This window comes from Lactuca saligna, chromosome 3, assembly GCF_052625555.1.
Source record: "Lactuca saligna cultivar CGN05327 chromosome 3, ASM5262555v1, whole genome shotgun sequence".
Classification (NCBI taxonomy): domain Eukaryota; kingdom Viridiplantae; phylum Streptophyta; class Magnoliopsida; order Asterales; family Asteraceae; genus Lactuca; species Lactuca saligna.
The window spans coordinates 121,032,875-121,104,963 of NC_136419.1; positions in this window are offsets into that span (position 1 = coordinate 121,032,875).

The window sequence follows — 72,089 nt, forward strand, 5'->3', positions numbered from 1 at the left end:
TGGGGCGTACACAGGTGTATACATAACATACTAGTTAAAAGGACAGTACACAGGGCGTCCCTCGACATACGTTGGGTGTAATGATCAAGATGGTCGTAGGTGCTCTATGTAGTACGTTGGGCATACCATAAGTACGTTGGACGTACACCAGTCAGATTGGAACCCTATTTTAGGGTCTTGAACCCTATTTAAGCTCCTTATCTGATAACCTAACCCTAAAATCTTTAGCCTCCATCCCTCTAAACCCTTGAAACCGACCCTTAGCCCCCATTTGAGTGATTTTTGAGCTTTAAAGTGATTTATGTGTGTTTTTGGTGCTTGAGGAGGAAGAAGGAACTTCTTGAAGAGTCATTGCTTGACTTGGAGCTTTTGGATCCATGATTTTTTCACCTAGATCTAATTTCTGGAGGTATAAAGTCTCAACCTTGACAACTCTTCCTTATATATTTAGCTATGTGGCACTTTGTTATGATTTTGGTCCCTTTGTGGTGGTTCTTGTGAGTAGAAGTTACTCCAGAACCTTTGAGCTTTATATTTTGGCCTTTGTTGTGGTTATAGAGTCATAAAGTTTAGATCTTGATGAGTATAAACCTTCCATGCATGATTTGGTAGTCTTTGGTGAAGCTTGGGACTTAGGGTTTTGATTTGGGTCCCATTAAGTCATGTCGTCATAAAGTCAGGAACTTTATAACTTAAGAAGTCCCTTTGAATCAGATCTGGAAGTTTGGACTAAGGTCTTAAGGTATTAAGAAGTTTTAAGACATTTTGGGGTGATTTTGACCTTTTAAATTCATCTTTGGTGATTGGGCTTCATTAAGCCATGCAAAGGTTTAAAGCCCTCGACTTTATGGATCAAGTCACTAATATTTAGCTATTCTAAGATTTTGGATGTCTTGGCTTAAGGGATTAAGACATTTTCTAGGTTGATTGTGGGCAGGGTCAGTACGCAGGGCGTACTGGGTTTCTTATGTGTACGCTTAGCGTATCCACTAAGTACGCGCGACGTACCCAGTCAGGAAGGATTTTGTATATTGGGCTTCGGTTTTGGCTATCTTTTGGGCTTAGTTGTCTTAGGCACTCATGGGCCCTTAGGTTTTGGGCTGATAATTATTTTAAGAAGGTCTGGAATGGGTTTGGGTCTAATTTGGAAAGTTGGGCCATAGATTGGGCCTTGGGTGGTTTTTGGTATTTGGGCCTTGTGGATTATATGGTTTGGGCCTAAGTCTTGGTCCAAGCTAGGTTAGGGGTGAAATGGTCTTTTTACCCAGAGTATGGATTTATGGATATAGATTGGAATTGAACTGTTTATTGGGTGTTGTTTTGATTTTGATAGTTCAGGGATTTGTCAGCTAGAAGCCAGGGATTTTCTGTATGATTCGACAGTGTGAGGTGAGTTTCCTCACTGGGTTTAGCGGGTGTAAGGCACCAAAGCCCACCCTTGATTGGTTATGTTAATATAATTGTTGTTAATGTGATACTTGTATGTGCTTATATATGTATGCTTATTGGGCGGAGGTCGTTATGCGAGTATGGACAGGACCCATATCTCATTGGGCGGGGCCCATTATGTGAGTGTGGGCAGGGACCGTATCTCATTGGGCAGGGCCTGTATCTCATTGTGCGGGGTCCGTTATGCGAGTGTGTGCAAGGCATGTATCTCATTTGGGTGGGGCCCGTTATATGATATGTATGGTATGTGGTATCTTAGGGAATTCACTAAGTTTCGTGCTTATGGTTTTCAGTTATGGTACATATACTTAAGTTTTCAAATGGAAGAGCTCAAGATGGTTGCTGGGCACACACCAAATTTTTTCCGCATTCTGTGATTTACTCTGATTCGATGATGTTTTGCTAAATTTTGATTACCATGGTTTTATGGAAATGATATGTATTAACGATTTATTTATTTGATAAACGAAAATTTGATGTCATTATTTTTGAGACGTTACAGTGTCATTTTCAAAGAAAATTAGACTACAATACTACCCAAACAAATTGTTGTAAAGATGGCTAAATGGAAGATTGTGCAACTTACTTTTTTTGTTTACATTAGCATGACTATTTAAAATATATTTAAAATCATTTTTTACAAAGTCTTGATGGTTGTAAAATAATACATTTTGTTTGTATTAACATTGATTTGTCACTATAAAAATTTACTGCATATTAGTTTTTATAAAAATTTTATGTGTACGTTTCGTCTATAGTAGAAACGTAAGGGCATAAAATTTTTCTTTTTCCATAGGCATTCAATACCAATGGACTGACTGTCTGTTTTCATGTGTCGATACAATTGGTGAACGTCGCTAATTGTCGACTTGCATAAATACCAGCCACGCTAGAGAATAATCATAGCCTTAGAAAATTGGTATAAACATTCCCATTTCGTTCTCTTTGACATTCTCAAATACTTATCCTATGAGTCCGGTCTCATATCGAATGCTAGTTGGCGAATTGCAACTGTATATTTTTGAATTCTTGAGAAACCTTTCTGGCCTCTTGCGTCAATCTTTTGTTGAAAATATGAAAACGACTTTTCACATTTTCAATAAATGCATAGAAATAAATCTTTCCTCATATGGAACCGGTGCCTGAATTTCATAGCTCACACTACATCAATGTCAAAGTAGTCAATAACACGTTGCTTGTGTTTGACTTCATGATTTCTCCGTAATTAACGATATCTCTTTTTTGGATACGAACTTTCAGCTTCATTTTCTTGTGAATAAGTGTTGTTTGCATAACATTCACAATAAATATCGGTTCCCACAGTACAAACGTGTTTGGCAAAGTGGATACCAATTCACATAAACATCATATGCTCACTTCCTCACCCACATACCATAGGAAATACTCACTACTTAATAACCCTAAAATAAGTTTTACCTTACTATTTATTTATTTAAAAATTTATCTAAACATTTAAATGTTAATTATACTAAACACATTATTCATTTAAAATAACAATAATAACACATCACATAAATAAAAATAAAAACATTACATATATAAAACTCAATGACATAACACAAATAAAAATCTAAGTAGCTAGCTGATGCAAAATTGGTCTTTATAATTTGTACTTTTTCTCGATTTTGGCCCAAACCTTAATTTTTTTTTTGGATAAATGGTAATTTTGAGCATTTTTCGTGTGAATGTCTCTCTGAAAACTTAAATGCCTAAATATGCCTTCTGATACTTTTTTTTTTCTATTTGAATTAAAGTATTATTAAATAGAAAAATATAAATATGAGACCCTACCCAACCTATCTATCTCTCTTTATCTCTTATAACTACAAATACTCTACCACCACCTGACCATCATTCTCATCCCTATAACGGGTTTAGATCGAACATAATTATTTATATTTCTTCTTTGTATTTCATCTTTTTCACCTCTTGTCCATATCAGCTTGTTATTGGCAATGTTGGTGGAAATCAACGGTGAAAGGTGACGCTAGTGGTAGTCGATTGATATGTGCATATTTAATCATATATTTTGTGTATTTTCCTAATATTTTTAGCTACAATTATGCTCGTTATAGATCAAAAGGTACTTAATATGTTTAAATTCTGTTTTGTAGCGGCAAAGACATGCTTGGAACGAAAAGCAAGCAAAATGTGAAGACGGAAAGCGGGAAAAAGTGGACAAGGTCAACCAAAGTCAAAAGACTCAAGAAATCTGAAGCCCACGGTGTGGAGATCCTTGGCTATGACATGGTAAGAGGAATATTCGCAATCATCTGACCGCCTTGAGGAATACGCGTGAAAAGTGACCGCGATATCGTCGACGCTACTGGCCACAATGTGGGAAGCAGATTTTGGAAACTATACATATATTGTTTATTCCTTCAACCTTACTGTGACATCCCTATTTTCACGGCGAGAAAAGACCGATTTGTTTATGCTTTATTTGAAAATCAGAGTATACTTTTAATGAAATATGTTGCAGAATTTGTTCCCAAAAATATGATAAAGAATTTATCAAAGCATTTCTGAAGAAATATGTTTTCATTATATTAAAAACCTCAGGATTTCATTGTCAATGCAGATCAAAATTATAAACAGAAACAACATATGCCTTACAACATATATTTATTCTAGTGGCCTATAATCCATTGACCTCTCATCAGACCATCACTCCTGTGTTATCTTGCTACTACCTGTATACAAGAAACTGAGTGGGTCAGACTTGGGAGCTTGGTGAGCACATAAGGATTTTCAACCCAAAATAATTAATTTTATTAATTAAATCATTCAACCCGATTACCCGTTCATGTTATCCTCACTTTACGTCCCTAAAGCATCTAATTCAAGAGACTTAGCCTAAGGGTTTTCATCGGGTGACAACACTGCTTAGGGGATTCCTCAGCAATACATGCCAAATAAGGAAACCATGAGGGGGGATGAAGTACACTTGGTGAACACGTAGTTCAAATAAACACCTACAAATTATGAGTCTGCTAGTGTTGCACTGGACTGTCTAGAATAGAATATGGTCGTCATCTATACTCCGCTAGATGACTAGATCATCGTAAACTTCGAGGCCTCTCATTATTTTATCACACATCAACTAATTCATCTACCCATGTTTTACCCAACATTTTCGTAGATATAAAATAGATATATAATTTAAATCATTTAAAACATGTATAAAGTGTTCATCCAACATAGATATCAAGAACACAAATAATATGCACACATAGCACACAATTTATATTAAATACTTCATATCTATGTGTAAGATGAAAGTAACTTTCCACTCACTTGTTAAAATGGTGATTCCAACTTGGACAGCGCTTCGCTTCTTAACAATATAATTTTCTTTGACGAAACCTAGTATTGTTACCACTAGATTTTAGCCTAATATTTATCGTGACTATTTATTAGATCTACGAGCTACATTGTTTTAAAAGTGTTAAAAATACTTTTCAACCACTATGTACAGATAGGGGTCAGACATAAAACACCAGAGGGGAGGAACATTTTAGCATTATAGCACTTCTGAAATCCAACAACCCTATGCGATCCTTCAAACAAGATTCCCCGTAATACGAGTAGTTAAAAGATATTATAATAACACTTTATATATATATATATATATATATATATATATATATATATATATATATATATATATATATTATATTTTATAATATATATTTTTTTAAAAGTTCATAATAATGATAATAAATTTAAACCTAAGTTATACTTAAAGTAGGGTAAGCATCACTCACTTACCGGGAGGTTTGGCTAGGAACCGGGCTCTGCAGGGGCAGAACTTCCGAGCCGAAAAGCTGTTTTTCTCGTAGCCTTCTAGCGCTCTGGGGCTTTCCTCTAGCACTTAGAAGGTACTAGGGCTTTGGGAGGGCTTAGAGAGATGTTAGAGAGAGAGAGAGAAAATTGGTTTTTGGTGTGAGAAATATGGCAGCCCTCGCATGGTATTTATAGGGGTTGAACTTCGGTCTACACAACGCGTTCCTCGTAGGGACGATGCGCGTACGAGGGTACGCAGTGCGTATGAGGGGGGCACGTGTACAAAGTCTGTTGGGGTGATGTGTTCATTCCGGAGCCATATATGTGAGAGCACGGGACGTTCACATTACTTGCGTGGGGCGTTCCCTCTACCCTCTCAACAGCCACTTCCGTCTTCTAAAATTTGTAACTTTCTTATACGAGCTTCATTTTGACATTCTTTATATTCATTTGTTTTTGGAGACGTACTCAACAACTTTCATTTAGACTCCGTCGGCAAATTTTGAATTTATTTTTAAAGTTATATTTTAGCAGGCTGGACAAGTAAAGTCCGTTAAAAATTTCATAACTTTGTCATCCGATGTTCGTTTTCATCTGTATTTTTATTGTTGAGCTCCTATTAACTAGATATTTGATTCTTGTATAGGTTTTTTCGGCTAAAAATCCGTCGATCTAATATTCGAACTTCGGGTTGCATACTCCTATGCGAAATCTTAGAAAAATCATAACTTCCTCATACGAAGTCAGATTCAGACGTTCTTTTTATGCACGCTCTTGGTTTAACGTATACTACGACTTTTGTTTAGATTGCTAAGGCTAAAAAGTACTTTTTATCATAAACTCACTTTTTACATCACACAACGTCGTGCCGGTTTTGTTGCGAAACTTCAACAGATCATAACTTATTCGTTATAACTTGGATTTTGACGTTCTTTATATCTCCAGAATCCTTGTCACGACCACTAAAACTTTCTTCATAGATATTGGGTCTATATATTATTTTATTTTTATGCTTATTTTCATTCTTAATTTATTATATCTTATAAATAAATATAATGGACATAAAATCACATAATTCATATAATATTCAAGTAATCCCTCTTTATTACTTCAAAGTTGGTTACAATTGTTGACTCTAACTATTACATCATCACACTAATGCTTAGCCTAGAAACACAGACGTTAAAATTATATTCTCTTTTGGATGATTCTGTCATGGATTCATGCATCAACGAATACATGTGGATAGCGACTCATCATGTCAATCTTTGTTTCTCAGGTGAGGTTCGGCCCATTTGTATGTTTACATCGCATAAGCACTAAGTCGGCCATATTTCTTCACAATTTCTTAGTCTTACGGTCAACAATTTCCTCAAGCTCTTCGATTCGCCTCTTATTTGTATCCATCCTTAACTCCACAAGTGGAATTATATCAGGAACTTCTCCCTTGAACTTCCTCAAATAACACACATGGAAAGTGTTATGAATACCATTTAGTTCTTCTGGTAAGTACAACTTGTAATAATGGTTCCCAATCTTCTGAAGAACTTTGAACGGTCCAACAAACCTTGGACTCACCTTTCCTCTTTTCCCAAATCTTATCAGTCCCTTCCACGGTGAGACTTTGAGCAAAACCGAATCTCCAACCTCGAATGTCACATGTCGTCTCTTCTTGTTAGAATAGCTTTTTTGACGATCTTAAGCTACTAACATCCTTTCTCTAATCACTTTCTACTGGATTAGGTGTCTAAGTTCATAACTATTCCTGGAATATACTTGACCCGGTTAGCATGGTCCATTTGGATTGCATGGCATTGCAACACTTGGATAGACTAAATGAGAGAAATGACACTTAAGGTTTATTAATATATTATAAGTTCTAATATATTAATAATATTATTTAATTAGTATTGATCAAAGAATTAATTTTGAATTAATTAAATATATGGGGTTGATTGTGTAAATCATCTAATCTTGTATAGTGGGCTAATGATCCATGGTTTATATGAATTGGGCTAAAACCTATATGGTGCTCCATGGATAGTCCATGGAGGTTATTAACCCATGGATCATGGGATATGAAAAGCCATGCACATTATGGTTTACATGGAGTAACCCTACATGTGGCACACTATATAAGAAGCTCCATGGCAAGCAAAATCGGCCACTAAGAAAGGAACAAGAGGGCTAGCCGATTTTGAGTGTTAGTGAACTTCTCTCAAGATTATTCCAAGTGTTGTGGTGTTGTGTGAGACATTTGAGGCATCACACTTGAGGTGCTAAGCTCACAAGGTTTTCAAGGAATCCAAGCAACAAAAGGTATGTTCTTCTACTAGCTATTATGTTTCAAAGTTCCCCATGACATGCTAGTTAAGTCAAGAACTTTGGAAAATCAAATTTTCATGTATCTTAGTAAAACATAGATCCAAGGTTTCTAGGGTTGCATGTACACCTTAAGTGTGTTAATATGCTCAAAACCCTTCAGTGGTATCAGAGCCTAGGTTTGTTTTCTTGATACTTGATGCAAAGTTGTTGGAAAAACTCAAAATGTGCAATCTACTGAGTGAACTCGCTAAGTCCATGGGGGGACTCGACGAGTCCATGTGTAAAATCATCCCACTCGTCGAGTAGGAGCCCCTGATTGCAGATTTTCGAGTTTTGCTGCTGGAAATCGACTAGAAACATTACCCTAAACTGCTTTGGTCTTATAAAACTTATTGTAGATGGTCTAATGGTTATGATAATCCAGTTTCGATGGCTATTATCAAAATTTCAAGTTTTGTATGGTTTATTTATGATTCTTGAAATTGTTGATATGAATGTTCATGAACTTATGAGTTTAGAAGATTATAGGAATTATTTGTAACTTGCTTGTTAGTTTCACTCTTGATCTTTATGTGTTTTAATGGAATCCATAATTTGTCCTCAAGTTATGGATTACCAAAAGTCACTCTTTTAATGTCCATTAGGAAACACATATGTTACATAAAATGAAAGGTCTCTCATTTTAATAAACCATTAACTCATAAGTTATGAAAGATGAAAAGTTTTGAAAGTTACAAAACTTACCCTCAGGTTTTGGAACATGTAAAGTCAATTTAAAAAGTTTAATTCTAACCCCTAGAATTTTAAAAGTTAAAATTCAACTATTTTACTTTATAATATTATAAGTTAATTATATATATATATATATATATATATATATATATATATCTATATATATATATATATATCTATATATATATATATATATATATATATATATGTAAGAACAATTCGTCTTACCATTAGTAGGCCTCATTCACGAAGCCGGTGTATAAGGGGGTATAAGGTTGTTGCCTATAAAATGGCAGCTTAGTTGGTGTCCACTCTCACCCACCACTTCCATGACTGGTGGAGGGTCGTTAGCCGCACGGGTAGGACAATGACTTGAATCCTCATTAAAAGTATGATGAATGTAAAGTAACTAAATATTTTTATAAATTCATAATATTAGTTACTTTAGGAAAATGTGAATAAGGTGTTAACCCATGAAATTACACTTTGGACTTTGCTTAAGTCGTTAGTAGAGCGTGTACGGTTAACTGACACATTAACCTGGACTTAACAAGGTAGGAAAAGGGTGGCTTAAGGTTTATCATAGGTTGGTAGAGCGCACGTGGTTAACCGACACATCGATTGAGTGATAAACATTAAGAGTACCATGTAATTTGCATGGTTACTTCACAAATTATTTTGTGATCCTCGGCATCCGAGTCACAAAACTTGAAGGGCACACTCGAGATTGAAACATGCCATTAAAAAGTTCAATGAATCTCAAAGAATATAGGAGTTTCAAAACAAATTTAAAACCTAATAACTTATCTCGTGTTTCATGGTGGAATATGGTGAATCGTCATTCACCTACCTTTAAATATTTTATAGCTTGGATTACGGCATCCCTCTTCTAAGTTATAAAATATTGTGTTGGGTCCTAGCCTTAATATTACATTTGGGTGTCTTATTAAGGACTATCTTTATATCTAATCTAAACTTGTCTTTCTTCTTTTTTAGATGTCTTCTAACAATGTTGCTTCTGGCTCAAACCATACTGGCTCCTTCTCTCTCATGAACCTTTGTGGGAGAGTCATCTTCGACGGTTCCAACTTTATGGATTGGATCCGGAACAACAGGATGGTCACTCATTACGAGGACAAGAAATATGTCCTCGACAAGGAGTTGAAGGAACTTGATGAGTCATTTGCTACTCCTGAGGAGATCACTAAATTCCGGACTCATGAGAGAGATGCCACGAAAGTGACATGTATCATGTTGGGCACAATGACAGTCGAGCTCCAGAGTCCTATGAGGACTATTACCCTTTTGAGATGCACCAGGATTTTATGGACCGCTACCATCAAAGTGCTCATCAAGAGAGGTATGACATCATCTGCTCCATGATAAAAACCTGGATGAAGGATGGTGAACCCATCACCGACCACTTAAAGAAAATGCAAAGGTATGTGGCTCGGTTGCTGAAGCTAAATGTGAACTTCCCCGAGGAGTTGGCAACTGACATCATTTTGCACTCCTTACCTTCTTGTTTTGATCAATTCCGAATGACATACCACATGAACAAGGAGGAAGTTACACTCATCAAACTTCAAGGACTCTTCAAGACCGCCGAAAGTGGTTTCAAGGGTAAATCGGTTGTTACCACTCCTACTCCTACCGCAGACCATGTCTTGGCAATCGGGCAAGGAAAAGGAAAGAAGAGGAAGAGCCCTTAGAAGGGTACCAAGGGAAAGTCCCTTGATGGCTCCTCTTCAAGTGGAACCAAGAAAGGTTCTTTCACTCCTTCTGCCAACCCTAAAGAGGTTGAATGCTTCTATTGCCACAAAAAGTCGCACTGGAAGTGAAACTGCCCAAAGCACCTGCAAAGATGTTAAGAATGGGAAAGTGAAACCCAACCATGCAGGTATTTGCACTATATTGTCTAATAACTCACCCTATTCTAACTCTTGGGTCCTTGATACAGGTTGTGGTATTCACATATGTTCTTATTTGCAGGGACTAAGAAGGAGTGAGAATGTGGAGCATGGGAAGATAAACTTAATCATAGGGAATAGGAAAGCTTCACCTGTAACCAAGATTGGAGTTTATAATTTGTTGCTAAGTAGTGGGTTAACATTAGATTTGAATAAATGTTGTTGCTTGTCTGAAATGGCGAGAAATATTATTTCCTTTCATGCTTTGTACAAACAAGGGTTTACCTTTTCTTTTGATAATGAATGTGGTGGTCTTAATGATTTATTTAATAATGTTCTTTATTTTAAAGCATTATCTTGTGATGGTGTGTATGAAGCTGTGTCGGTTGTAGATTACCTAGGAAATAATGTGTTGTGTATTGATTCTTTTACTAACTTGGACAAAGCATCATTGTGGCATTATCGTCTTGGACATGTAAGCAAGAAATGAATAGGCCAACTCCAAAAGGATGGAGTCTTGTAGTCATTTTACCTAAAGTCGGATGATAGTTGTGAATCTTGTCTACTTGGAAAATTGACAAAATCACCCTTCACTGGTTCTTGTGCTAGGGGTGAAGGTTTGTTGGATCTGGTACACACGGATGTGTGTGGAACTTTAAGAACCGCAACAAGGGATGCTAACCGCTTCTATGTGACTTTTATTGATGATTATAGTAGATATGGATATGTCTACTTAATCAAGCATAAGTCAGAAACCTTTGAAAAGTTCAAAGAGTTTAAGCAGGAAGTAGAGAATCAATTGGGCAGGAGCATTAAGATACTTCAATCCGATCGAGGTGGTGAGTATCTTAGTATAGAATTCCTTGATTATCTTAAGGAATGTGGGATTGTCTCATAATTGACACCTCCCAAGACACCATAGCTTAATGGTGTGGCTGAGAGGCGTAATCGAACCTTGTTGGACATGCTTTGCTCCATGATGAGTCAGGCTTTGCTACCAATCTCATTTTGGGGGTATGCCTTAGAGATTGCCACCCATATCCTTAATCTAGTCCTTAAAAAAAAGGTTGCCAAAACACCTCACGAGATGTGGACTGGAAAATTTCCTAATCTAGACCACATCAAGATTTGGGGTTGTGAGGCTTTAGTGAGGCACGAGACTCACGATAAGCTCAAACCTCGAAATGAGAGGTGTATTTTCATCGGCTACTAACTGAAATCTTTGGTTACCTCTTCTACAGACCTAGCGATAATGTGGTCTTTGTAGTAAGGAGGGAAGTCTTTTGCAAGAGAGAGTTCATAAGCCAAGGAAACAGTGGGAGGCAAATTGACCTTGAAGAAATTCAAGATTCAAGTGGTGAAGGAACCTCAAACCCTAGCAATCAACCTGAGGAGGAAACTCCTGTTGATCCGACTGATGAGTTTGTACCTCTGAGGCGTTCCACGAGAGTTAGGAATGAACCTGAGCCTTACTATGGTTTCCATATTACTGCGGAAGGTGATACACTTATCAGTGATAACACACTAGCAAGCCTGGACGAACGTAACAACTACACGGAAGCCATGGCAGGCTCTGAGGCTGCTAAATGGAAAGAGGCTATGGACAGCGAGATACAATCCATGTATGAAAATCAGGTTTGGAACTTGGTTGAAAATGCACTAGGTCGTAAGACAGTTGGGTGCAAATGGATCTTCAAGAAGAGGACCGACATGGATGGTAATGTATACACTTATAAAGCACGACTGGTTGTAATGGGCTTTTCTCAAACTCTGGGAGTTGATTATGATGAGACCTTTTAACCAGTAGTAAAGATTAAGTCTATTAGGGTTATGTTAGACATTGCTGCATTTCATGATTATGAAATATGGCAAATGGATGTTAAAACCACTTTCCTTATGGAAAGTTGGCTGAGGATTTTTACATGACTCAGTCAGAGGTTTTTATAAGTATAGAGTACCCTAATAGAGTGTGTAAGGTTGAGAAATCCATCTATGGATTGAAACAAGCACCTCGTAGATGGAATCTTTGTTTCGATGAGAAAGTCAAAGAGTTTGGTTTTTCGAGGAGTGAAGATGAATCTTGTGTATATGTCAAGGCTAGTGGGAGTATAGTTAGCTTTTTGGTATTGTATATGGATGACATACTGCTCATAGTAAATGACATTCCAACTCTACTAGAAGTGAAATCCTGGCTTGGGAAGTGTTTTTCTATGAAGGACCTTGGTGAAGTTGCCTATATCCTAGGGATAAGTATTTTGAGAGACAGGAGTAAGACACTAATTGGACTTAGTCATAATACCTACTTAGATAAGGTGCTGAGTAGATTCAACATGCAAAATGCCAAGAAAAGAGAGTTATCAATCTAGATTAACGCTGGACTGAGTAAGACTTAGAGCCCGAGTACAAAGGCTGAGATAGCAGAGATGAGTCAAGTGCCGTGGCTGATTCAACTTCCGAATCAAAGTATATAGCAATTACTTGGAAAAGTTCCAAGCAGGAGACAATGGCCGATTCAACTTCCGAATCAAAGTATATAGTAGCAAGCGAGGTAGAAAAGGATGCTATATGGCTAAAGAACTTCATTGGAGACGTTGGAGTTCTACCAGCAATAAAGGAGCCTATGGAGATTTTCTGCGATAGTGAAAGTGTTGTTGCCTTAGCCAAGGAACCAAGGGATCACGGAAGATCCAGACACATCGACAGAAATACCATTTCACCATACATCGGATAGAAGGACTCCTCGTGGTAAAGAGGGTATCATCGGATGAGAACCCAGACAATCCCCTCACCGAGGGACTGGGTAGGGTTAAGCATTTCCAGCATGCGAGGTGTATAGGGATGAAGGATGATATTAGTTTTAGTAGTTAGATAGGTTTGAAATGTGTAAATTGTAATTGACATTTGATGATAGATAAAAGTTCGAAAATAGCTTCAAAAGCCTAGATCTAACACCTTTATGGAGCCATTTTTAATGAAAGCCCTATATCTACTCTTTTAAGTGTCTTTTGAGCCTTTAAATACATTTTTATGCATATGTACACGTAAAGTTGAAAACTTTACGTGGTAATCGAGCCTTAGGAACCCAGATCTATAAATTTTATGAAGTGATTTTGAGCAGAATCGATTGTGTGGAAGTTGTATGCAACCGTCTCGACGAGTCGTTCTTCAGACTCGGCGAGTTAGGTCGCGAGTCCTCGAGTTTTCCCCCTTCTATGTATTATGCTGAGTGGAACCAGTGAGTTTTAGGGGGACTCAGTGAGTTGGAGATCGGACTCATCCATGGAGGGACTCGGCGAGTCAATGCCCTAACTCGGTGAGTCTAAGGCAATCTTCATATCTCAAGAACAGACTCGAAGAGTTGTTCATACAACTCGGCGAGTCCCAGTTGGAGTGTTCATATGATGAAGGAGAACTGGACGATTTGTTCATACAACTCGGCGAGTCGGATGCAGATTGACTAAGTGTTTGTATCAAGGAGGAACTCGACGAGTCTATGCTAAACTCGAAGAGTAGTAGCGAGCAGAATTGGGAAATGATAGTAGGGACTCGACGAGTTGGTGGCCCAACTCGACGAGTTAGGTCAACTGTATGTTGACTTTGATCAAGAGGTTGACTTTGACCAGGGGTAAAATAGTCATTTTACCCTCAATATAGTTATCAGTATTTGATTAAGTGTACTTATGGAAATTGTACCCAGTGTGAAACCGGAGCAGCAAAATACAAATTCTAGAGAAGTTCATTCAGTAGATAGACTACGAGGTGAGTTTTCCTTCCAGTAGGAATGGGTCTACAGCCACAATGTCGGCCCGTTTAGTTAGCAGTAGTTCCGGAATTCGGTCTGATGCAATAGTTAGATTTCTTGATGTCTTTGTGATTCAAGCATGTTTTGTGTTATGTGTTCCGGTCTTCAGTCTGATGAAGTATGCAGTATATGTGCTTATGCTAGTTGATATGTTTATGTTATGCTATGTTATGCTCAGTTAGTTTCCGGACTTCGGTCCGATGCAGGGGACAAGGTCCCAGTCAGTTTCGGATTTTGGTCTGATACAGTTAGTTCTGGACATTGGTACGATGCAGGAGACAAGGTCCCAATCAGTTTTGGACTTTGGTCCGATGCAGTTTCCGGACTTCGGTCAGAGGGCAAGGCCTTGGTTAGTTTCGGACTTTGGTCCGATGCAGTTTCCGGATTTCGGTCCGATTCAGTGGGCAAGGCCCAGTATGTGCTTTATATGATATTGTATGGTATGTGGTAGTTTGGGGGAGCTCACTAAGCTTCATTATTACAGTTTCAGTTTTGGTTTCAGGTACTTCCGCAAGTAAAGGGAAGAGCTCGGGATGATGGCATCGCATACACCACGACTTCAATTTTTGTCCTGGGAGTTGACTTAGCTTTTCTTTGACATGATTTGATACAGTCTTGATACAGTTTTCTTGTGATACTTTGTTATGGTTTTGATACATTGACGTATGGGTTTTATTCTATGGTATTGATCTAATGATTTTAGTAATGATTAAACAAAAATTTTTAGGTCGTATTTTGGGATCTTACAAGTTGGTATCAGAGCCTTGGTTTGAGGGATTCGGATACACTTTCGGGTGTGTCTGAACTCAAACTAAGGAAACGGTAAAATAATTTCAAAGGAAAAACATTTTCGAGAAAATATTTTTTTGAAAAAGAACTTGAAAAGGAAAAGAGTTTTGATAAAGAGAAAAAGGTGTGGTGCGTGCAATCAGCCGAGCTCAAGTAAGTACTCCCAAATTACCCATACAAGTTTATGATTATCAGTTTCAGTAGAATAGCATGCTAGTATAAGACTAAGGATCTAGGAGGATGCCTTATGTGCCTGCTTTATGTGTTCCAGCTTGATGAGAATTGCATGCTAGTAGTGAGTAGGCAGTAGTAGGATAACTTGTGTAGGTTATGCCTGATAGCATGAGTTAGCATTGTATGCTAGTACAATTTCTTGAGAATAGTTTGCATGTGTATGTTTCCTTTATCCGAATGTTGCTTGCTTTGTCCTTAGTGGGACTCTGAGTGATGGAAGTTAGCCTTTAGGTGATTACATCACGTCACATGTGGTCAGGGTTGGATAATATCAGAGTGCCGAATTTGACCCTATTGCACAGCTCTCGTTTGAGTCTAACTGATGTAGGGATGAGTCTTGTACTCAAAGTATTATCCGGGCCTCGTTGCATGTGATGGTATACAGGTGGTGGCTAATTGGCATTGCAAGGAGGCCTACAACAGCTGAGGACTGGTTTGGGTGGAGTCAAAGGTTTCCCTAGGGCAAGCCTAGGATGTGAGTAGCAGAAGTCAGTAGCAGTAGAGTGACTTGGTGGAGTCGAGGCGGTTCTTGAGGAAAGTACGAATCGATGTGGAAGGTAGTATGGGCCCGTACTACTAAAAGCAGAGGATCCGTACTCGAATCAAGGAAGGCTGAGATGAGATCGGGAAGCTTGTAGTAGCAGCGATCCCTTGAGATATTTCAGTGTACTAACGTTTGCCATGATATGTTTTCAGAATGGTGGTTTTGCAACCAAGGCCAACAGCCGGCAGTTTAGGTGTCGGAGAGGGATCAGGATCAGGCTCGGGAGCTGAGCATCTAGATGAGCAAACCAGAGAGTTCTTCACTTCAGAGGTGACCTGTATTATTCTTGAGTAGACTCTAGTGATATTTGGTTTGATCAAGGAGGGTATACTAGAGTTGATGGAGGAGAGACTAGGCACATTCCGTGATGAGGTGGCGGCCATGATGGGGTCGCGCACACTTACGTTCAGGGAGTTCCAGGCATGTGGAGCTCTAGATTATCACGGGGCACGGGACCACATAACTAGTACTATATGGTTGGCGGATGTGGCCAACGCTTTACGCACAAGCAGATGTCCCGAGGGGGACAAGGTCAGATTGGCGTCCTGTCTTCTGAAGGACAGGGCACGGGATTGGTGGGAGGAGGTCGTACATGTCATTGGAGATGACACAGCTTTGAATGCTATGACCTGGTCTGACTTTACTGCCAGGTTCAAAGCTGAGTTCGTACCGGTTATTGAGGTGCAACAATTAGGCAAGGAGTTTCAGGACCTCACCCAGACTATAGAGACGGTGGCGGAGATTACCGCCAAGTTCAGGGAAAGGGCGCTTCTCATTCCTCAGTACGCAGCTGATGAGGAAATGAAGAAGGCCCATTATCATGAGATACTGTGGAGTGACATCCGCCGGTTTGTGAGCCGGTCCAGCTGTAAAACGCTGGATGACATGATTGCTAGGGCGAGAGAGAGAGAGAGAGAGAGATAGATAGATAGATAGATAGATAGATAGATAGATTGACCTTGAGATGGAGAGAAAAAGGAAGTTGGAGGTAGCTTCGGGTTCAGGGAGTTCGGGCAAAAAGCCCAAGGTTTCAGATCACAGATCTAGGAGTCAGCAGAGCCATGGTCGGTGTGGCAAGTGTGGGAGATTACACCTCGGGGCGTGCAAGTCTGGGAGTTCCGGTTGCTACAAGTACGTTCAGACTGGGCTTAATGTAAGAGATTGTACAGCCACTACTACCACCATTGCGACATCAGATATGATTTGCTTCCAGTGCAATTAGAGGGGACATAAAAATTCCCAATGTCCGAGTTTAGCTGCTGCAGGAAAGGTGTCAGCACCTGCTCCTGCTACTTTGAGGATTACAAATGGCCGTCAGGGCCGAGTTGAGACGCCGGTGGCGAAGAGTAGGGATTTTCAGCTGACAGCATAGGAGGTGCGAGCGAATCCGGACGTGGTGATGGGTATGTATTTTTCCCTCATCTCTGCATTCATTATTGATTGTTTCTTATGGTTATATGTTTTGTATAGGGTCGTTCTCAGTGAACGGAATTTTAGCCACAATATTGTTTGATTCGGGGGCTACCCGATCATTCATCTCTCTTGCGCTTAGCAAGAGGTTTAGCAGAGCTCCAGGGGAGCTAGATTGTCCACTTGAGGTTGAGATAGAAGCTGACAGGACCATTAGGATGGAAAGAGTACACAGAGGATGTTCTCTACAGTTATTCGGTGAGCAGTTTCCGGTGGACTTGGTCCCTATTCCCCTGCGAGGGAATAAGGTCATAGTAGGCATGGATTGACTGAGCCCTAATGGGGCGGTGATAGATTGTGAGCTGCAGTTAGTGAGGGTTTGCACTCCCAGTAGGGGAGAGTTAGTGATTCAGGGTGAGAGGCCACAACACGGACCAATTCTGTGTTCAGCAACGAGAGCGAGGCGGTATTTCCAGTAGGGTTGCGCTGGCTATATTGCCTATGTTTTAGATGCCCGAGAGAAGGGCAAGATGACAATTGATGATGTTTTGGTAGTGCGAGACTACCCGGATATATTTCCAGAGGATTTCCTTGGAATACCTCCCGAGAGAAAGGTCTAGTTCAGGATTGACCTGGTCCTGGTGCGGCTCTGATAGCTAAGGCACCGTATCGGTTGGCTCCCCCAGAGATGCAGGAGTTGTCTACGTAGCTACATGAGCTGCTAGACAAAGGTTTTATCAGGCCAAGCAGTTTGCCCTAGGGAGCACCGATTTTGTTCATTAAGAAAAAGGATGGGTCGCACCATATGTGTATAGATTATTGGGTGCTGAATAAGGTAACGGTGAAGAACTGTTACCCACTCCCGAGGATAGATGATTTGTTTGATGAGCTGCAGGGAGCGTCTTGGTTTTCCAAGATCGATTTACGCTCCGGGTATCATCAGATGTGAGTCAGGGATGAGGATGTGCAAAAGACTGCTCTCAGGACCTGGTATGGTCATTATGAGTTCGTGGTGATGCCGTTTAGGCTCACCAATGCTCCAGCCACATTCATGGATCTCATGAACTACGTTTTTCGGCTGTTGTTGGATCGGTCGGTGATAGTATTCATTGATGACATCTTGGTTTATTCCAAGACTCAGGAACAACATGAGAAGCACGTAAGGGAGGTGCTAGAGATTCTAAGGAGGAAGAGACTTTTCGTAAAGTTCTCCAAGTGCGAGTTCTGGTTATGCGAGGTGCAGTTCCTTGGGCACCTCGTCAATCAGAAGGGTATTCTAGTAGATCCAGCTAAGATAGAGGCTGTGATGAAGTGGGAGGTCCCGAAGTCTCCATCTGAGATTCGGAGCTTTGTAGGTTTGCTAGGGTATTACAGGAGATTCATCTAGGATTTGTCCAAGATAGTTGTACCACTCACTCGACTGACTAAGAAGTCGGTGGTGTTTCGCTGGGGGCTTGAGAAGCAAGCAACATTCGAGATCCTCAGGCAGAGATTGTGCGAGGCACCGATCCTTACCCTTCCAGAGGGAGTAGAGGATTTTGTAGTCTACTATGATGCTTCGATCACAGGTTTAGGAGCAGTGTTGATGCAACGAGGCCGTGTGATAGCTTATGCCTCGAGACAGTTGAAGCCTCACGAGGCTAACTATCCTACGCATGATTTAGAGCTGGGGGCAGTGGTGTTTGCTCTCAAGATTTGGAGGCATTACCTTTATGGGGTCCGTTGTACCATCTACACGGATCATAAGAGTCTGAGGTATCTCATGGATCATCCGAATCTTAACATGAGGCAGCGGCGGTGGTTAGATGTGGTAAAGTATTATGATTGTGAGATTCTTTATCCCCCAGGGAAGGCCAACGTAGTGGCCGACGCCCTAAGCCGCAAGGCGGCAGCGGCCCCGATCAGGGACATATGTTTGAGGATGATAGTAATTACTCCATTGTTAGAGCATATCAGAGAGGCTCAGGTTGAGGGCCTCAAGGAGGAGAGGCAGAAGTGTGAGAGGATTGTGGGTCGAGTAGCTTCCTTCGACTATGAAAATCGAGGATTGTTGACCCTTCATGGGAGAGTTTGGGTACCGTACTGGGGCGGAGTACGGCAAGTGCTGATCGACGAGGCTCATAAGTCTCGATTTTCCATCCATCTAGGGGAAATGAAGATGTATAGGGATCTTCGACCCGATTATTGGTGGCCCTGCATGAAGCATGATGTCCCCTGGTATGTGGAGAGGTGCCTGACCTGCAGGAAGGTTAAGGTAGAGCACTATAGACCTCACGGTAAGATGCAGCCATTAGACATTCCAGTGTGGAAATGGGAAGACATCACCATGGATTTTGTCACTAAGCTCCCCAGGACCGCACGTGGAGTGGATTCGATTTAGGTTATAGTGGATCGGTTGACGAAGAGTGCTCATTTTATACGGATACTGGAGAGCATATTGGCTGAGAAGCTAGCCGATATTTATGTGCAAGAGGTTGTGACACATCATGGGGTGCCTATTGTTGTGGTGTTAGATCGAGATGTCCGTTTTACTTCCAGATTCTGGAAGCGGTTTCATGAAGAGATGGGTACTCGTCTCCTTTTCAGCGCCTCTTTCCACCCTCAGATGGACGGGCAGAGCGAGAGGATGATTCAGACTCATGAGGACATGCTCCGGGCATACGTCCTAGATTTTGGTGGCAGTTGGGATACGTATCTTCCGTTAGCCGAATTTTCGTATAACACTAGTTATTATGCGAGTATTGACCGCCCTCCTTTCGAGATGATCTACGGGAGGAAGTGCAGGACCCCGATTTGTTGGGGCGAGGTCGCTCAGCATGTCATTGGGAGCACCGAAGTGGTGCTCAAGACGACAGAGTTGACCCAGTAGGTTCGTAGTAGACTGCAGACTACGCAGAGTCGGCAGAAGAGTTACGCCGACAGGAGGCGATCAAACTTGGAGTTTCAGGTAGGCGACATGGTCCTCCTGAAGGTACCACCCTGGAAGGGTGTCATCAGGTTTCAGAAGAGGGGCAAGCTGGGCCCCAGGTTCATCGGTCCTTTTTAGGGTTTTGGCCCGGGTGGGTCAGGTGGCGTATCGGTTGGATCTTCCGGAAGAGCTTAGCCAGATCCACAACACTTTCCATGTTTCCCAGTTGAGGAAGTCTTTGGTAGATGAGTCAGCAGTTGTACCCTTGGAGGATATTCAGGTTGATAGCAGCCTGAATTATATTGAGAGACCGATTGTGATTTTGGATCGAAAGATGAAGACCTTGAGGAACAAGGTGGTTCAGAATGTAAAGGTGCAGTGGCAGCATCGAAAGGGGTCCGAGTGGACATGGGAGGCCGAGGAAGAGATGAAGGAGCACTAACCAGAGTTGTTTCCAAATGCTGCAGCGACAGACTTCGAGGACGAAGTCTAAAATAAGTGGGGGAGATTTGTAACCCCTGGTTCCTGGTATGTATTTTAATCTATGTATTTTTGGCATTTTAGCTGGGACTCGGCGAGTTGTAGGCCTGACTCGCCGAGTAGATTCAAGATATTGAGCACGTTTAAGTTGGCAACTCAGCGAGTCCATACACTGGACTCGGCGAGTCCGCCAGTCTGGAAGAAACCCTAGATCCATGGGTTGTGCACCTTATTTAAACCATGTTATGAGCCCCAAACTCCCCTCCTTCACCCTCATAACGTCATTTAGCAAACCCTAGTCATTATTTGAGCATTTTGTGCATATCTTGTGTATTTTTTGAAGTTTGGAGAAAAGAAAGAAGGAAGGACTAAAAGGGAAGGTGAGCAACAAAGATCTAGAGTCCAATCCAGAGTTTGTTGAGGTATAATCCGAATCTCTTCTGTTTCTATGTTGATCTTCCATTAGAAATACAATTTAGGCCATTTTTATCCACTTCCTAGCTTGATGGTAGTGGAGAAATCATATTGAGTTGAATAGCCAGTGGATCTAGTTGGGTTTGAGCTTTAAAAGGCTAGATCTAACACCTTTATGGAGCTATTTTGCATGAAAGCCCTAGAATTACTCTTTTAGGTGTCTTTGAGCCTTTAAATTCCTTTTCATGCATATGTACACGTAAAGTTGAAAACTTTACGTGGTAATCGAGCCTTAGGAACCCAGATCTATAAATTGTAAGCAGTGATTTTGAGCAGAATCGATTGTGTGGAAGTTGCATGCAACCGACTCGGCGAGTCGTTCTTCAGACTCGGCGAGTCAGGTCGCGAGTCCTCGAGTTTTCCCCCTTCTATGTATTATGCCGAGTGGAACCAGTGAGTTTTAGGGGGACTCAGTGAGTTGGAGATCGGACTCATTAATGGAGGGACTCGACGAGTCAATGCCCTGACTTGGAGAGTCTAAGGCAATCTTCATATCTCAAGAATAGACGCGATGAGTTGTTCATACAACTCCGTGAGTCCCAATTGGAGTGTTCATATGATGAAGGAGAACTTGACGATTTGTTCACACAACTCGGCGAGTCGGATGCAGATTGAATAAGTGTTTGTATCAAGGAGGAACTCATCGAGTCTATGCCAAACTCGAAGAGTAGTAGCGAGCAAAATTAAGAAATGAGAGTAGGGACTCGACGAGTTGGTGGCCCAACTCGATGAGTCAGGTCAACTGTATGTTGAATTTGACCAAGAGGTTGACTTTGACCAGGGGTAAAATAGTCATTTTACCCTCAGTATAGTTATCAGTATTTGATTGAGTGTACTTATGGAAATTGTAGTCGGGTTGAAATTGGAGCAGCAATGGACAGATTCCAGAGAAGTTCATTCAGCAGCTAGACTACGAGGTGAGTTTTCCTTCCAGTAGGAATGGGTCTATGGCCACATTGCCGGCCTGTTTACTTAGCAGTAGTTTCGGATTTCGGTCTGATGCAGTAGCTAGATTGCTTGATGTCTTTGTGATTCAAGCATGTTTTGTGTTATGTGCTCTGGTCTTCGATTCGATGTAGTATGCAGTATATGTCCTTATGTTTGTTGATATGTTTATGCTATGCTATGTTATGCTCAGTCAGTTTCCGGACTTTGGTCCGATGCAAGGGATAAGGTCCTAGTCAGTTTCGGATTTCGGTCTGATGCAGTTAGTTTCGGACTTCGGTCTGATGCAGGGGACAAGGTCCCATTCAGTTCTGGACTTTAGTCCGATGCAGTTTCCGAACTTCGGTTCGATGCAGAGGGCAAGGCCTGGTTAGTTCCGGACTTCGGTCTGATGCAGTTTCCGGATTTCGGTCCGATTTAGTGGGCAAGGCCCAGTATGTGCTTTATATGTTATTGTATGGTATGTGGTAGTTTGGGGGAGCTCACTAAGCTTCGTGCTTACAGTTTCAGTTTTGGTTTCAGGTACTTCCGCAAGTAACGGGAAGAGCTCAAGATGATGGCATCGCACACACCACGACTTCAGTTTTTGTCCTGGGAGTTGATTTAGCTTTTTCTTTGACAAGATTTGATACATTCTTGATATAGTTTTCTTGTGATACTTTTTTATGGTTTTGATACATTGACGTATGGGTTTTATTCTATGGTATTGATCTAATGATTTTAGTAATTATTAAACAAAATTTTTTGGGTCGTATTTTGGGATGTTACACCTTTTCCGAAGTTGCACGGACGGAATGATAAGAAGATGTGTATTCGGGAAGGAAAGTGAAGAAATTTTGGCACACTGCCATAGCAGACCCGCCAGAAGACATCATGGATCACATTACACAGCTAAGAAGATTTTTGATATTGGATTTTATTGGCCTACAATTTTTAAGGATGCTGCTTAGTATGTCAAGGAGTGTGACTTATGCCAAAGAGCAGAGAATGAATCATCCCGAAATGAAATGCCCCAACATAGCATCCAAGTGTGTGAAATATTGGATGTGTGGGGGATTGACTTCATGGGACCCTTTCCCATATCTAAAGGGAATAAATATACCTTAGTGGCGGTTGATTACGTTTCTAAGTGGGCGGAGGCACAAGCATTACCCACTAATGATGCTCGGGTGGTGGTACGGTTTTTTGAAGAAACTATTATCAAGATTTGGAGTTCCTAAAGCTCTTATTAGTGACCGGGGCACTCAATTTGCAAATGATCAATTGGCCAAAGTATTAAAAAGATATGGGGTGCAACATAGGTTCTCAACATCATATCATCCACAAACAAGTGGCCAAACCAAATTAACAAATAGGGCGTTAAAAAGAATTTTAGAGAGATCGGTTGGAGGAAATCAGAAGGAATGGTTGGATAAATTAGATGATGCACTTTGGGCCTTCTGAACATCTTTTAAGACACCTATAGGTACTACACCATATAGGATAGTGTATGGGAAAAATTGCCACTTGCCAGTTGAAATAGAGCACAAGGCTTATTGGGCATTAAAGGTGTGCAATTTTGATTTAGCTGAACTTAGAATTAACCGGTTAATGCAAATGAATGCCTTGGAAGAGCTTAGGAATGAAGCCTACACTAGTTCCTTGATTTACAACGAAAAGACCAAGAATTGGCATGATAAAAGATTGACGGGTAATAAAGACTTTAAAGATGGACAAAAGGTGTTACTTTTCAATTCAAGGTTCAAACTTTTTCGGGCAAGTTGAAGACACGATGGGATGTTCCATTCGTAGTAAAGCAAGTTAATCCACATGGGGCGGTTGAGCTTATATCAAGAGACAAAATTCCTTTCAAGGTTAATGGTCATAGAATGAAGAAATATGAAGAAGGAGTTCCAAAAGATGACGAACTTGAAGAAGGGCTACTTCTGGGAGACACTACAGAACCTTAGAGCGGAACGATGTGCAGCTAAAGAATCTTAAAAAAGAAGCTCTTCCGGGAGGCAACCTGATATTAGGGTTTGCTTTTCTTTTTCCTTTATTTCTCATTTTTATTTTCATTTTTCTTAGGATCTGTTTTTATCAATCTTCTTCTTCTATACTCATGATGATTACTTGAGGACAAGCAATGCTCAAGTGTGGGGTGGTGGCAATTTAAACTTTTTTAATTTTTTTTTGAAGCAAAGAAATATACTCGTCGTGTCCATACGCTTACTCGGCGAGCCCGTGTGATAAAACCTGATTACACGCGAAATTGCGTTGCTAATCGACGAGCAGGAATACCTACTCGGCGCGTCCATGTAATTACCAGAAAAAAATAAATTTATTTTTACATTCGGCAAAAGGGGGGGTTTATCCTAATTGTAAAACATTTAAAGCCACCATCCCTACACGACGAGCAAGTTTTTCTCTCAAAGCTTTCATCTTGATCCATCTTCTCTCATGCAATCCAGCTCAAAGGTAGCTACTTTTCATTCTTAATCTGTTTAAAGGTTCGGTCTTTGGTAATTTATGCCATTAATTTCTGCAAAAACCCCATTTTGACTAAACTCGAATTTTAGGGTTTTGATTTCTTGTTAAATTAGGACGTTTTAGACAAAATTTCTTGAATGGTTATGCTCCTAGGACATACCGAACCAAACCCTTGGGGTAATTTACACATTTGGTTGCTTTATTCCACCAAACAGATCTGGAATCGCAAAGTTCGTCCTACTCGCCGAGTCTGTTCGTGGACTTAGCGAGTCCATGCTGCTGATGGCTAGAATCTGAGAACTTTTATTTTCCTATGGGGAGATGCGTGAATTATGTTAACGAGTCATTTGCTTATTTATTTGAGCAAATGAATTTCGCACCAAGGTCGGGACCCGGATTCCCATATATATCAAGTTGGGACGAAAGGATGCAAGCAAGGGGAACCCAAGCTGGAGGGAGTGGGCAGCAAGGAGATGTGGAGGAAGATGAACAATGAAGTTTGATTTTATATTAATTTGGATGTTTTAAAAACAATTTGCTATGTTTGTTTTTGTTTTAGTTGTTTGGAACTCTAAACTTTTAGGACGTTAAGTAGGGATTTACTTTTATCACTTGTGGTTGTTCTTTTCTTCAGATCGAGGCTAGGATGCATGCGAGAGTTTCAAGTGTGAAGTCGAGAGTAAGGGTCAAGTCTAGAAGAATATGAGCTATTTTTGAGTTTAATGTTGAGTCCATTGTCAAGAGAGGGTTAAGAGTGTTGCTTATTAAAGGAAAAAATGAAGGAAAGACACTAAATCATCATACCCAACAACAACAGAAACATACTTGAAAACAGAAGAGACATTTATCACTCAACGATGTACTCGCTGAGTGCATCTTTTGGGCTCGGCGAGTCCGCTTGAAAAATCACGATTTATCTGCTAAAAAGCCTTTTGCTCATCGATCAGCCATATTTACTCGGCGAGTCACTTGATATTTCACTATCAACATTTGGGTTTTGACCATATTTGATATGGGTTTACTCATATTCTTTTAAAGCTATTTCCCGAGGATTTTTCAAGACTATTTTCCTACATATTTGGAGCTGTACCACACAAGATTTGACACCCAAGGCTTGGATGAGCTGTTCCCATGTCTAAAGTCAGCTGAAGATGGAGCTAAATTGAAGAATATCAACCTCGCAACTACTATCCCAGGGGAGTTTGTTCCAATTCCCGCTTTTATTTATTTATTTATTATTTATCATGCATAATATGCAATGGAGACATTACATAAATTAAGTGTGGGGTAGGGGGTTGGTTACACTAGTTAAACTTTTAGTTAAATTTTTGAAATTTTTTCATGAAATTGCTAGGGCTAAATTAGGAAATTTTGGTAAAAGCAATTAGGATCCCATGCTAGTATTATGTTTGATGATTTTATGAAGACCCAAATGTTTAGTTAAGCCTATATACGTTATAATGCATTTGTGGCCTCCCTTATTCTAGTGAAATCATGGGACAAAAACACAACCTCACTTAGTTTGAGGGATGCAACATGTTTAGCATCGTGTACCAGAAATGTATCCAGGAAAGTTATTATCTTTAACCAATAAGGGCTGAAGTTGAGAGCCCCTACTTAAGCATGTAGGAATTGAGTGAAAATAAAGTGAGTTACATGAAAAAAAAGAGAATTACAATAAAAAGTTGTTAGAATTTTTGGAGTTATCAAGATTAAAGTATGAAGATTGAAGATCAAAATCCCAAAAGTTCAAAAGTTGAAGATACCGAAAAATCAAAAGATGGTGAATTCAAGGAAATTAAAGTTAAAATTATCAAGAGTGAAGAATTCCAAAGAGTTGTATGAGGGTATCAAGAATTGTATTTTTTTTTAGTTTATGTATGCTTGGATTTCTCAACCAAAAATACCTTGAGGTTAGGAGGTTTTCTGCGGATGGATTCGGAGGGATGTATAAAATGAGCATTGTTCGGAAAAAGTGGGTGAGTGTTTATGAGGATTGTGAGTATTTGGAATTCAGGGGTCCTTACACAAATGCATGCGTTGCGGTCTTGGCATAATGGCTGGGTTCGATTAGGATTGTATTATGTGATGCTAGTATTTTCAAAATTCAATTTTGCTTGGGGGCAAGCAAAAGTCAAGTGTGGGGTATTTTGATATGTGCATAAGTAGCTATATTTTTAGTATAAATTTATATCATTTATTAGCTAATTATTTACATATTATGGTCAAAAGGTACTTAATAATGTTCAAATTGTATTTTCAGTCTAGAAGGGAAGCTCGAAAGAAAAAGGAAGCAGGAGTTATGATCCGAAGCTCGAGAAGGGAAGACAGAAGAAAGATGCCAAATTCTGAAGCTACTCGGCGAGTAGGGACGACTACTCGATGAGTACATACGAAGGTTCACGAAGATATACGTGAAGTACTTGCCGCATATGGATTCAACGAAGGGACTCGGTGAGTCGGTAGGCTACTTGATGAGTAGCCCATGTTTTGAGATATCTATAAATAGCAGCCACAAATCCGAATGAGCTCTCTTTCTGGATTTTGAAGAACTTACTTGGCGACTAAGGAACTTGTTGGAGATCAGAAGGACGTGTGGAGAACCCTAATCCTTTAATCTCAAAAGGAATAAGGCAATTTAATTAGTTTTTCTACCTTACTTTTGCATAGAATGATGTTAGGGTTACTTAATTTCGTTTTTAAGTTTTTACATACTGAAATCATGAACTAAACTAGTTAGTTTCTGTTTAGGGAAAATGAATTTGCTCCTATGGTTTGATACACTCTTTTTATTAATTGTTAATTGGTGATTTTATTAAATTAAGCTTGTTAAAGACCCTTATGCATTAAGCATAGCTATTTTCTGTTAATTGCTAAGTAATTAAGCTACATGAACATCTCTTGATTTCTTATCTCATATAATTCTGTGTGAACACATTGCTATATGCCTAGGAATAATGAATATTAAACTAGGATTAACTAGAGAATAGGTAAATTAATTTGTGAGCTTGATTGATACACCATCAACAAGAGGTTAATTGAATCACCACTTCAATTAGCTAATTACAAGTCTTATTTAATCCGAATAATTGAACTAGGAGGTTTATTAGTTTAATCACTTGATCACTGCTTAAATTAATCTATTTTCTAAAGATTGGTAATAACGAATGTGAACCTAATCACCATAATTGGTAACCGATAACAATTAATCTATTACATTAACATAAAAATCAACCATAAGAGTAAATGAGTTGAACCTAAACATAAACCCTTTTAATCATTGAATTTAGTTGTTTTTGTACGTGTTTTCAGCTATTAGTTGATTAGTTACGTTTTAGTTAAAGTTTCTAGTCTTGTAAAACTAGAGAAAACCTTATTTTCATTACTTGTCTTTTAGATAATATTAGTTATTAGTTTTAATTTTCCGTTCCCTGAGTTCGATACCCTACTTATTTAGTTATACCACAATTGACAGGTCTACTGCCTTCGTGTGTTAATTTTAAAATTAAAAGTAGGTTTAAAACTAGTTGAGCTTACACACATCAATTTACTCGATTTCGGATACCCATGGGTGAGTCTGGTTCATGTGGTTCCAAAGAATGGAGGGATGACGGTAGCGACAAATGAGAAAAACGAGCTCATTCATACTAGAATGGCAACCATTTGGCGAGTGTGCATTGATTATCAAAAGTTAAACGATGCCACTTGCAAGTTCCATTTCCTTTTTCCTTTTATTGACCAAATGCTCGAGTGTTTATATAGTCACTTTTTCTATTGCTCTTCAGATGGTTTTTCAGGTTACTTTCAAATTCTAATCGATCCAAGAGAACAAGAGAAGACCACATTCACATGTCCAAGCAGAACCTTTTCACATCGATGAATGCCCTTTGTTTTATGCAATGCGTCCACCACCTTTCAAAGATGCATGACTATAATCTTTAATGACATGGTGGAGAATTTAATGGAAGTCTTCATGGATGATTTTTTTGGTCATTCATTCGATAATTGTCTATCTAACCTTGATTTGATGCTTGCTAGGTGTGAAGAAACCAATTTGGTATTAATTTGGGAAAAATGTCATTTCATGGTTAGAGAAGGAGTTGTGCTAGGACAAAAGTTTTCAAAAGTAGGAATTGAGGTGGATCGAGAAAAGGTTGACATAATTTCAACCTTGCCACCTCCAATAAAAGTCAAAGGGGTATGGAGTTTTTTGGGTTATGTTGGATTTTAATGCCGATATATAAAAGACATTTCAAAAATAACAAGACCATTAACTTAATTACTCTTGAAAGATGCTAATTTGGATTTTTCTAACGATTGTTTGAAATTTTTTGAACTTACTAAGGAAAAATTCACTACCTCCCCCATTATGATAGCCTCGAATTGGAACCTTCCATTTGAGTTGATGTGTGATGCTAGTGACATTACATTAGGAGCAGTTTTAGGACAAAGGGTTGAAAACCGTTTTCAACCAGTCTACTATTCAAGCAAAACACTCAAACTAGCTTAAGAAACTACACCGCCATGGAAAAGGAATTATTAGCCGTTGTTTATGCATTTGATAAACTCCACCCTTAATTTTTTCTAAGACAATTATGTTTATTGACCATTCTACCTTCAAATTTTTGTTTAGCAAACATGATGCAAATCCAAGGTTGATACGGTGCGTATTACTACTTCAAGAGTTTTACATTGAGATAAAATACTATAAGCGAATGGATAACATAGCGGCTAATTATCTCTATAGATTAGACAACCCGAAGCTCAAGGAGCTCAAAGAATAAGAGATAGATGACCACTTTTTGGATAAATATTTGATGGTGATCGAGGGGAGGAGCCTTAGTTCGCAGACAAAGTGAATTACCTTACAAGAAACTACCTTCCAAATGGTCTTTCCTATCAACAAAAGAAAAAGCTATTTTCCAAACTCAAGTACTATTTTTGGTATGAACACACCTCTTTAGAAGTTATGCTGATGAGATCATTAGAAGATGTGTTTTTAGGAAAGATGTTAAAGACATCTTGTATCATTGCCATAGTGGACCCACCAGAGGACATCATGGAGCACACTACACAGGAAAGAAAGTGTTTGATGTGGGATTCTTCTATCCTGCCATATTCAAGGATGCAAAAACCTTTGTCAAAGAGTGATTCGTGTCAAAGATCGGGAAACATCTCTTCATGCAATTAAATGCCTCAAAATGTCATTCAAGTGTGTAGAGTGTTTTATATATGGGGGATTGACTTTATGGTACCTTTTCTGGCTTCATGAGGTAATAAATACATACTATTAGCGATTATTACATGTCGAAGTGTAACATCCTGATGTTATGGTACTTCTAATTTTGGACTCTTTAATTTTATTATGTTGCATTTTTGGTACCTAAGTTAAGAAAGAGTAAAAAAGGGCATAAAGTGGCCATTTGGTGAAAGTTGGGATGGGATGAGTACGTCATGCATACGTGTGTGTACGCTAAGCGTACTAAGGAGCGCTTTAGTACTGTTAGGGCATACACTTCGTACACAGGACGTATGTGGATTGCATGAAAACCCTCATTTTAGGTATTTAGCTAATATTTAAACAACCTTATGGACTCATATCCTCCTCTTACCCAACCTCCATTTATGATATCAACCCTCAAGAAACCCTAGAGCAAGAGAGAGCATTTTTTGAGCCTTTAAGAGAGTTTTGGAGTGGTTTTGAAGAGAGAAGAAGGTGGTGAGAAGATCTTAGAGTTGAGAGCACTTTGGATCTGGGATTTTTTCTTGGTTTGCAACATCTTGAAGGTATAAAGCTTGCATCTTTTCCACTCCATCTTGTAGATCTACGTTTTTGCTCTTTTAAGTCACTTTTTGGTCCCAAAATGATGATTCATGATCATAGCATGTTCTTGAACCATTAAGTTATCCTTTCAGACCCTTGGAAGGGTATTGAGTCATAAGAATGGGTTACAAATGGTTGGTTTTTCTCCATGCCTCATTTAGAAGGTCTTAATGGATTAAGAAGTTGAGTTAAACACTTAATGGACATGCAAAGTCATAAAGTTGGAAACTTTATGAATTTTGAGGGTATTTTAGCTATGGACCTGAAAATAGATGTGAGTGCTTAAGCCATTAAGCACTTATTGAGTTTTGGGTCTTCTAGGAGTACTCCCACTTACTTGGAGTATGCCCACCGTACGAGGTCAACCACCCCGATGGTGGTCAACAAGAGAGTACGCCTAGCGTACATAGGTAGTACGCTCCACATACTCATTCTATGTTGACTTGGTTGAGTTGACTCAGTTGATTTGACAAGCTTGACTTTGACTTTGACCAAGTTTGACCTAAGGTTATTTTGTGATTTTGATTGAGATTGGTCATTTGGTTAGAATAGGTGACCGCCAGAGCTGAGATTCGGAGTCGAGACCTCATCGACTTTTGTCCAGTCTGTGAGGTGAGTTTTCCTCACTATACTTATGGGTCAAAGGCACCAAGGCCAGGCCAATTGTTTGATATCCTACTATTCACTAATATGATGAGTATGTAATAGATATTCATGATGATGCTAGTTGTCGATATGCTAGTCTGGTAGATTTGTAGGACTACCTATGCTTCTATTTGTATAATTATGTGTATTTGTTTGTTGTTTCTTATATATGAAATATTGTGGTGGGTGGAGGTTGTACTGCTTCACGCTGTAGCCAACAAACTGAGGATAATTCTAGATATGGGTTGAGGGCTGGGTAAGGCATGCCAAACTCATAATGAAGGCTCAAGAGCATGCCAGATATGAGCTGAGGACCAGGTGGTATGCCATACTCGAACTGAGGGCTTGATAGTATTTCATTCTGATGACAAATTTGGTCAGAGAGCAAGCTAGACATAAGATGTGGGTCTGAGCACAAGCTAGACTTATGTTGTGGGCTCAAGGGTAATTCAGTCTTTTATCGGTGGACCCAGAACATGTTGTGATTGTATATGTTGTCTATTTATGTGGTGGTATTTTTGGGGAACTCACTAAGCATTAGCTTACAATTTTGGGTTATGTTTTAGGTACTTTGGATGACCGTAGGAAGGTGAAGGCATGACAGTAAACATTCTCTAGTTTATGACTTATTATTTTGGTAGACTCTAATGTTAGGAAAATGTTTTGAAAACTATGATTCATAAACAATTTATGAATTAGGTTGATTTTAAAAGTTTAAATTTATTGTGATTTTTATGGGTGTTACAGGTTGGTATCAAAGCCTTGGTTTGAGTGAATTAGAGGAACACTCATGTGAATCCAGTCTCAAACTAAGGAAAAAGATTTTAAAAACAATTTTTAAATTGTTTTTAAAATAATCAAAGAGGATGCGATATGTACAAATAGTCGGAGCCAATAAGTAGACCCCAAATTACCACATTGTTATTTGATATTGTGATATCTTAGAACAGCATTCTAGTGATAGGCTAGGGATCTTCAAAAAATGCATGATAGAATTGTCTGATTATATGATGTTTGGTAGCGTAGGGTTTTTTCTTATATGAAATTAACATCATTACTGTAGTTGCTTAGTGTATGCATCATAGTTATACATAACTAAGATTATATAGCCAGAGAATGTTTGATTTTGCCTTATTTGTTGTTCTTGTTTGATGAAGGGCTTAAGGTAGGATTAGTTATTTGACTGTCTATAGGATCCAGTGTTATGTATGATTAACATACACGAGTGGTGCATGGTTGGTGAAAGTTTCATGGATAAGTTGTGTAGGGTCAGCCGGTTAGTTTCGTAATGTTTAGCCTTCCTATAGGAAGTGACGATAGAGTGTATGCGCGTTTAGTGAGTATTGTTAGGGTTTTTGTGATGATCATCTAAGACAAATACGGGTATGTATGGATGGTAGTACAGGCTCGTACTAATGGAAGCACAAGACCCGTACACGTAGCAGGGAAGTCATAATCCCTAGGGCGTTGTTGAGAGTTGGTTCCCCTGGTTTGATATGCATTTTATCTAATATCTCCCTAGTTTATTTTCAACATGGTGATGAAGAGACAATTTGAGGCAGGATTCGGATCAGGATCAAGAGCTGGCGGCTAGGATAGGCTAGCTTTAACTGAGGAACGGGTTAGGGAGATCACGTAGGAGGAGGCTGTTTCCCTCTTTTAGGCTCAGTTACTAGAGATTTTTTGGTCTATTAAGATTGCTATGGTAAAGTACTCTAACGAGCGATATGCTGTACTTTTTTAGGATGTTGCTGCTGAAGCCACCGTAGTCATTGCTGCTGTCGGGATTGGCACTGGGAGAGCCTTCTAGTATCGGGACTTCGAAAATATGAAGCCCTCGACATTTGATGGAGTTTAGAATCCGATCATAGACATGAGGTGGCTGTTTGACATTAAGGGATGTTTCTTCACTTGATCTTGCCCAGCTGACCAGATTGTCAAGTGTGCTCTAAACCTTTTTCGGTTTATTGTGAAGGATTTGTGGATACTTGTTACTAGCTTGTTACTAGCTCGTATTCTCCTGAACATAGGTCTGTAATGACTTGGGAGTAGTTCTTGGAGATGTTCCATTATAAAAAGCCATGTTTTGTCATGAGTTTGTTGCTTATGAGCAAGCTTAGATGACCCCTCACTTGAGAGTGCTCAAGATGAACATCAGTCAGTTTCTATCCACTCAACGCTATAGTTCATTGATTGAGTTGCAGGAGGCCACTGGGCAGCGGGAGATCGAGATGGAGCTCCAGTCGAGGGAGCAGATGCAGGACCCAACATAGTCTCAACCTGTGCCAAAGTGGTTCAAAGCTGCTGATGTTAGATCTGGTGGTTGGAGAGACCGTATTTATGGAAAGTACGTCAAGGTTCATGATGGTGCTTGCCAATATTCTTCTGGATACAACAATTGTAACATTATATTTATTTAATAAATAAATAGATAAAATTGATGAACGAATAGTCTCACTAAATCCATATTATTTAGTGGATTGTTGGTTTTGGGGAGCCGGATGTTATAATTTGGATTATTCGGGGGTTAAAGTGTAATTTCGGGACTTGTTTGATAAAGGATTTTCAAATTCAGGGGGTATTTGATATTATTAGGACTTAATATGTAAGGATTTATGGAGGCATGGGCTGATTGGTAACATTTTGGAATTGATTTGGAAAGGTTTGCAAAAGGCGGGGTTAAAAGGGTAAATTGTGGCCTTGTTTTGAAAGAAAAGGAACACTAAGGGACCATTCCTGCCATTATAGCAACAAGTTGAAGGACAAGAGTATATAACCCCCGAAACCCTAACCCTAGTAGCGATTATCAGCTGCCACCCTATCCATATTCACTTCCGGTAGCCGCCACCACCATAGGAACCCTTCTCAGCTGTCATTTGCATCACCGAGTCTGATAGCCACTATTCCGCCTGCTGCTTTTCCGATGAAATGCCACAACTATTGTTTTGCTACTGGCGAATACATGAGTCAAGGCCGATGCGGTTTCCGTTTTGTCTCTATCTTCTCCGGTAATGGAGAATCCTTTCACTCTCTCTTGTTCTTCTGCCATTTCCCTCATGTCTGTCGCCATCTTCTCCTCGATGGTTATCACATTCTGATGATATCCTATACGGTCGCCGCGAACTACCATAAGAGTGGCAGTACTGTGTGTTTCGTATGTGTTTTCATATTTCACCAATGTTGTGGTGTTTGTGCATGTTTGAATCATCACCGCGGGTGTGTATGGGTGAAAGGTTGGTTGGAAATTGGAAAAACACCACCATGGCAGCCAACCATGGTAACTGTCATCGTAAATGCTCTTCTGCCACCACTAACCACCGTGAAAGGAGGCTATGGGTGTGTTGTGGTGTTTATGCTCGTATGTTGTGATGGTTTGAGGCTACATGAGCCTTGTTTGGTTTGAGATCCGAAGAAAGACCCCACTGCCACCACCGTGAAGTGGTGGTTGCCACTCTCTACCGCCACAAGGTGGTTGTGTGTGTGTGTGTGTGTGTTTAGCTTTGTGTGTGTGCGTGTTATCGGGATTTTTATTTGTATATTGTAATCTGTAATGGAATAATCAAAGAAAAACTCAAATCACCACCGTAAGGTGGTGACTGCCGCCTTCTACTGCCACCGACCGTCGTGTCGGGTGGCAGTGTGTTTAGTTATGTTTGGATTGCTTTTGAGATGCTTGGACTCGATTGGATTAGAACCCTAACCACCACTGTGAGGTGGTGTCCGCCGCCGCGGGCCGCCATTAACCACCACTACTCAAGGTGGTACTGGATGGTGCCCGACCAACAAAACCCTAGTGGGCCAATTGAAGCCCTAATTGATCTAAGGACTTAGTTTTGGGCCTATTGGGCTATGATTGGGTTGGAAACCCTAATTAGGGTTTAGAAAACCCTAATGTTGGGATTATTGGTATGGACTTATCGGGACCTACAATTTAGTCCATTGGAGTGAAGTTATGATTTAAGCCCGATTTCATTGTATGTACTCAATCGATTAAGTCATTAATCAGTTAAGTAGGAACACTTAACCCTAATCGTCATTTTATATGAAAACCCTAATTGGGTTTAGATGCTTGTTGGGTCATTTATTGGACTAAGCTGTTGTGGGCCTTTGTGGGCCAATTGGGAACATATTTATGGACTAAGGGAAATTATTGGGCTTCAAGATAATACCCATTAGAGAGGCTTGGGCCCAATTTGGAAATTTGGGCCATAATTGGGCCTTGAGGATTATTATCTATTGGGCCATCAGAATGCCAGTTGTTGGGGCTAGAATAACTGGTTGGGCCTTAAAACAAGTCCATGTAGAGGTTTGGGTCCAATTTGGAAAATTGGGCCATATCATGGGCCTTGGTTGACTATTGGGCTTTTGGGCCTTTAGGGTGTGAGTCTGGGCCTTGGTTTTGAAACAAGCTTAGTTATGGGTAAAATGGTCAATTTACCCTAAGTGTAGATTATAGTTGTGTAACGTATCTACAGCTACATCCCCGAGCGGCAGTGAAACGGGGGCGTGAATGTGAGATGCCAGCGGGATGATCGACCGGGGAACCCAATTATGTATTGGGTGTCGTTTTGATGATTAATAGTTAGGGAACCTGTCCACTAGCAGCTAGAGTTTATCTTCGACACTTCAGCAGTATGAGGTGAGTCTCCTCACGATACTAATGGGTTGAAGGCACCAAGGCCAACCCATTTTATGTTATGTGGTACACTATCTATAGTAGAGATATATGGTATGGTAGTTAGCTTTATGCTAAGTGGTATGCTAGTGATTATATGTTATTGAATGGAAGACCCCGGGGGGAGCCCGTGGCAGTTGGATATAAGTCCATGTGGGGGGAGCCCATTGCATTCCTAGGTAAAGACCATGTGGGGTAGCCCATGGCACGATGGTATAAGACCCTAGGGGAGCCCACAACATCCTTATATGTTTACGTATGTGTTAGGTAGTATGACAGATACTTCTGTGATATATGATATGCTAGTTGATTATGTGGTTATTGCATGGAAGACTCCAGGGGGGTGCATGTGGCAATTAGGTATAAGACCATGTGGGGAAGCCCATGGCTTTCCTAGGTATAGACCATGGGGGGAGCCCATAACACATTGGTGTAAGACCATGTGGGGGAGCCCATGGCATCCTGGAGTAAGACCCTGGGGGGAGCCCACGACATCCTTATATGTTTATATACATTGTTTATGTGATATGCAGTATACTAGTTGTTTATGCGGTATGTGTTATACTAGTTGTTTATGTGATGTGTGATATGCTAGTTGTCTTTGTGATACTTGCATGGAAGACCCTAGGGGAGCCAATGGCAGTGGATATGTGGGGGAGCCCATGGCATTCCTAGGTAAAGACCATTGGGGAGCCAATGGCATGAAGGTATAAGACCCTAGGGGGAGCCCACGACATCCTTATATGTTCAGATGCATGGCTTATGTAGTTGATATCGATTATGTGTTGTTATAGTTGATACGGATTATGTGATGATGTCGATTGTGTTGGTATGCTCTGGAGAGCTCACTAAGCTTCGTGCTTACAATTTTGTTTATGGTTTCAGGTATCATTGTTTTGCAAAGGAAGGGCTCGGCTTGATCGCAGTACACACACCCATGTTTCTGCAATATATGATTTTGGGACAAACTATGATGAATGTTTTTAATTAATCATGTTTTTGGAACATTTGGATTTAAAGAAATACATGTTTTGACTGTATTGAACAAATGAAATTTTTACCCTTGATTTTTGGGTCATTACGAGTTGGTATCAGAGCCTTGGTTTGAGGGATTTGACCATACTTTCAGGTCTTCCTGAACTCACACTATGGATCTGTTAAGTTTTCAAAAGAAAAATGTTTTAAGGAAAGAATTTATAAGACAAGAAAGGGTGTGGTGCATGCAATCAGCCGAGCTCAAGTAAGTTACTCCAGAATACCCACATATGTTATTTGTTATGAGTTGGTTTATGAATCTGTGAATCACATGCTAGTTAGGACTAGGGGAGATGCATGTATATGTCGTATGAGCTGGTAGACTTGTGTGATAGTGTTGAGTAGTCAGCAATAGGTTGGCCTGATATGTGGTGTATGTAGCATTGGGAAAATTGATGCCATGCTATGTGTATGTTTTTAAAATTGTATACGGTTAGGATCTTATAACCTTAGTATAAATGATTTGGCCTTATTTCCTGTTCCTTGTCTAGTTGTGGTCCAAGGGTAGAGTCTATTATTCAACAGTCTATTAGATCGTGTTATGTGTATAATGCATAACGCAGACAAAAATGAGGATGGATGGATGTGGATAGCGCGAGTTGCAATATTTGGGCGAAATGTTCTATGGTAGTTATTTGGATCGGAGTGCTACTGCACGAATGCTGCTTGCTTTGTGCTTTATGGAGCTCTTGAGTGATGGGTGTCAGCTACTAAGTGGATATGATGACATCCAAGAGGCGGATGGTTGGCATCGTTGGGAGTTCTTCAGCAGCTAATGACAGGGTGAGGTTGGGAACCTAGGAAAGCCTGGGATATGCTCCAGTGAGTTAGTGGGACAGTTTGGTGAGGTTGGAAACCTAAGCAGAGCATAGGAGTGTTTCAACGAGTATCATGCTGCTGTTTAGAGGATATTTGGTGCATCAGTGGGGTAGGTGACTTAGAGGATTTTGGAGGATTGATGAGGAAAGTATGGATAGGTGTGGAAGGTAGTATGGGCCCGTACTACTAAAAGCACAAGATCCATACTCGAATCGGTGAGAGTCTTGGAGAATCTAAGAAGCTTATAGGAAGGAGATTTGTTAGTTATGATTTCCAGAGCTTAAGAGTAGGCATTGATTTGGATCGCGTTGGGATGAGGAGACCAGATCGGGTGCCATTATTAGAGGGTCCTGGAAAGAGATCCAATAGTTCGAGTCAGCTTATGAGAGGCCAGTAGGGCCGAATTCAGTGCAGTTCATGTGGGAAACTGCACGGGGAGGTTTTTTTTGTTTCCAAGGTTTAGCAAGTGTATCTCTGGGTTTGTTTCCCTACTTGTGTTTGGATTATACCTTCAAACATTATCATATGCTATTTGCATACCGTGAGTTACGGGGTGGTTAGTGAAGGTCGTATCCCTCTTTGCTGGTTTAGAGCGTTTAATGTTATCTGGGTCTAGGGTCGAGATCGGTCCAGGGACATGATGCGGAAGGTCTACCGACATGATTGGTGACTCAGCCATTATGCTTGGATCGGCTTTTGGAAGCGCCAAGGGAAGTGATTTACTGTTGAGGCTTTGGTCTGGGCATCAATTATTTGGACTTCAACATATAGGTGGGGCATCATTTCAAGGCGTCTAAGATTATTAGTCTTGCTAGGATTCCGGAAGTGTTTGTCTGATCTTTCGGAGTTGCGTGGTCCTTCGGGATTTGGGCCAGTAATAGAACACTCACACGAACAAGAAACAGGTTGTCAGCAGTCGGTTATTAAAGAGTAGGAAGGATCGAGAATCCTTTAAATCTCAAGTGTTGCGAAGAGTTTAGTTGAGTCTAAGTGGGGGAGTATCGCGCAAGTATTCTGGATAGGGGCAGGTATGAGACCGGGATGAGTTTGTCATCCTCATCGAGGAAAATGGTGGCCCAAGTGGCTATTTGGTTTGAGGTTTGGGCGAGTTTGGAGTCCGATAAGACTCCCCGTCATGTGAATCGCGTCTTCTTGGGGGCTTGATAACAGAATTTGGGGAGATACGTTTGGGCTCCAGTCATGAGTGGAGCTTAGTTCGAGTGTTCGGTGGAGTGCGTGGTGTTAGGATGAGGGTGTTGTAAGACTATGGAGGAGCCGTAGCATTCACTAATGATCAGTTGGTATGGTAGTGTTGTAAGACTACAGGAAGTCATAGCATTCACTAATGGTCAGCTAGTATGGAAGTGTTTTAAGACTATGGGGGAGCCATAGCATTCACTAATGGTTAGTTATGATGAAAGTGTGTGACAACCCAAAATTTATTTCCGTCATTTTTAACCCCTCATTCTGTTACTAAGCCTTGTTTTTATTAAACTGTCCGTTAACCTTTTGGATTGGTTAATTAATTTGGGATATTTTTATATATTGACTTAGTAAGGGTTGAAGCAAATTAGAAACCCCCTCAATAATCCCTTGAAAAGTTTTAGTTTCAACCAAGTCAAAATACGACCATTTAATTGGGTGCGACCAAAAGCCCCGTTTAACGGCACTATCGGGTAGATTCCCACTGAGCCCCAACTCAAATGCCTATATAAGGGTGAGTGGATTCCATTTGAGACTTTTCACTGTCTCTACACACACTCTCTACAACTTGTTTTCGATCCAAAAGCGCCCATTCTAAGCCCCATACTAGTAAGTATTCTATGCTAACTTGTTGTGTAGCTTAGTTAACATGCGAATTCGTGTTTAAGACATCAGATGTGGGCAAATTCATGTGTTTACGCCCCAAGAACACTCTTGGACTGTGAAAACCAATAAGTGGGGTTTTGAAGCCCCAAAACCCCTCTAAACTACCCCTAGGGCTTAGATATGACTTGTGGACTTACACCTTCGAGCTTAGAACACCAAAACCTTGCATTTTGGAGAGTAAACATGAGTTTACGGCCCAAGAACACTCTTGGACCGTAAACCCCTCTTCATAGGCCGTGAACACCCTTTAAGGTGTTAGAATTGCCCTCAAACACCTCCTATGGCCTGGGAAAATGTCTAGAAGCAACCCGCATTGAATTAAAGGAATTAAAAATCAATTAAACCAAGGATTTAGGAGTTTACGGCCATAAACCCCCTAGGATTGGTCCATCGGCCGTAAACTCCCAAAAAGTGGCCAAATGATGCCCTAACTCCCCATTTGACTTGGAAAAATGCATAGAACTTTATTCTCTACCATTTAAGACCTTGATACACCAAAGGAATGAACATGTAGGAGCTTACGGCTGTAGTCTCCTTGTTTAGGGCCGTAAACTCCTAAAATGGTCCATTTCGAGCCTTAAACCCCTTCATATGCCTTATATTTGGACGTAGCCTAATTCTATGAGTGATATAAGACCTTGAAGCATCCTGGAACACAAAACCCATGAGTTTACAACCGTAAACTCATGGGGATATGGTCTTAGGGCCGTAAACTCTATAAAGAGTTTACTCTTGAAGAGTAAACTCCCTAACTAGGCCATACACACCCTTAGATACTACCCGGGACACCCCTGGCACTTAACTAAAGTGTTTTCTGTACATTAGGATGCGTTTACATGTTTAATTAGTATTATAATTACTAACTTTATGTAAACATACGTCATCATATGTTAATAGGTCACTAAGTGTGTTCAAGTCTTCACTTGACACCGAGCACGCAACCAACACTTTCATTCGATCCACTTACAACAGGTGAGTTCATACCCCTGAATTAATCTTTTAAATGTTTTTACATGCTTTTATGGGGGGGATACAAGTTAAAACATTCTAGTTATCATATTAATCATATGTGATTAATAACCCGCATGCACAAGGATTTATCACACATTTAGCTGTTTTACCAAGTTAAACATTCTAGTTAAAACATTCTACTTGTTTAAATCTTTTCTCAAAATGTCTCTTGTGCTTTGTGTTTTACTTCTAAACCAATTACAGTAGTGTTTTAAACAAAGGTTTTCTTTACTTATATTGTTTTATCAAGTTATATTCTAAACATGTTTATGAATGGTTTTCAAACTTGTTTTACAAACTGACTTTAAGTCGTAAATTTCTTATGTGTAAAGGTTTTCCAAAGTTTTCATCAAAATTTTCTTCTATGCTTTTACTTTGTTAAATGCATGCCTGTATTTGTATAGTTATATAAGTAATGTTTAAAAGAATTAGGAAGGCTAGTTCTCCCTATTTCCTTTTCCTCGTTGGGATGTGTTCTGGTGGGTATCGGATATCCGTACGAAGGTCATTTAAACATTAGTTATATATCATGTATACATATATGGACATGAAAGCTCTCTCTCTCTCTCTCTCTGTCTCTCTCTCTCTCTCTCTCTCTCTCTCTCTCTCTCGCTCTCAACCATTACATCGCCTTGGGTAGTAAAGGCCTCCCTCTATTATTCATGTTCCTCGAACCCTAGTAACTATTATAGGAATAGTTAGGAGACTCTATTTCTCACTCTATCTCTCACTCTATCTTTCACTCTATATCTCTCTATATCTCACTCTATATCTCTCTCTCTCTCTCTCTCTCTCTCTCGTTCTTACATTAGAATGTGACACACTATTTCCCTCTACGACGCTTCATTGTGCCAACGCCGTGTAACCAAAGTATCCTGGAAGGAGAGCGAACATCATGTGTATAGATCGATATGGGATTGACACTCCCACACCCTGACTACTAGCTACAGTCCGTGCCGGTAAGGCCCATGGGTGACATAAAGCCACTACTACTACTGCCACTACCTATACGCGTGACCTGGAGGGTCATCGGATACTCTATCGTCGATCAGAATGGTTACATACGAGTTCACATTCACACTTCATTTTAGACCTTGCTAGCTGTATCTTTCATTTGATACTGTCTGGGGTCTGTGTTTCTTTGTTTTAGACCTTGCTAGCTGTATCTTTCATTTGATATTGTCTGGGGTCTGTGTTTCTTTGTTATAGACCTTGCTAGCCGTATCGTACATTTGATACCATCTGGGGTCTATGTTTCCTTTAGTTAGACTGAGCCAGGCGTATCATTCATTCGATACTCTCCTGGGGTCTATGATTTCTTCGCCTTAGTCAGCAGTATTTTCTACTGAGGCATATGTTATTTTCCGCTAGTATTTTTACTAGTGATATTCTCCTACTTTCTTTAAAGTCAAATACCATATTTTTGGTAATGATAGTATTTCAGGGAAAGATACTCTTTAAAACATAACATTGTCAAGTCTTGGTAGAAGACTGCTTTTAATTAGAAAATATACGATTTTCTGGAAAAAGGCACTAATACACCGTAGATTCTAAACTACTACTTTTTATAAATTTATTTTTGAATAAAATACTTACTTACACAAATGACACTAAATACTTATGAACTCACCAGCATTTATAAAAATGCTGATACTCGCTTTCAAAATAACTTGTATTCTTAGGTCAACAATAGACAGGTACATCCCAGGAGCTTTTGTGGAGACAGCGTAGTTCCTAGGTGCATCTATATTATTACTTGTATTACTTTGATGTCTATATTAAATGTAACTTGTGTAAAACTATTACTATTAATGCGATGGTTGTTATACTTTGATTACTATACTGCATATGTTGTGATACTTGACATCACGTCATCCACCCCAGAACGTTTCCGCCGTTCCGGTTTTGGGGTGTGACAGATTGGTATCAGAGCATTGTTTATAGCGAGCTAAGTATATCAATTCATAAAAGATATACAGCCTATATATACATAGGGATAAAACACTCTGACCAAAAATTATACTTTAAAATATAACCATATTTTACTAAAGTATAAGAACATCCGAAATCTAAACACTCGAACACAAGAATCACAAGAAGAACAAGAATAAAAGTCTTTGGATGTTGAGCATTACCGTCAAACCTGGGCAGTTATGTAATCATGAGCTGGAATAAATGTAACCTGATCAACTACATTTATTCTAGATGTGATGAACGTGTGCCTGGGAGTGATAGTGGTGTTGCAATAGGTATGAAACTTACCAACTAGGAATGCTAGAGCCAAACATAAAGTTTAAAATACTATGGGAGTATTATGGAATACTAAAAGATTCACATTAAACCCATAATCATATTCAGAAGTTAAGAAACAAAGAAGAAATTAAAATACCATAGGGGTATTTTAGGATCCATAGATAACCTTGTGTGAAGAACTAAAAAGATGCTTATTGATATACCTACAATTACCGAGGGTATACTCCCAGGGTTATATATAATAAGGATCCCATAGGCTAAGAATGTGTGGTTTCGCTCTACTTCCTTTTCCTCGTTGGGATGTGGATATAGAGTAATATCACATATTCGAAGGCCTATTGGATCTAATCTATATAAGATTTGTGTACCCTATGTAATCGTAGCAGGACTCGATATGGATCACCCAGTGAAATGTTAATAATCTCCTAGGATTCTTTAGACATTTCCATTCTCGCACGAACCCTGTAGAAAACCCTATCCACTTCAGTATTCGATAGAAGAGTTGGTTCAGTGTGACAACCCAAAATTTAAGTCTGAGTCTGTAAACGGCTAGTTCACCGTGGATCTTTGTATCTTGACCAAATGAATTTGCATGCTTATTATAGTAGAAATATAACTTCTTTTCAAATGAAATACTATATGAAAGGATTATCCTATCTCAAATCATGGAAAATGTCGACCGAAACTTAAAGCGCAATTGTAACTTTGGTTAACGAAGAAAAAAAAATCGTTCGTGTTGCTGAAACCCTGGAAAGTAAGATCTGTTACATAACACGACCAGATAAATTTCACGACATCAAAAATTAAAAATACGAAGAAGACTCTATTTCCAAGGCAAAATAAATGTTATGCATTTAAAATAAATAAATAATAATAATAATAAATGTTGTAAACCAATGCAGCCCACGTCTCTCCCTCCTTCTCCTACGTCTCTATCCATGTTTTGGACTTTGTGAAAGTCAAACCTCTCCCCTTTGAGGTGGTGCAGAATTTCTTTCCGTGAACTAAAATGGTAGTAAGCTTAAAGGGTGAAAGTGACCAAGTTTTGTTTGTTTGTCGTTGGACTAACCCACGATTACCTTAAAACTTCACCCTCCCACCATTGTTGGATCGTTCAACACCACCTCACCTCCATTGCCCTCCTTCTCCTTGATTTTCTGTCAAAAAAAAAAAGAAGAAGAAGAAGAATCAGGGGCTGCCACCCTTGACCACCCCCGCCACCACCTTCGTCGACCTTCCTCATCCATCGTAAGTCGCTCTCCCTCTTCCTCTTACTTTTACGTTCTTTGTTGGTTTGTTTCGCCATATACCTCAAGTAGCCAAAGAAACCAAAACGTTGTCGTTTTACTTTGAGTTTTCTTCACAGTCGCCATCATATCCTTGCCTTAATTCTTTCGTCATCATAAAGAAAATTTCCAATCATAGTGGATCACACCAAGAGGTGTAAATCTCGTTGAATAAGTTCAAACTTTCGGTAACCCATGCATGTGGGGTTCGAATGAATGCCTAGGAAGAAAAATATATATATATATATATATATATATATATATATATATATATATATATATATATATATATTTTGCAGGGTTTTAATATCATACCAATTTATAAAACGTTCCCGTAACCTTTAGCTCACTTTTGTTTATATATGGGGATTATGTATAAAAGCTCCAACTATCGTCAAGAAAACCAAAAGATTTTGTAGTATTTGGGTCCTGCTTAACGCATATGTGAGACCCAGATCGTTATTTATATATATATATATATATATATATATATATATATATATATATTGTGTGAGTGTTTCTTCTGTGTAGATGCAAGCCAAAAATACGAATACTGTGCAAACTCACTTCCATTCCATTTTAGTTAAAACAAACCTCAAAGTTATGAAGACTCTTATTAAGCCCTCTCCAACTTTGATTGTCATTTAAAGCAAAACAACCCCCTCACTTGTCGAAAACATTTTCATTTCAGCCCCTATGGTCTTGTATCTTACATTTTGTTCGAAAATAGAAGAGTACTAGGGACCCACTGTTTCAATTGCTACCCTCGTAAAAAGAACAGGAGAAGCAAGCTCAAACTTCCATTTCAAATAAATTTAATCAGCCCCTCCCTTGGAAATGTTAACAAAAGTAGTCCCACATTCTCAAACTTGATGTAAATTAGTTAGGATTAGCCCCTTAATTGATTTATTTTTACAATACAGTTCCAGTTTTGGGCCGTTGCTAGTTCGTGTTCTCGCAGTGTTCAACGACTCAATTTTTATATCTAGTTAATACGGAATCACACTACGAAGGTGAGTGTTACGGCCCCTTTTTATGTTTTATTATTTTGGGGGGGAATACATGTGAAATATATATAAATACATTTTCCGATTATGAAATATGTTTATAACCATGTTAAATATATACATATCTGGTTTTAATGTTATCGTTGTCAAAATAATGTATTATAAACCGAATTCTTTTCAATATACATGCGTTTAAAAATACTTAGTCATGTGCATAATTTATTTTACTTACCTCGAGCTTGTGCACACATATTTATTAGTTATATATGTACAAATTATAACAATTATATCTTGGAAATCATTCATCCATGTGAGGAAACATTTTATCTATTTAAGCGAGTTACATACATTTTTACGGATTTATCGAACTTATTCAGCTTTTATAGTGAAACTTTACCGTATAACCTAGTTAATGGCTTCTATAGTGAGACAGTATTCATTACCTAAGTTTAACCACTTAGTATTCCCATTTAACTATAACCGTTAATCCTCGGAGCGAGATACATATGTATAGATCTATACGGGTTGACACCCCCACCTGCGGTTGCTAGCTACAACCTCGACTGATCAATCGAAACGGGTGAATATTTATCTTTGGTATAACTACGACGTCTAATGAAGCGTTGTGCAGGGATTATAACTGGTCACATAGCTCGGTTATAGGACTCACTATATGCATTAACTAGACTCTTTAACTAGAAACCACGGATCCGGTTTCTCTGATTATCGAGCACTTTAAGTATGGACTTACTTATGGTTTAACTCTTTATCGAGCATTTTAAGTATGGACTTACTTATGGTATAACTCTTCATCAAGCATTTTAAATGCGGATTTACTTATGGTTTAACTCTTTATCAAGCATTTCAAGTATGGGTTTACCTATGTTTTATCACTGTATCAAACATTTTAAGCATGGATTTACTTATGATTCACCTCTTTAACTAATATTTCAAGCATAGATATATTTGTGATTTAACTCTTTATCAAACATGGCTTTAACCACAAAAGAAATACTTTCTAGACTTATAAAGTATCATTACTGCGGTTAGCAGAAAACCTGTAACTCTTACCAACCTTTGTGTTGACCCTCAAATCACATGTATTCTCAGGAGATCGGTGAACCAGCCTTTAAAAGAAGATTTGTTCATGGATTTTCAGGCAATCTAGTCTCATTTAGTTTTGTTATGTTGGCGTACTTGTTATCGCGGATTTATGAACCTATTAATATATGTATGAACCTTGTATTCGAACTTTAAACTTGAATGTAACCGCTATGTTGTTATTGTTGTAACTTGTGATGTATATTCAATTTGCTTGGGATCCATGAACTAAGTCGCACAACCCGGCGTATTCCGCCGCCTCGGCCGGGGGTGTGACAGATTGGTATCAGAGCTAAATTGGCTATAGAGAACTCGTATCCTCGAGAGGGGAAATACAACTATAGCTACAGGCTCCTAATAAAAGTATTATTAATAAATACACTACTTCTTGACTGCTAACGGGAGAGGAAACTGGTTTGAAGGGCCGCTAGGGTTGCTAGATTTCAAAACGGCTTAATTGCCACAATGGTCTTGCCCCCGGTGTTTCATGTCAGACCCTCGTCCGCAATTTGTAGTCATGAAGTACAAAACAAATTTTAATAATACTACAAATCTCACCAACAATAATATATAAGATTTATATATATACTCTGACCGCGATGAGAACACTTAATAAAAAAAAAAAAAAAAAATCCGACATGCCTTCAACTAAAGCTGCCAACTCAACCCTTTAGGTCAAAAGCCTCAACTAAGGTTAGTATCGTGCATAGGCCATACCATAAATAAACCTGGAACGCGCGCCTATGTTATTTATGGTCGGGCTGGTGAACAACCAACCTTGAGCGACGAGTTTGACAGGCTACAATGGTTGAGAGTTTTAGAGATTGGAAGATGTTCTCAAGATACACTGCAGATACCTAATGGATTAAAATCCCTCTAACAACTTTAAAACACTCACACAATTAAAAATCATCTCTAAAATACTAATTTTTCTTTAAACCCCTTGACGCAGATGGCAAACGACCACCGGGATGGGATGGACCCTGCAAACCATGAGAATCATCATGAGGCTCCTATGCACTTGGTTGGGGACCCATATTTTCCTGAAGACGCCCCAGCTAACCTCGCCGAGGAGGAAGACCCTTCAGAAGAGGAAGACCCTGTAGAGGAGGAAGACCCGTCAGAGGACGAGGATGAGGATGTTGCAGAGTCAGACAATGAGGGTATATTGGAGGGGGTACAAGAAGAAATGAATGATGATGGCCCAGTGGATGGTGAGGAGAGCCTCGTAGATGAGGAGCCTACTGCTACTCCACCTCCCTCACCACCTAGACTGTGTTATCAGCCACATCACCGCCACGGAAAGAGTCCTGTATTGCAGAGGACTCCTAGGATGAGTGTTCCCACAGTATCCCATCTAGACACCTTCTCCTACCTTTCCCGACCCATCTGCGGTCAGAAGAGGAAACCAAGTTCTTTCTTCGAGCCCACTTGGCTCACCGACATGCTCCGCCAAAGGAGGATTACTAATGATCCTCCACGTTTTGAGAGAGGTGAGTCTTCTCGAGGACCACCACGTGCACCATTTGGGGGTGACCCCGAGGATCAGGATGACAGATTAGCAGAACGATTCAAATCCCTAGAGGAACTTTTTAGAGCTTCAGATAATACCACTAGAATGATCGAGCGGCGAGTTGATAGAGTTGAGGAGGAGGAGAAGGATGATGCAGAAGCCATTCAGACACTCTATCACAACATGAGCGCTGGTCGAACTGAGGCGAAAGCCATGGGTGCCCATATCAGGGCCCTAGAGTACCGGATTCAAGTTATGCAGAGCCGACTAGATGCAATCGAGCACAGAGCGACCATTGCATTACAGGAGCGACGTCAACTTCAGGAGAAATTTGAGGAGCTGGCCCGCTATCTGGTCTATCACTTAGGATGGTAGGCATCTAACTAGGGTGGCTTGTGCCCTAAGGTATGGTTAGGATTTTTGTTGGAGAAGCTAATTGTACTACAAGTTTAGATCATTGCATGTTGGAAATTATTCTTTGTGAAGCTTTTTCCATTTCTAACCTTGCGCGGTTAGTACTTTTGTAACCTTTCTAACTGAAAACAAGCAGGTCGATTTTTGAATCTAGTTTGGTATCTTGCTAATTGTTGAAATTTATCATATGTATTGCTTGAGAAATGCTATAACTACTTGGTATACTATCGAACAAGGAATTTCATGATATAATTTGGAAATCCGTGAAATCTTAAGACAATTACACAAAGATACAACTCAAACATACCCATCATGACTACGAATTACAAACAACTAAAAAAAAAAGGGTGTTTTCTGAATGTTTAGGACAATGGCCCCACGAAAGAGTCCACGAGTTCGTCCCCCACCAACTCCCCGAGGCAATCAAAGAGGTATGCCAGTGGTAACTCGAACTACAGAAGGAACACCAGATGAAACCCCACCGGTCGTCAATAACTCAAACCCACCGTTCCAAATGGATCCCACCTTCATGCAAACCCTACTTGCCCAAGGAATTGCTACGGCCATAGCCGCATATGAGGCAGCCCAGAATGACAACTCGGGAAACAGTAGAAATGGGGGTGGCACTCCAATTGCGAACCAAAACAATTCCAGGCCCTGTTCATACAAGGACTTCATGGGATGCAAACCCCGACCCTTCTACGGCACGGAAGGAGCTGTTGGTCTAACCCGCTGGATCGAAAAAATGGAGGCAGTGTTTCGTATCAGTGCTTGCACCGAGGACTGCCGAGTAAAGTATGCTACCTGTACACTGATGGATTCTGCCCTAACTTGGTGGAATAACCATGCTAAGTCCATTGGGATCGATGAAGCTTATGCAATGGGTTGGGAACCTCTGAAACAAATGATGGTCAAGGAGTATTGTCCCCGACAGGAAGTCCAAGCTTTGGAGCAAGAACTCTGGAATCTCACCATGAAAGGATCGGAAGTGGCTGCCTACACTTCTCGGTTTAACGACCTTGCAAGTCTCTGTCCAGGAATGGTAACCCCAGAAGATAAGAAGATTGAAAGGTACATTTGGGGATTGGTGTCGCCAGTCCAAGGTCTGGTGACTGCATCTAGACCCTCCACATTTGATAGCGCTAAGCAATTGGCATATCAGTTGACTGAACAGTGTATCCGTCAGGGTACCATGGCTCCACAAGCAAAACAGAGTCAGGGAACGAAGCGAAAATTCCAGGGAAAGTCAAAGGGGAACCCCAAGCATCACAAACCCAAGCCAGAGCCTACTGCTGTCTATGCCGCAATCACGAACACTCCCACCCCATCCAAGCCCTACAGTGGAACTCTGCCTCGCTGTACCAAATGCAACTTTCATCACGTAGGAAATTGTAGGGATATAACTTGCAACAACTGTGGCGTGAGAGGACACATCGCAAGTTACTGTAAAAAGGAACCAAACACAACGAACTCAACCACCATTGCGGGAGGAAGCCGTAACTGCTTCGAATGCAACCAACCAGGACACTTCAGGAAGGACTGTCCAAAATTGAAAAATCACGGGGGCAAAGGAAGAGCATTTGTGATCACCGCAGGAGATGCTCGCTAGGAACCAACTGTGGTTACTGGTACGTTTCCTATCAACCATATTTATGCTTCTGTATTGTTTGATACTGGTGCCGATAAGAGTTTCATTGACCATAAGTTTAGAAGCATGCTAAACCATAAATCCTGCAAACTTAACGAGGCTTACACGGTAGAAATGGCGAATGGACAAATAGAAAGTACCTTAGAAATACTTACAAATTGCCTTCTCACCTTGAATAACCACACCTTTCACGTCAACTTAATACCTATGACCATTGGTAGTTTCGATGTGATTATCGGAATGGACTGGTTATCACCTCACCGAGCAGAAGTACTATGCTATGAGAAAGCCGTCCGACTGCCCCTACCCAACGATGAAGCTATTGTGATTTACGGAGATAAATCGGGAAATAATTTAAGAGTTATATCTTGCATGAGGGCGAGAAAGTGCTTGCGGAAGAGATGCTTCGCTTTCTTGGCCCACGTGGTGGATATGCAAGGCAAGGGTAAGGAAATCAAAGATATCCCACAAGTGTGCGATTATCCGGATGTATTTCCGGAGGACTTACCTGGACTACCCCCAGTCAGGCAGGTCGAATTCCGAATCGACTTAATACCGGGTGCCACGCCAGTGGCAAGATCTCCTTATCGCCTGGCACCATCGGAAATGAAAGAACTATCTAGTGAACTTCAGGAACTAATTGATAAAGGCTTTATCCGGCCAAGCTTTTCACCCTGGGGAGCTCCGGTATTGTTTGTCAAAAAGAAAGATGGGTCGTTCAGGATGTGCATTGACTATCGAGAGCTGAACAAACTTACCGTCAAGAATCGATACCCACTCCCGAGGATCAATGACCTGTTCGATCAGCTGCAAGGATCCTGCTACTACTCGAAGATCGATCTGAGATCTGGTTATCATCAACTCAGAATTCAAGAAGATGATATTCCAAAGACGGCATTCAGGACCCGGTACGGTCACTACGAGTTCTTGGTTATGCCCTTCGGGTTGACCAATGCACCTGTCACAACTGTAAATTTTGAGCCATGTAATCTATGCATTCAACCTAATGTGAATCAAAAGCTTCAATCAAATACAAGATACAAGTACTATAAGTAGTCATCAAACAATTGGAGACCCTAGAAGTTCTTGTTAAGTCCATTTAGGACTAGGACTTCCTTATTGGATCCAAATGGACCAATAAGCTTCCAATTGGACTATCATGGGTTTAGGACCCTAATTGGGCTCTAATTAGACCCACATTCGTTTATTTCAATATTTTGGGCTAGGTAGAACCTAGAATGAAATAAAACACAAGTTTTGATCCATAATTTAACCTAACCTAGCTTAATAAAGCATAAAAATCACAATTTTATTTTATAAGGCCAATAAATACCCTAAACTACCTCTAATAGTGGGCTTAGAGGCAAAAGCCCAAATTTTTCCTACTTCCCTTCAAATTCTCGGCCCAAGCCCAAGGAAAAGAGAGAGTTGACCTTGGGTTGCCACCTCACCTTTACATGTTGGACTTCCATGCATATAACTCATGTTTCCAAGCAAACATCATATCAAAGATCACTTCTTTTCTCTCTTCTCTTCTTGTTCGGCCGAGAGCAACACCACACACATCAAAAATATCTTCATTTCTCTCTAGATTCACTCAAGAACTCTCCTTCCTCCCCTCTCCAAAAATCTCGAAAATTAGGGACTTTCCAAGAGGATTTTGCAAGTAAATCATCATCTAAGGTAAGATTATGCATAGATCTATGGTTTAAATTCTTTTGTTATCAAAATCCTTTCCTAATCTATGCAAAAATCGTGATCTTGCACCCTAGAACCATCTCAAAACTCGAGATCTTCATCAAAGGGAGCCAAGGCCAAAAACACTTCATTTTTCCTTCCATTTTCCTTGCAAAAACCGAACCAACACCCCAAGGTGAGCTTCATACCCCCTATTTTCTGTTTTTATGAGTTTTGTGGGGGGGGGGGGGGAATACAAGTGAAAGTGTAGATCTATATGTGTTTGTATGCCTTGTATGATTTCCATGCTTATATGTATGCTTTTATGTGTTTTTATGTTGGATCTAGCCTCAAAACTCATCAAAACCGAGATATAACTTGTGCTACATGATTTTTACTTCAAATATATTTCTAAACACAAAGTGCTTCAAGAAAAATGGCTAAGTAGTTTAGTAATAATTTCTTTGGGTTAAAAACACAAATTTTGGGCCTAAAATGTGAAAAATGCAAAAATAAGGGCCCAAATCGTCATTTCACAGATTCTGATGGATGAAGTGTGCCAAAACAGTTTTCATAAGTAAATTTCTGGAAATACACTCATTTAGGGGACTAAAATCATAAATTTTAAGCTTAATGGGCTAAAAATGTAACTTTCGGCCCAATAAGGCCCATTATGCGAATTTTTCTGTTCTGGAGGGCCAAAACTGTAACTTTCTGTAAAACAGTGGACTATAAGTGTTCCAACCCCTTTTCAAAGGTTAAAAATGCTTTTTAAATTTAAAAAGGACCAAAGTTGCAAAAATTTTCCAAATTGGGCCAAAATTGTAAAAGTTGCGAAAAGAAGGGGTTAAAACCGTGAAAACTACATTTTTAAGAACTTAAACTGTTTTTATGAAAAACATGTTGAAAAATATTAATTTCAATAGTTTTTGGTGTTAAAATGTCAAGAAAAATAGTTTAAGGACTAAACCGGGAAGTATTTAATATAAAGGGTTAAAAATGTAATTTTTACAAATGATGAGGGGCTGAAACAGGAATATTTCAAGGCTAGTTCAATATACACAATTTGATCGAATGATGGCACCACGACTATCAACGAAATACAATACATTACAATACCAAAAGTCGTTGTTAAACGAATTGGCTCGGTCTCGAGCCAATAAAAATCTACAACTACTAACACTACGATTCATACAAGTAACGTTTGGTTATACATACACATGCGAGTGTGCACAGACGTCTATGCACCATCTTTGGGCCCCACAAGTGTAAAATCTTGTTCGTTGAGCCTAGCTAGCCCAATGACATGATCTTAAGGCCCGAAGACATTTTTTTTACGGAGTGTTGGGTTTTACCGATCCGACACAACGTAAATGGACTTTCAATGGCTTGTATACCACCGGTCCCCAAGGGTCCTTTGGTCTTGCTAGTAAGGTCTACATTTCATGCGAGGCGGGTCTGGGACCCCTCGTACATTTTGTCCCCAACCGGCTAATGGAGTTACCGGGGTCTTCGTGACCTCTTTCTCTTCGGATGTGGGACTACACCTAGTCAGGGCGATTGGATAACGCGATTAGTACTGACGACGCCTTCGGAGTCGTTAGTATAACTATAAACTGGGCGTTTGTGTAACACGGGTTTTTAGTAAATAATCCTGCTCGAGAACCTTCCAACGTCGCCCGGGACTGACACTATATGCTATGCAATGGTTTCAATGTAACATCACGTAATTCAAGGAACTAGGAGAACATCGGGTTTTCCTAGGGTTTTCAATACACACAAATTTGAAAAGCATACAACTTCAATGAACATTTTTTTTAAGTATAGAAACAAGCAAAGCATACCTATGGATCTTCACAAACCTTTTTAAAAGCTTTCCTTTTCAGAAAATATCGGATTTTCTGGTGGTTTTTCAAACAATACAAACATTCGATTTTAAACACTACTTATGAACTCACCAACATTTCATATGTTGACGTTTTTCAAAATACTTGTATTCTCAGGGAACCAGTGAATCGAGGGAAATCACATTCAGTGACTGTTGCAGTTTATTTATGTATGAATTAAACAATTTAATTTTTGGGAATGTAATGTTTAAACAATGTTTGATATGTAAACACTACTGGTTGTACTATGTTGATGAATGGTAACGAATGTTGTTATGTTTCATATATATTCAATGTTATGGTATACAATTGAGTCACGGCAAGCCCCTGGACGTTTCCGCCGTCTGGTTCGGGGGTGTGACAGGTTGGTATCAGAGCTTTGTTTATAGTGAACTAGCATGTCGAGCCATACATTGATATGCAACTATAAACCAAAAAGAGGGACTAACATAACTCTGAATGACACAAGTAAATAAAACACACTTGCTTGCATTAGGGATAAGAACCTAACGCTGAATCAAACACAATAATACTGGTATCTCGGTTAATTCGGGACTGTTCTTAGTGATACCAAGGAGTGAATGTAGCCTGATCAACTACATTCTCTCCAAGGTAAAACTAACACACGTCTTGATGAGATCGGGATAGCCAGAGAACCAAAAACTATACCCTTATCACCCAAAAAGAGAATGTTTGCTTAGTCTGTACAATAGTCATAGCATCCTAGGATAATGTTAGCATATGTACGTACTCGCGCAGACAGCATGGCTGGCTTTCATCACCCGGGAGACCCCTACTTTCCTAATCAAACATTTATTAAAACAACAACCCCAGAAGCTAAATGAAACCTATACGGTGGAAATGGCCAATGGGAAAACCGAATCCACTAGGGAGATCTACATCGGATGTACCCTAACCCTTAACCAACACGTCTTACGAATAGATCTGATGCCAGTGTCAATTAGGAGTTTCGATGTGATTATCGGCATGGATTGGTTAAGCCCCCACCATGCTGAGGTTTTGTGCCACGAGAAGGCCGTTCGCCTTCGTCTCCCGAATCACGAAACCCTAGTAATTTACGGAGACAAGCCTAGCACGAATCTTCGTCTTATCTCGTGCATCAAAGCACAAAAACATCTGCGAAAGAACAACTTAGCGTTCTTGGCCCACATAGTGGACAAGACCAAAGAAGAAATTAACATCCAAGACATTCCGGTAGCGTGTGAATTCCCGGACGTGTTTCCTGAAGATCTCCCAGGAGTACCCCCAGAGAGACAGGTTGAGTTCCGAATCGACCTCGTCCCAGGAGCAACTCCTCTCGCTAAATCACCATATCGATTGGCACCTGCTGAAATGCAGGAATTGTCCAGCCAACTCAGTGAGCTTCTGGACAAGGGATTTATCCGACCTAGCTACTCGCCGTGGGGAGCTCCGGTGCTCTTTGTCAAAAAGAAGGACGGATCTTTCAGAATGTGCATCGATTACAGAGAGTTGAATAAACTCACTGTTAAAAACCGCTACCCACTCCCTCGGATCGATGATCTATTCGACCAGCTCCAAGGAGCTAGCTATTTTTCTAAAATTGATCTACGGTCCGGATACCATCAACTCAAGGTCCGAGAAGAAGATATCCCTAAAACCGCTTTCCGAACCCGCTATGGACATTATGAATTCGTCGTAATGCCCTTCGGTCTAACAAATGCACCCGCCGCATTTATGGACCTAATGAACCGAATCTGTCGACCGTTCTTGGACAACTTCGTCATTGTGTTTATCGATGACATCCTCGTCTATTCTCGAAGCAAAGAGGAGCATGGCCAACATCTCCGACAAGTCCTAGAGACGCTACGATCGGAAAGGCTTTACGCCAAACTCTCTAAGTGTGAGTTTTGGCTACGGAGCGTGAATTTTCTCGGTCACGTAGTTAGCCAAGATGGAATTCATGTGGATCCTTCTAAGGTCAAAGCGGTGGAAGGATGGGCAACTCCGACTACGCCCACAGAGATTCGTCAGTTCTTAGGCCTAGCAGGCTACTATAGGAGATTCATCCAAAACTTCTCAAAAATCGCCAAGCCACTTACCTTGCTTACGCAAAAGAGTGTGCCATTCAAGTGGACAGACCGACAAGAGTTTGCGTTTCGAGCCTTGAAGCAAGCTCTTTGTAGCGCTCCTGTACTATCTCTACCCGAAGGAACGGAAGATTTTGTAGTTTACTGTGACGCGTCAAATCAAGGCTTAGGTTGCGTTCTCATGCAACGTGGAAAAGTGATAGCATATGCGTCCCGTCAACTAAAGACGCACGAAGTAAATTACACAACCCATGACCTAGAACTGGGAGCCGTGGTCTTCGCCCTAAAAATTTGGAGGCACTACCTGTACGGTACAAAGTGCACCATCTTCACAGACCACAAGAGCCTCCAGCACATCTTGAATCAGAAGGAGCTGAACATGAGACAACGAAGATGGGTGGAGTTATTAAACGACTACGAATGCGAGATCAAGTACCATCCAGGCAAGGCCAACGTGGTAGCTGACGCATTAAGTCGGAAGGAGTACACAAATCACCGTACGAAAACGCACTCGATAACCATTCAGTCTCATCTGACCACTCAAATTGCATCAGTCCAGGCAGAGGCTATGAAAGCGGAAAATAGAACTAGCGAGGCATTACGCGGTATGGAGAAGAACCTGGAAGTCAAAGAGAATGGGGTATACTACTTCATGAACCGTATTTGGGTTCCAAAGATCGGAGGATTCAGGGAGATCGTTATGAAGGAAGCCCACAAGACACGATACTCCATTCATCCTGGTTCGGACAAGATGTATTTGGACATTAAGCAGCACTATTGGTGGCCTAACATGAAGGCGGAAATCGCAACTTATGTTAGTAAGTGCCTTACGTGTGCCAAGGTAAAAGTGGAATACCAGAAACCTTCCGGATTGTTACAGCAACCGGCAATCCCTGAGTGGAAATGGGAGGGGATTTCTATGGACTTCGTGACCAAGCTGCCCAAGACGCCGGACGGTTTGGACACCATATGGGTAATCATCGATCGACTGACGAAATCTGCCCATTTCCTGCCCATCAAAGAGTCCTACAAGATGGAGAGGCTGACGCGTTTGTACCTACGAGAGATTGTAAGACTTCATGGAGTGCCAAAATCTATCATCTCGGATAGGGACAGTAGGTTCACGTCACGCTTTTGGCAGTCGCTCCACAAGGCAATGGGAACTCATCTTGATATGAGCACAGCGTATCACCCACAAACGGACGGTCAAAGCGAACGAACCATTCAGACGCTTGAAGACATGCTTCGTGCATGTGTGATAGACTTCGGAAAGTCTTGGGATACCCACCTACCGTTGATCGAGTTTTCATATAACAATAGTTATCATTCGAGCATTAAGGTGGCCCCTTTCGAAGCACTGTACGGGCGTAAATGTAGATCACCGTTATGTTGGGCTGAAGTAGGTGACACCCAGCTAGCAAGAACACATGCGTCAAACAGGGCATTAACAGGACTGGAAATCATTCGCGAGACCACAGAAAAGATTGTCCAGATCAAAGCTCGATTACAGGCATCGCGTGACCGGCAAAAGAGCTACGCTGATAAACGGCGAAAGCCCTTAGAATTCCAGGTCGGTGATCGAGTAATGTTGAAGGTCTCACCCTGGAAAGGGGTTATACGTTTCGGAAAACAGGGAAAGCTGAACCCGCGATACGTTGGACCTTTCGAAATCGTCGCCCGAATAGGTCCAGTAGCATACAGACTACAACTACCCGCAGAGCTAAACGGTGTACACCCCGTGTTTCATGTTTCTAATCTGAAAAAGTGCCTATCAGATGAAACCCTTGTCATTCCTCTTGACGAAATCGAAATCAATGAGAATCTCCTGTTCGTCGAAGAACCAATTGAGATTATGGACAGGGAGGTGAAGCGTACTAAGCAGAGTCGCATCCCGATCGTGAAGGTACGGTGGAACGCAAAGCGTGGGCCAGAATTCACGTGGGAACGCGAAGATCAAATGAAGCAAAAGTACCCTCACCTATTCTAGTTTTCTCAAATCTAGCTTTCAAACAGAATTTCGGGACGAAATTCCCTCTAACGGGGGGATGATGTCACAACTGTAAATTTTGAGCCATGTAATCTATGCATTCAACCTAATGTGAATCAAAAACTTCAATCAAATACAAGATACAAGTACTATAAGTAGTCATCAAACAATTGGAGACCCTAGAAGTTCTTGTTAAGTCCATTTAGGACTAGGACTTCCTTATTGGATCCAAATGGACCAATAAGCTTCCAATTGGACTATCATGGGTTTAGGACCCTAATTGGGCTCTAATTAGACCCACATTCGTTTATTTCAATATTTTGGGCTAGGTAGAACCTAGAATGAAATAAAACACAAGTTTTGATCCATAATTTAACCTAACCTAGCTTAATAAAGCATAAAAATCACAATTTTATTTTATAAGGCCAATAAATACCCTAAACTACCTCTAATAGTGGGCTTAGAGGCAAAAGCCCAAATTTTTCCTACTTCCCTTCAAATTCTCGGCCCAAGCCCAAGGAAAAGAGAGAGTTGACCTTGGGTTGCCACCTCACCTTTACATGTTGGACTTCCATGCATATAACTCATGTTTCCAAGCAAACATCATATCAAAGATCACTTCTTTTCTCTCTTCTCTTCTTGTTCGGCCGAGAGCAACACCACACACACCAAAAATATCTTCATTTCTCTCTAGATTCACTCAAGAACTCTCCTTCCTCCCCTCTCCAAAAATCTCGAAAATTAGGGACTTTCCAAGAGGATTTTGCAAGTAAATCATCATCTAAGGTAAGATTATGCATAGATCTATGGTTTAAATTCTTTTGTTATCAAAATCCTTTCCTAATCTATGCAAAAATCGTGATCTTGCACCCTAGAACCATCTCAAAACTCGAGATCTTCATCAAAGGGAGCCAAGGCCAAAAACACTTCATTTTTCCTTCCATTTTCCTTGCAAAAACCGAACCAACACCCCAAGGTGAGCTTCATACCCCCTATTTTCTGTTTTTATGAGTTTTGTGGGGGGGGGGGGGATACAAGTGAAAGTGTAGATCTATATGTGTTTGTATGCCTTGTATGATTTCCATGCTTATATGTATGCTTTTATGTGTTTTTATGTTGGATCTAGCCTCAAAACTCATCAAAACCGAGATATAACTTGTGCTACATGATTTTTACTTCAAATATATTTCTAAACACAAAGTGCTTCAAGAAAAATGGCTAAGTAGTTTAGTAATAATTTCTTTGGGTTAAAAACACAAATTTTGGGCCTAAAATGTGAAAAATGCAAAAATAAGGGCCCAAATCGTCATTTCACAGATTCTGATGGATGAAGTGTGCCAAAACAGTTTTCATAAGTAAATTTCTGGAAATACACTCATTTAGGGGACTAAAATCATAAATTTTAAGCTTAATGGGCTAAAAATGTAACTTTCGGCCCAATAAGGCCCATTATGCGAATTTTTCTGTTCTGGAGGGCCAAAACTGTAACTTTCTGTAAAACAGTGGACTATAAGTGTTCCAACCCCTTTTCAAAGGTTAAAAATGCTTTTTAAATTTAAAAAGGACCAAAGTTGCAAAAATTTTCCAAATTGGGCCAAAATTGTAAAAGTTGCGAAAAGAAGGGGTTAAAACCGTGAAAACTACATTTTTAAGAACTTAAACTGTTTTTATGAAAAACATGTTGAAAAATATTAATTTCAATAGTTTTTGGTGTTAAAATGTCAAGAAAAATAGTTTAAGGACTAAACCGGGAAGTATTTAATATAAAGGGTTAAAAATGTAATTTTTACAAATGATGAGGGGCTGAAACAGGAATATTTCAAGGCTAGTTCAATATACACAATTTGATCGAATGATGGCACCACGACTATCAACGAAATACAATACATTACAATACCAAAAGTCGTTGTTAAACGAATTGGCTCGGTCTCGAGCCAATAAAAATCTACAACTACTAACACTACGATTCATACAAGTAACGTTTGGTTATACATACACATGCGAGTGTGCACAGACGTCTATGCACCATCTTTGGGCCCCACAAGTGTAAAATCTTGTTCGTTGAGCCTAGCTAGCCCAATGACCTGATCTTAAGGCCCGAAGACATTTTTTTTACGGAGTGTTGGGTTTTACCGATCCGACACAACGTAAATGGACTTTCAATGGCTTGTATACCACCGGTCCCCAAGGGTCCTTTGGTCTTGCTAGTAAGGTCTACATTTCATGCGAGGCGGGTCTGGGACCCCTCGTACATTTTGTCCCCAACCGGCTAATGGAGTTACCGGGGTCTTCGTGACCTCTTTCTCTTCGGATGTGGGACTACACCTAGTCAGGGCGATTGGATAACGCGATTAGTACTGACGACGCCTTCGGAGTCGTTAGTATAACTATAAACTGGGCGTTTGTGTAACACGGGTTTTTAGTAAATAATCCTGCTCGAGAACCTTCCAACGTCGCCCGGGACTGACACTATACGCTATGCAATGGTTTCAATGTAACATCACGTAATTCAAGGAACTAGGAGAACATCGGGTTTTCCTAGGGTTTTCAATACACACAAATTTGAAAAGCATACAACTTCAATGAACATTTTTTTTAAGTATAGAAACAAGCAAAGCATACCTATGGATCTTCACAAACCTTTTTAAAAGCTTTCCTTTTCAGAAAATATCGGATTTTCTGGTGGTTTTTCAAACAATACAAACATTCGATTTTAAACACTACTTATGAACTCACCAACATTTCATATGTTGACGTTTTTCAAAATACTTGTATTCTCAGGGAACCAGTGAATCGAGGGAAATCACATTCAGTGACTGTTGCAGTTTATTTATGTATGAATTAAACAATTTAATTTTTGGGAATGTAATGTTTAAACAATGTTTGATATGTAAACACTACTGGTTGTACTATGTTGATGAATGGTAACGAATGTTGTTATGTTTCATATATATTCAATGTTATGGTATACAATTGAGTCACGGCAAGCCCCCGGACGTTTCCGCCGTCTGGTTCGGGGGTGTGACAGCACCAGCTGTGTTCATGGATCTTATGAATAGAGTGTGCAAACCCTATCTCGACAAATTCGTGATCGTCTTTATCGATGACATTTTAATATACTCACGAACAAAAGAAGAACATGGCCAACACTTGAGATTGATCCTGGAACTGCTAAGGAAGGAGAAGCTTTATGCAAAACTCTCAAAATGTGAATTTTGGATGAACGAAGTGCATTTCCTCGGCCATGTGGTTAGCAACAAGGGGATACATGTTGATCCTGCGAAGGTTGAAGAGATTAGGGATTGGAAAGCACCAAAAACGCCAACCGAAATACGCCAATTCCTAGGGCTCGCAGGCTATTATCGGAGATTCATCGAGAACTTCTCTAGAATAGCCAAACCTCTCACCACTCTAACGCAAAAGGACAAGAAATTTGACTGGGGAGACAACCAGGAGTCTGCTTTCCAAAGGTTGAAAGAATCGTTGTGCAGTGCACCGATTCTATCACTCCCAGAGGGAACGGAGGACTTCGTAGTATTTTGCGACGCTTCTCGTCAGGGATTAGGTTGCGTACTGATGCAAAGAGATAAAGTTATTGCATATGCATCCAGACAACTTAAACCCAATGAAATGAACTACACTACCCATGATCTGGAATTGGGAGCTGTAGTGTTTGCCTTAAAGATTTGGCGGCACTACCTATACGGAACGAAGTGCATTGTATTCACTGATCATAAAAGCCTCCAACACATATTCGATCAGAAAGAGCTCAACATGAGGCAACGACGGTGGGTAGAACTGCTAAATGATTACGAATGTGAGATTCGTTATCACCCTGGCAAAGCAAATGTCGTAGCAGACGCTTTAAGCAGGAAAGAACGAGCAAAACCACTTTGCGTAAAGGCTCTAACCCTAACAATCCACTCTAATCTCACCGCCTAGATTCGAGATGCCCAACAAGAAGCCCTCAATCCCGAAAATATCATGGAAGAAAACCTACGGGGTATGGACAAGCAGTTCGAAGTCAAGGAAGACGGAACACGATATTTCATGAACCGAATTTGGACCCCTAGGTTTGGAGAAGTCAGGAACTTGATTTTAAACGAAGCTCATAAGTCGAGATATTCGATACACCCCGGATCAGACAAGATGTACCTCGACCTTAAGAGGCTATATTGGTGGCCTAACATGAAGGCGGAGATTGCCACATATGTCGGTAAATGCCTGACTTGTGCCAAGGTCAAGGCAGAATACCAAAAACCATCAGGGTTGCTACAACAACCATCGATTCCGGAATGGAAATGGGAACAAATAGCAATGGACTTCATAACGAAATTGCCAAAGACTTCAAGCGGTCATGACACCATTTGGGTTGTGGTTGACCGTTTGACCAAGTCTGCCCATTTCCTAGCCATTAAAGAAACCGACAAGATAGAGAAACTCACCAGGACCTATATCAAGGAAATAGTCAGATTGCACGGAGTACCAATATCTATTATCTCGGACCGTGATAGCAGATTCACTTCTAGATTCTGGCAAACCCTGCAGAGGGCTCTAGGCACCAAACTCGACATGAGTACTGCGTATCATCCTCAGACAGATGGACAGAGTGAAAGGACGATACAGACCTTGGAGGACATGCTTCGCGCTTGTGTGATAGACTTTGGTAATGCGTGGGATGTCCACTTACCACTAGTTGAATTTTCATATAATAATAGTTATCACACTAGTATGTACGGGCGCAAATGTCGTTCTCCACTATGCTGGGCAGAAATTGGCGATACACAACTGACTGGAAAGCATGCAGGAGATACTTTACGTACTGGCCCTGAAATCATTCAGGAAACCACAGAAAAGATTTTTCAGATTAGGGAAAGGTTAAAGGCCGCACGTAGTCGTCAGAAAAGCTACGCTGACGTGAGACGTAAACCCCTTGAATTCGAAGTAGGTGACCGTGTACTACTGAAAGTCGCACCATGGAAAGGAGTCATTAGATTTGGGAAAAGAGGCAAATTGAACCCTCGATACATCGGACCTTTTGAAATCTTAGCAAGGGTTGGTCCAGTGGCTTATAAGCTCAAACTACCGCAAGAACTCAACAAAGTCCACGATACTTTCCACGTATGCAATCTCAAAAAGTTTCTCTCAAATGAGAACCTTGCGATTCCTCTCGAGGAGATACAACTCAACACTAAACTTCACTTCGTAGAAGAACCAGTAGAGATCATGGATAGAGAAATCAAACGCCTCAAGAAAAGCCGCATACCTATAGTTAAAGTCCGATGGAACTCACGTAGAGGGCCAGAGTTTACGTGGGAACGCGAAGACCAAATGAAACAGAAATACCCACAACTGTTTAGCAGTGGCCCCTCCACTATTAAGACGAACTAGTTTTAGGAATGAGATAACTTCGGGACGAAATTTCTTTAACGGGGAGGTAATGTGACAACCCAAAATTTAAGTCTGAGTCTGTAAACGGCTAGTTCACCGCGGATCTTTGTATCTTGACCAAATGAATTTGCATGCTTATTATAGTAGAAATATAACTTCTTTTCAAATGAAATACTATATGAAAGGATTATCCTATCTCAAATCATGGAAAATGTCGACCGAAACTTAAAGCGCAATTGTAACTTTGGTTAACGAAGAAAAAAAAAATCGTTCGTGTTGCTGAAACCCTGGAAAGTAAGATCTGTTACATAACACGACCAGATAAATTTCACGACATCAAAAATTAAAAATACGAAGAAGACTCTATTTCCAAGGCAAAATAAATGTTATGCATTTAAAATAAATAAATAATAATAATAATAAATGTTGTAAACCAATGCAGCCCACGTCTCTCCCTCCTTCTCCTACGTCTCTATCCATGTTTTGGACTTTGTGAAAGTCAAACCTCTCCCCTTTGAGGTGGTGCAGAATTTCTTTCCGTGAACTAAAATGGTAGTAAGCTTAAAGGGTGAAAGTGACCAAGTTTTGTTTGTTTGTCATTGGACTAACCCACGATTACCTTAAAACTTCACCCTCCCACCATTGTTGGATCGTTCAACACCACCTCACCTCCATTGCCCTCCTTCTCCTTGATTTTCTATCAAAAAAAAAAGAAGAAGAAGAAGAATCAAGGGCTGCCACCCTTGACCACCCCCGCCACCACCTTCGTCGACCTTCCTCATCCATCGTAAGTCGCTCTCCCTCTTCCTCTTACTTTTACGTTCTTTGTTGGTTTGTTTCGCCATATACCTCAACTAGCCAAAGAAACCAAAACGTTGTCGTTTTACTTTGAGTTTTCTTCACAGTCGCCATCATATCCTTGCCTTAATTCTTTCGTCATCATAAAGAATATTTCCAATCATAGTGGGTCACACCAAGAGGTGTAAATCTCGTTGAATAAGTTCAAACTTTCGGTAACCCATGCATGTGGGGTTCGAATGAATGCCTAGGAAGAAAAATATATATATATATATATATATATATATATATATATATATATATATATATTTTGCAGGGTTTTAATATCATACCAATTTATAAAACGTTCCCGTAACCTTTAGCTCACTTTTGTTTATATATGGGGATTATGTATAAAAGCTCCAACTATCGTCAAGAAAACCAAAAGATTTTGTAGTATTTGGGTCCTGCTTAACGCATATGTGAGACCCAGATCGTTATTTATATATATATATATATATATATATATATATATATATATATATATATATATATATATATATATATTGTGTGTGAGTGTTTCTTCTGTGTAGATGCAAGCCAAAAAAAGGAATATTGTGCAAACTCACTTCCATTCCATTTTAGTTAAAACAAACCTCAAAGTTATGAAGACTCTTATTAAGCCCTCTCCAACTTTGATTGTCATTTAAAGCAAAACAACCCCCTCACTTGTCGAAAACATTTTCATTTCAGCCCCTATGGTCTTGTATCTTACATTTTGTTCGAAAATAGAAGAGTACTAGGGACCCACTGTTTCAATTGCTACCCTCGTAAAAAGAACAGGAGAAGCAAGCTCAAACTTCCATTTCAAATAAATTTAATCAGCCCCTCCCTTGGAAATGTTAACAAAAGTAGTCCCACATTCTCAAACTTGATGTAAATTAGTTAGGATTAGCCCCTTAATTGATTTATTTTTACAATACAGTTCCAGTTTTGGGCCGTTGCTAGTTCGTGTTCTCGCAGTGTTCAACGACTCAATTTTTATATCTAGTTAATACGGAATCACACTACGAAGGTGAGTGTTACGGCCCCTTTTTATGTTTTATTATTTTGGGGGGGAATACATGTGAAATATATATAAATACATTTTCCGATTATGAAATATGTTTATAACCATGTTAAATATATACATATCTGGTTTTAATGTTATCGTTGTCAAAATAATGTATTATAAACCGAATTCTTTTCAATATACATGCGTTTAAAAATACTTAGTCATGTGCATAATTTATTTTACTTACCTCGAGCTTGTGCACACATATTTATTAGTTATATATGTACAAATTATAACAATTATATCTTGGAAATCATTCATCCATGTGAGGAAACATTTTATCTATTTAAGCGAGTTACATACATTTTTACGGATTTATCGAACTTATTCAGCTTTTATAGTGAAACTTTACCGTATAACCTAGTTAATGGCTTCTATAGTGAGACAGTATTCATTACCTAAGTTTAACCACTTAGTATTCCCATTTAACTATAACCGTTAATCCTCGGAGCGAGATACATATGTATAGATCTATACGGGTTGACACCCCCACCTGCGGTTGCTAGCTACAACCTCGACTGATCAATCGAAACGGGTGAATATTTATCTTTGGTATAACTACGACGTCTAATGAAGCGTTGTGCAGGGATTATAACTGGTCACATAGCTCGGTTATAGGACTCACTATATGCATTAACTAGACTCTTTAACTAGAAACCACGGATCCGGTTTCTCTGATTATCGAGCACTTTAAGTATGGACTTACTTATGGTTTAACTCTTTATCGAGCATTTTAAGTATGGACTTACTTATGGTATAACTCTTCATCAAGCATTTTAAATGCGGATTTACTTATGGTTTAACTCTTTATCAAGCATTTCAAGTATGGGTTTACCTATGTTTTATCACTGTATCAAACATTTTAAGCATGGATTTACTTATGATTCACCTCTTTAACTAATATTTCAAGCATAGATATATTTGTGATTTAACTCTTTATCAAACATGGCTTTAACCACAAAAGAAATACTTTCTAGACTTATAAAGTATCATTACTGCGGTTAGCAGAAAACCTGTAACTCTTACCAACCTTTGTGTTGACCCTCAAATCACATGTATTCTCAGGAGATCGGTGAACCAGCCTTTAAAAGAAGATTTGTTCATGGATTTTCAGGCAATCTAGTCTCATTTAGTTTTGTTATGTTGGCGTACTTGTTATCGCGGATTTATGAACCTATTAATATATGTATGAACCTTGTATTCGAACTTTAAACTTGAATGTAACCGCTATGTTGTTATTGTTGTAACTTGTGATGTATATTCAATTTGCTTGGGATCCATGAACTAAGTCGCACAACCCAGCGTATTCCGCCGCCTCGGCCGGGGGTGTGACATTCAGACCCAGAAGAGGTTCATTGAGAAGATTCCCATCTCGGTAATAAATGAACTAGGTCGAGACTATTGAAATCACCAAGTGCCTATATCTTGTTAGGGACATGGTGAGAAATTCGCCTAAACTTCCAAGATTTCCAGTCATCTATCATGAAGTGATGACCCAGAGTCGGAATCGGAAGTAAGACGGAGTAGAAAATCAATATGTCTATAGGAGAAGAGAACCCTAGGTAACTACCCGGTGGAAACCAACGCCGGTCCCAGTCAAAGATACGAGGTAGACCAAGGGAGCCAGTACATGGAACCCGAGAAGTGTCTTTTCCTCGTGTTCGTCACGCTAATACACCCATAAAATAATAAAATTTAGTGAGTTAGTGATTACACTACTCACACTATGGGTTAGGTAAATCGCCTTTTCCCGTTGCAAGTAATACGATTAGAGCGGATCCCCACACCTCTATGGAGAGTGTTTAGCCATAAGTCTTCATGAGCCTTTCTTCCCGCGGTCTTCGTTCTGAACTGTTCTCATATCTTTCCAAGTCGGAGAGTGAACCTTTCCCAGTACATAGGTAACTTAGTAAGAACGTCTCCCATCTTATGGCTTTTCCAATACTGATACTCCTACCTTGAATACCCGGACTACATCATGGGGATGTAGGTCGACACTCAAACAATCAATATCCGAGGCACGGGAAAAATTTATGGCTATTATAGTAAGGACAGATACGTCTAAGGGTTAACCATCGTCTCTCATCAGTTTGTGTTCCTTTCCGTGTAGGAAAAACCATGCCTCCGAAGAAGCGTAACCTATCCACTGGAAAGAAACTGACTCCCTTATTCGACGAAGCGACGTTCCAAGCTGCAGTAACGGCAGTCGTAGCAGCTGTCATGGCTCAACTGAATGCTAACAATGCCAATGTTAGCAAGAGCCCTATCAGAAATTCCGATCCTAGTAATGGACAGCAACAACAACCACCTGCATACCCAGCCACCCAAGAACCCCAGCCAACCCTACTAAAGAGAAAGCTCAAGAAAGAGGAAGGAAGTACCTCGACTCAAGGATCTTTCGAAGGGCAACGAGTTGAGACAGTCAATACCCCTGCCAGCCCTTCCATCCCAACTTCAAGAAGACCATACGTAGGAAACCTTCCCCACTGCAGAAAGTGTAGCTACCATCATCATGGTATATACCGGGAACTCTGTTGTACTAGGTGCAACATGAAAGGGCATACCGCTCTCGTATGCAGATCCCCGGTTGAGTTTATTACATCAACCACCAATGTGACGATCAATCCAGTATGCCACCTATGCGGTGAGATTGGAAACTTCAAGAAGGATTGCCCAACTGAAAGAAAAGACAAGGAAACAGGAGGAGTTTGACTCTAATTCTTAGGGAGAAGCATCAAGGAACCCGGTAGATCTTTGGTACGTCTGTCAATCTCAGATAACTAACCGAAAACATTAAAAGGATAATTCTAAATGTAAATACTTCCCCATTAAGGCGAAAGTCGCAGCACGGTTACAAAATTTAAAATTTCATCAGGTAAAACTATAATGGCTAGATATATACGTTACGGCCATGTATAATTGAGATGGATAGACCTAGAGTGAGTGAATCTTGCCTCATTTCCTGTTCCTCGTTTGGTTGTGGATTTAAGGCGGAGTCGTTCAGTCAACAGTCCTCCCCACCTTAATTATACATGACTAGTATATGTTAGGCGATTATAGAAAGGCCTCGTGAGAATCCATACGTGAAAGGTACCCTATTCAGAAACACTCAGGACCCTCTACAGTTCCGCGTCAACTCTATTGGTCTGAGTATCCGTGACAGGGATACACGGGATGAAACCCGAGATGCCTAGAACTTGTGTGCCCGTTTGGCACATGACCCTATCGACCCTCATTCTATGTCATGTCGATGTATGCCAACTTCGACACCTCTATCAATCATGGTTCGACTTAGTGCAACCGTGTGTGACTCCCTAGTGCTGTGTAAAAAGAAATTTCACCGTAGCCATTTCAGCAAATAAAGGTTCTTCCGAACCTAAAAAAATAAAAATAATAAAGACTAATACGATCTGTCAGTCGTCACTCTTATTTCAAACCTTCCGAAGTACCCAGGAGAAGGGTACCGCGCGCTGTTAGCCAACCCTTCATAGACAGATAGAAACCAAAGCGAAAGACACTGCAGGTATTCTAGAAGACGATAACCACCCAAAGCATACTCCGTAGATCCCCAAAAATACCCTTCGCACCTCGCAATCCGGTTCGTGAATCAAGAGGATAGAACTCATGGGACTGACCATTATAACTGAGTATATGCATAACGGTGGTATATAATTGAGATAAAAAAAAAAGATTTAAGATGTGTGATTCCTCCCTACTCCCTGTTCCTCGTTGGGTTGTGGGTCTAGGGTGGAGTCGCACAACTGAACATCCTGCCAACCTCAGTTATATACGGCTTGCATACACCAAGTATTAGTGGTTAAGCCAAGTATGAGCTCTACCACGAACCTCATAGTAAATCCATTCATCCTATTCCATAGAATAGGAGCTTGAGTCAAGAGAACCACGTCGGGTTGAGCTACTATAGTGAGCACAAATCCGAAATTTGTTTTCATCCCGGTTAAGCCAACATAGTAGCTAACACCCTCGGTTGGTAAGGAAATTTGGTTCGTAAGAGTCAAGGACATTGACTACGACCATCCATTCACGCTTAATCCCCCGAATTAAGCATCTCAGCGGATATCCCAGAACCCTGGAAGCTACGATAAGTTAAACTCTAAGAAAAGAGGATGAGGAGATTAAAGTTCCGAGTGATGGAACCCTATACTCACTAGATTTGACCTAGATCGAGAAAACTCAGAACCTTTGGAAGACTAGTTGCAGAAGATGTTCTCACTACTCAGGCACTTCGTCCACCCCATTACCGACGAGTAGTACCTAGGACAATCCGCCCCCTTACGTGGAAGAACTCATCGTCGCCATGTAGACAATAGACTTCATTCTCCGAAGTGAATACTAGAATACTAAGAACCACAGAATAACCTCCGCAGCCAAGAATACTTGATTAAAGGGCGAAAGTAGGTTGCGTTCAGCCTTATAACCCAGATCCCGAAGAAATTATAGACATGACACCAGTCTAAGTGTTTGTCGATGAGTTATACAAGAGCACGTACTTTCTGCAACTGAAATAAACCAACACCTTAGAGAATAGGGCATGTCTTAGAGATTCACTGGTCTAATAAGTGTTCCAAGAATACTATCTCGCACATAAATAGTAGAACCTCCCGAGATAGTCCAACACTTCAGAAAATCTCTAAGGATTGAGTTAGCCCTAAGCAGAGCCTACTATTCATGAAACAACAAGGCAAGTAAGATCATGATCCTTTCCCGTTAGGAATCATAATGTGAAAGCACTAACTATACGATAATGTAAAGTTTAAAAACTTTCTAAGCACTCGTCTGGTGAAACCCTATCTCCCCGACCCGGAGAGTTTCGTTAGAAACATCTCAAGAATCAGAAGTGTAGGTTCATTTTGCACAAGATTGAGATAGCCACCCTGCAGCAAACAGATACCCGTAGACATGCAATCCATCCGATGATCTAGAAAACCTCTGAAAACCACTTGACAGGAAACACAAATCCAAGGACAACCGAGCTTTCTAAGAACCAACCTGAAGGACGACACTTCCAGTATGAGAGAGAATGTTTGGAACATTGGAATGGCGATCACGCCAGTGATGATCTTTCCATAGAAGTACACTATGTTCTAAGTACCAAAAATCCCTACCCTTCCGAGAGCTTAGGACCATCCGAGATTCTTCACAAAAATTGGTCCAACCCTCGTCAGATCACTACTACTTTCGGAAATTCCACAAGTTTCACCGCAAATCAATCCACTTCTTAGACTTGATAAGTGTTTGCCTGACGTCACTCTTTGTAACCCACTCGTCTTAACAACAATCATTAGGAACGCTAACTTCGTAGAGGAACCTGTAGGAATCGCTAACTGCACGAGACGGAATCCGCATACCGTAAGTGAAGGTCTGTTAGAATGAAAAGCAAAGGCCAGAGTTCACTTGGGAGTGCGAGGACCAACCGAATAGGAAGTGCCCTCATACCCCTACCTGATTTTTATGCCACTTCCTTGCCTAAACATGAATTTCGGGATGAAATTCCCTTTAACGGGGAGATGATGTGACAACCCGAAATTTATTTATGTTATTTTTAACCCCTCCATCCGTTAATAAGCCTCGTTTTTATTATACTGTCCGTTAACCTTTTGGATTGGTTAATTAATTTGGGATTTTTTTATATAATGACTTAGTAAGGGTTGAAACAAATTAGAAACACCCTCAATAATCCCTTGAAAAGTTTTAGTTTCAACCAAGTCAAAATACGACCATTTAATCGGGTGTGACCAAAAGCCCCGTTTAATGGCAGTACCGGGTAGATTTCCACTGAGCCCCAACTCAAACCCTTATATAAGGGTGAGTGGAGTCCATTTGAGACTTTTAACTCTCTCTCTAAACTCTCTATCTCTCTCTCTACAACTTGGTTTAGATCTAAAAACGCCCATTCCGAGCCCCAAACTAGTAAGTAATCTATCCTAGCTTGTTGTGTAGCTTAGTTAACATGAAAATTCATGTTTAAGACATCAAATAGGGGCAAATTCATGTGTTTATGGCCCAAGAACACTCTTGGACTGTGAACACCCATAAGTGGGGTTTTGAAGCCCCAAAATCCCTCTAAATTACCCCTAGGGCTTAGATATGACTTGTGGACTTACACCTTCGAGCTTAGAACATCAAAACCTTGCATTTTGGAGAGTAAACATGAATTTACGGCCCAAGAACACTCTTGGACCGTAAACCCCTCTTCATAGGCCGTGAACACCCTTTAGGGTGTTAGAATTACCCTCAAACACCTCTTATGGCCTGGGAAAATATGTAGAAGCAACCCCCATTGAAGTAAAGGCATTAAACATCAATTAAACCAAGGATTTAGGAGTTTATAGCTGTAAACCCCCTAGGATTGGTCCATGGGCCGTAAACTCCCAAAAAGTGGCCAAATGATGCCCTAACTCCCCATTTGACTTGGAAAAATGCATAGAACTTTATTCTCTACCATTTAAGACCTTAATACACCAAAGGAATGAGCATGTAGGAACTTACGTCCGTAAACTCCTTGTTTAGGGCCGTAAACTCCTCAAATGGTCCATTTAGAGCCTTAAACCCCTTCATATGCCTTATATTTGGACCTAGCCTAATTCTATGAGTGATATAAGACCTTGAAGCATCCTAGAACACAACACCCATGAGTTTACGACCGTAAACTCATGGGGATATGGTCGTAGGGCCATAAACTCTATAAAGAGTTTACTCTTGAAGAGTCAACTCCCTAACTAGGCCATACACACCCTTAGATACTACCCGGGACACCCCTAGCACTTGACCAAAGTGTTTTCCGCACATTAGGATGCGTTTACATGTTTAATTAATATTATAATTACTAATTGTATGTAAACATATGTAATCATATGTTAATAGGTCACTAAGTGTGTTCAAGTCTTCACTTGACACCGAGCACCCAACCGGCACTTTCGTTCGATCCACTTTCAACAGGTGAGTTCATACCCCTAAATTATTCTTTTAAATGTTTTTACATGCTTTTATGGGGGGAATACAAGTTAAAACATTGTAGTTATCATATCAATCGTATGTGATTAATAACCCGCATGCACAAGGATTTATCACACTTTCAGTTGTTTTACCAAGTATAACACTATAGATGGTTTTCCAAAAAGTGTTTACTTGTTTAAATATTTTCTCAAAATGTCTCTCGTGCTATGTGTTTTACTTCTAAACCAATTACAGTAGTGTTTTAAACAAAGTTTTTCTTTACTTATATTGTTTTATCAAGTTATATTCTAAACGTGTTTATGAACAGTTTTCAAACTTGTTTTACAAACTGACTTTAAGTCGTAAATTTCTTATGTGTAAAGGTTTTCCAAAGTTTTAATCAAAGTTTTCTTCTATGCTTTTACTTTGTTAGATGCATGCCTGTATTTGTATAGTTATATAAATAATGTTTAAATGAGTTAGGAAGGCTAGTTCGCCCTATTTCCTTTTCCTCGTTGGGATGTGCTCTGGTGGGTATCGGATATCCATTCGAAGGTCATTTAAACGTTAGTTATATATCATGTATACATATATGGATATAAAAGCTCTCTCTCTCTCTCTCTCTCTGTCTGTCTGTCTGTCTGTCTCTCTCTCTCTCTCTCTCGTTCTCAACCATTACATCGCCTTGGGTAGTAAAGGCCTCCCTCTATTATTCATGTTCCTGGAACCCTAGTAAATATTATAGGAATAGTTAGGAGAATCTATTTCTCACTCTATCTCTCACTCCATCTCTCTCTATCTCTCACTCCATCTCTGTCTATCTCTCACTCTATCTAACTCTCTCTATCTCTCT